The sequence below is a fragment of the Podarcis gaigeae genome, assembly GCF_964106915.1.
Source record: "Podarcis gaigeae genome assembly, chromosome: 13".
NCBI lineage: Eukaryota > Metazoa > Chordata > Lepidosauria > Squamata > Lacertidae > Podarcis > Podarcis gaigeae.
Genome location: NC_139689.1, coordinates 12,787,781 through 12,859,869, shown reverse-complemented (window position 1 = coordinate 12,859,869; position 72,089 = coordinate 12,787,781). Strand labels below are relative to the sequence as shown.

Genomic DNA, 72,089 nt, shown 5'->3' with positions numbered 1-72,089 from the left:
GTGAATGGGAGGTAAAGCCAACCCCTTATAAGAGGTATGGACAAATATCATGCAACACACATACGCAGTGCAACCAACTCACTAACCTGTTATGACACACAGTTTGGAAAGCTCTGCAGAAAGGCGTAACTTGCATGCTGCAATTAATCATGAAATAGTGGGAAAGGTTTATTGATTCATATGAATTTATATTTAAAAAATCCTATATACATCTGCTACTGTTTAACAATGGTCAAACAGTTCTGTCTACAACCTTGGGTCATCTTACTGTCATATGAACTTTCCCATTCACTGACTTATTTGGAGGAACCCCTCCTGGTGGTTACATGTTCTGCAATGGTCCATCTTTGTGTTCTCCACAGTAGAACATTTGTTGTGGAATCTATCTTATTAAAGTAAAATCGTATGCGTGACTTTTTACTCAGTGCAAGAACTGGTATCATTGTAATGGTTATTCTGGTACAAATGCAGCCATTTTTGTCTGCTTTCACCTCTTATCAAGAAAACATATCTGTATAATTTAATGTGGAAATAAATGCACATACTCTCCGTCCTCCCAACACGTTTTTCTTTTATTTAGCTTACATATGGTTCAAGTCCAGAAATAAATGATGTAACTGAAGCTCTTTTCTTCCACCGGATGTTTCCAAATGAACACCATCAATATAGGGGAATCCTCCAACTGCTGCTGTTTTTTAGGTGGACCTGGATTGGAGTGATTTGCTCTCAGAATGATGAGACTGGAGAAAGATTTGTAAACAGCATACTTCCCCTCTTTTCCCTGAATGGGATCTGCTTTGACTTCATAGTAAGATTCCCCAACCTATCCTTTTCCAGTGGCATTCCAAAAATGAAGGATAAGGTGAATGAGGCTAAGAAAGTCATAATAGAAAGCACTGCCAATGTGTTTGTCTTGCATGGTGATGTTAAGAATATTATCATGTTGACAACACTACTGTACATGTTTGAATTGAATATACCAGTGAAGTTAAGTGGTCAAGTCTTTATTATGGTAGCCCAGATGGACTTCTCATCAGTTGGACATCAAAGCAGATGGAACGTAAACTTCATTGATGGCTCTTTATCCTTTGCAGTTCATTCCCAAGAGTTGTTAGGATTCCAGAAATTCCTTCAGATGAGAAATCCAGTTGTAGACTCAGAAGATGGCTTTATCAGGGATATCTGGCAATATGCATTCAAATGCATTCTCCCCGACTCTGATATAGGTGATCAAGATATGGAATTATGCACTGGAAACGAGAAGCAGGAGACTCTTTCTGAGCCTCTTTTTGACCCAAACGTGAGTGGCAACAGCTATAGCATCTACAATGCTGTCTATGCTTTGGCCCATGCTTTGCATGCCATGCATTCATCCAAAGTTAAACACAGACCAATGGTGGGTGAAGGTAACTGGAAACTTCTGAATCACCATCCATGGCAGGTAACCTTCTGAACAGGTGGAAACAAGAGAACTCACTTTATCTATTGGTTTAACTCTGTCTGTCTTATATTACTGTTTCGCTCTGTCAAATTTGCATGTTATTTTGGAAAACTGTTGCCTTTGGTTTATCATCCATTTTACGAGTTTAGCTTTTCTCCAGCTAGTATCATTGTGGATTTGATTAGCTCATCATTCCAGAAGGGTATATCTGGCTGGGCGGGATTGAGGGGGCAACTCCCATCTCTTGCGGGGGTGCAATTAGTGCCAGCACCGTCCGTTAAGAGTTTGGGTGTAATCTTCGATACCTCCCTCTCTATGGAGGCGCAGATTACAGCTATAACAAAGGCGGCATTTTTTCATCTCCGCCAAGCTAAGCAGTTGGCCCCTTATCTCTCTCGCCCTGACCTAGCCACTGTGATCCATGCGACGGTCACCTCCAGACTGGACTATTGTAACTCGCTCTACGTGGGGCTGCCCTTGAGACTGACACAGAAACTCCAGCGGGTGCAGAATGCCGCGGCGAGACTCCTTATGGGGTCTTCGCTGCGAGATCACATTCATCCAGTACTATACCAGCTGCACTGGCTCCCGGTGGAGTACAGGATCAGGTTTAAGGTGCTGGTTTTAACCTTTAAAGCCCTATACGGCCTAGGACCCTCGTACCTACGGGGCCGCCTCTCCTGGTATGCCCCACAGAGAAACCTACGGTCTGCAAATAATAATACCCTCAAGGTCCCAGGCCTCAGAGAGGTTAGGCTGGCCTCAACTAGAGCCAGGGCCTTCTCGGCTGCGGCTCCAATCTGGTGGAACGCTGTGTCACAAGAGACTAGGGCCCTGCGGGACCTGACATCTTTCTGCAGGGCCTGCAAGACAGAGTTGTTCCACCAGGCCTTTGGTCAGGGCGCAGCCTGACTCCCTCCTCTGGCAACCTGTACAGAATCTTGTTTAATCGGTTGCCCTTAATTTGATTTTAATTAATTTTTATAATGAAATAGTTTGAATGTGTAACTATTTGATTGTTTGATTATTCGATTATTGTTAGCCGCCCTGAGCCCGGCTTCGGCTGGGGAGGGCGGGATATAAATAAAAATTATTATTATTATTATTATTATTATTATTATTATTATTATTATTATTATTATTTTATTTCAAACATTTTCAATTAGCTATCTTGTTTTTGCAAATCATCAAAAGATTGGGATCAGGTTGGGATTTGCAGCATGTGAAGTGGGTTTAATCCTAAATTTGTTCCTAAGTATTCCCTGCCTTCTTGTGCATAAAAAGATCCCTGCTGCATCAGAACAGAGGCACATGGAAATCAGCATCCCAGATCCCACAGTAGCCAATCAGATACCTACTAAAAATCCACAAGTAGATCAGTAGTTCACTCCTATTGCTGCCTATGATATTCCGAGGCACTGTGACTCTGGACTCCAAAGTAGTTTTGTCCCCTTTTCAAGCTTTTTCAGTTGTGTCAGTTCCCAAAACATATTATGAATTCTTTTGTATTTGCGGAGAAAATACTTCTGCTTATCTGTCCTGAGTAGAACAACATTCAACTTCATTAGCTGACCGAGGTTTTTAATGATATTAGAGAGGAAAGGAAAAAAGTATCTTTAATTGTTTCCACATCTGTGTAATTTTAAAATTTTATTATTACTTTTTCTGTTGCCCAAGATTCTCAAGGAAGTTGATTACAAAAAAAATGACAGCACTGTTACTAGTCAAAGTGTACTCACACCACTTGGTACATAATTATGCATGGGGTTTTTTTTCTTTTAATTTTTTTAAAGGTCCACCAGTATCTCAGGAGAGTCTCATTTAATAACAGTGTGAATGAAGAAGTTTATTTTGACCAAAATGGGGAAATAGGAGCTGGATTTGACATTATAAACTGGATTGTATTCCCCAACCAGTCCTTTCTTAAAGTCAAAATTGGAAGGATAGATCCACAGGCTGCTCCTAATAAAGTGTTCAACATTTGTGAGGATTCTATTGTGTGGCCTAAGAGTTTCAACCAGGTAGGGTCTATGTGGCGGTTGCACAAATCCATCTATGGGTTACGTCAATCTGCCAGAAGCTGGAATATATGTCTGAATGTAGCCTTTGAAGAGCTAGAAGTTCAAGAGTCTATGTGTGTTTTGGGGTGCATTGGACCATTGAATATTCAAAAAAATAGGTCTCTGCTACCAAATATCGCCCACAAAAGTAATCATTGCAAAACTGGGTAAATAGATTATGTAAGATTCTCTTTCCCTGTATAATACACCCAGAGAAAAGGAGAAACACATTGTTGTTTCCAGCTACAGACATCTATTCTGCCTTCAGTCCTAGCTTGCTTATTACCTTGTGGTTATGCAACAGAAAGCTATGTCATTCTGCCAACCTCATCAAGCTTACTTTTTTCTGGAAATGATTTGCCAAATTGCTTAAACCAAAATGAGGCTGTGTGTCTTCCCTCTTTTAAGACTGAAGTACAGCAGGGAGAGGGAAGATGTGTCATTGCACTGGCTGAGAAAATGCTACTACACATGTCCTTCTACCAATTGATACAATCAGAGACACTCTGCCCAACACATGGAGCATCACTAGAAGGGTAGTGGTGGTAACAAATGAGGCTGTTAAATTTCTGAGTTGATTGCAACTCAGATACATCAAGACATTCTTGAGGCCCAAGAATGTTAAGACTTGTCAAGGCTTAGTCAGGCACTGACCTTCCTCTCTATGCATAGAGCAAACTTGAAGATGGTGATCAGTGGCAGGCTTCCCTGTCCTATTGTCAACTCATTGAAATGCATGTCTGCAGCATCCCATTCATCTGTATAAATACCCACATATTGTGAGGGTACCACATAATCATGAACCCTGAGAAAGAAGTTTCGTGTCTTCCATATACATGTTTCTATTCACAGATGCATGTTGCAATTAGGTGTTTCTCTTCAAACACAACTGGAGGCAGAACCTACCATGACCTAATATCCGTTTATTCATTCTCAGCTGGAAGAGGAGCTTTGATACCTGAATAGGGAACCTGTATTCTGTCGGTTAGGTCCAGCTCATTCAAAACAATGTTTTCAACTCAAATCTACATCTCCCAAAACATTGAATCAGTTTACTTGGCATAATAAGCTAAGGCTGCACTTCTGTGTATAATCACCTAAAACTGAGTCACATAGCTATCAGGAGAAAATACTTTCTAGTTTTCATGTGTAGGAGTCGCAAAACACAATAACACTATCAAAAAATAAACAAAAATTAGTGAAAGAGCAACTATCAATAAAGATTATGCCAAACTCAATTTTGCTGAGATCCAGTGGACTAGTGGGCTAATCCATCAGAAAGTACGCAAGACATTTGTCACATTCTCAACAAAGTTCACCAACAGGGGAGGGCCAATAGCTCATTGCATACCTACAGGTACCCTTGACACTAGCAGCCCTGTTACTTCATGTGAGGATCAAACATTTTTGAAATGTCTGTTAGATGCCAATTCCTAATACATATTTTCTGAATCCTTAAATATTTATCTCTTTCCTCGATGGCCAGGCAGTACCTCTTTCTACATGTAATGACAATTGCCCTTTGGGCTATCGTAAGACCAAGAAAGAAGGTGAACAATTTTGCTGCTATGATTGCCTCCCGTGTCCAGAAGGAAAGATCTCCAATGAAAAGGGTAAGGGATGCCTTTACTAAGATTGTCAGCTTATATTCATTTAACTTTTGTAGTAAAAGTGGTTTAGAATCCTAAAGGGGTATTGTTTACTGATATAAGGTTATAGTTTGATACACCTAGGCTGGATCTACACTGATTTGTAAAAAAGCTTTAAAAAGCAAACCACCGTAATATAGCTCTGAATGCAATTTTCCATTGAGGATGGATCGTTGCTCTACAGCACCCTCTGGTGTCCCATTTTTATAACACATTTTTAACATTTTAACTGACCAGTGTAGATGAGTCCCTAGTGATATGTTCATGTTTAACTATTAGTGGTCAATTCAACGGCTTGGTGGAAATAATGAAAAATATTATACTCAGTATTATTTTTCCAGAAAAAAGGTGCCATAACTCACCATGAATACCACCCTTGTTCTCTTAGAATGGCAATGATGCCCACCAGAGAGGTACCGGAATACAGTTACAGAGTTCGGCCTGAAAATATATGCCTGATTATGCTCTAACCAAACTTAATGGAAATTTATCTCTTCAAATGCCTAAATGAAATGATCTGACCCCAAGTTTCAAACTTATGTACAACAATGCATAGATTGGGGGTTAATTTTATTTCATTTCTTTTGCTTATGTATAACTGCACTTTCAAAGAAAATATAAGAAGTCAGAATGCAACATAATACATAAATACATTCTTAATAAAACACACTATATTGATAGCAGTATAAACACCAGAAACATATAAATGAGAATTGGTTGGATTTAAGAAAATCATATTCCAATGGTCTGTCTGAACAATACAGTTTTAAAAGACATCTGAAAGAAAGTAAGGATGATTCCTACGAAACTTCAGTTGGCAAGGAGATCTATGGGGCAGAGACTGCCCCACTCACGGGGCAGTGCCGGGGAAAGGAAGATCAAATCTCAGAGGCACTGGATCCACCCAAGAACCTGGACCAGATGTTGTAGTCTCACACTCCTAGTCCAACACCATTACAGTGTTTGAGGTAACTTAGTCTGAAACATAGTTGTTGGTGTAAGATAACTCAGTGAGCTTCAAGACTGATAGGACATTTCTTTTAGGATAGACACAGTTCTAGCCTCAACACCTCTAGTCTAGCACGACTACAGGGCATTTGCTCTCCGCTAAGAGAGGCAGCTTCAGTGCTTGGTTGAATTTCCTTTGATTAAAGGAGATCTAGACCATTGGTTGCTTTTGGAACACACTTGCTTGTAGAGCCTTATTGAGATGGCACATGTCTCTTGCAGATTTTGAACCAACCAGCTCGATTAGTATAGTAAGCTACAATTTGGGGTTCTATGTACAATAAAGATTTCTATCTTTTTCAGACATGGCGGACTGCTTTCTATGTCCAGAAGGACAATATCCAAATATCAACAAAGATTCCTGCATTCCCAAAAGAATTAACTTCTTGTCTTATGAAGAACCTTTGGGGACCAGTTTGGCCATTCTGGCACTTTCCTTTTCTTCCATCACAGTTTTGGTGCTTTGGGTCTTCATTCAGCATAAGGACACTCCCATAGTCAAAGCCAACAACCGGGACCTCACCTACACTCTCCTCATCTCCCTCCTGCTCTGTTTCCTTTGCCCTCTGTTTTTCATTGGGCAACCTCAGATGGTGATGTGTCTCCTTCGACAAACCTTGTTTGGTGTCATCTTCTCAGTTGCTGTCTCTTCTGTTTTGGCCAAAACCATCATAGTGTTTCTGGCTTTTATGGCCACCAAGCCTGGGTCCAGGATGAGGAAGTGGGTGGGCAATAGACTGGCTTTTTCCATTGTTCTTTCCTGCACTCTTAATCAAGCCACAATTTGCAGTGTATGGCTTGCAACCTCTCCTCCATTCCCAGAATCTGACATGAACTCCATGCCTGAAGAAATTATAGTGGAATGCAATGAAGGGTCTGTCACCATGTTTTACTCCGTCCTGGGTTTCATGGGTGTACTTGCCTTTGTCAGCTTCACTGTGGCTTTCCTAGCCAGGAAATTGCCAGACAGTTTCAATGAAGCCAAATTCATCACCTTCAGCATGTTGGTCTTCTGCAGCGTTTGGTTATCCTTCATTCCAACCTACTTGAGCACAAAGGGAAAATACATGGTGGCAGTTGAGATCTTCTCCATTTTGACCTCCAGTGCTGGCTTACTGGGCTGCATCTTCTCCCCCAAATGCTATATCATTATCCTGAGGCCTGAGCTGAACAACAAGGATATGTTAATAAGAAGAAAGTAGCACACAATAAACACATTCTAGTAGTTGACTTTGACTATGATATAAAAACCTGCCCAATTTCTTTTGTAAGTTTCCCAGAAGCCGAGGGGTGGAAGAGGATTCCACAGAAGGTGGATTCTACAGTTGATTCATCTGACTCAATTGGATCCTGAGTCCACTTCAGAAATCAGAGCCCTGTGGATCCATTTATGAGATATCTGTAGACTGCCAAACTGCCTCTGCCTCATAGTGTTTCTTTTCATGCCTTTTAGAAAAATGCTAGAACAGGTCAATCCAACACTCATAGCTTGAAACAGTTAGTGCACAGTTGTCCAGACTTCTATGCATGTGCGGGAGCAATCTGTTTACTTTTTCACCTTGGTCAGGTGGGCAGAGTGACAACTCTTGTATTTCTGCTCTCTGAGGTAAGGCAAGTGCTTCAGTCTGCCTCATGGGCTCTGGTCATCAGCATCCTGATGAAACAAACTCCTGAATTCCAGATTACCCCACTTGGTGGTTTCATTTCGATGCTAACAGCAGGGGAGATGAACTCAAACTTTGAGTAACTCCACACTGGAGTCTCAATTGGGCCAAGTAAAAACCCACAGGCACCACTTTCTGGAGTTGAAAATTCAAGTAGGAGTAGAACCATTGCGAAACAATGCACACTACCACTAGGACAGATAGTCTCCCCAGAAGGATGCCATCGTTGATGGTATTAAAAGTCACTGAAAGGTCAAGCAGAATAAACAGGAACTTGTTCCCACTGTCTCCTTCCCCACATAGATCACCATACTGGGTGGCCAAGATAGTCTTAGGACAAAACCAGGCCTGCACCCTGAATTTTATTGCCTCTAGCTTATTAGCAATCGTCTGCTGGAGAACATCGCTCAAGAAATGGATATTTGCAACTGGCCTATAGGTTTTGAAGACTTCTGGGTCTATGGAGGATTTTTAAAGCAGCAGCCTCACCGCCAATTTCTGATGTCCTGAACCATCAGACCTCAGCTGGCAGTCCCCTCCCTGCCAAATGTTATCTGCCACAATGGGTTAGGTACTATGAAATTCTATCAATTTCATTTATAACTTAACACAGGTATACTCACTATGCTGCTTTAGATTCCTGCTGAGATCTCTCTTTTCTTTTTCCCCCATCAAGCCAAGTGGCTTTTAAGTGTTGCTGGTTCTACTTGTGTTATTGATAATTATTATATATTGTTTTATGCTTAGAACATGAATGGAGGACCTGTAAAACACCCACAGGCAACATAGTCAGTATAATGTAAAAACCACTTCGCAAAATCTAGCAGAATAAAGCACAAGTTTGGTGCCCATTTCTGTGCCATTTGCTCCCAGAAAACAAACAAACTTTTTTAAAAACTGGGGAAATTGTGTGAGTTTTACATTGCAAGTTTCTGTGATTTCTGTTCTGAAGCAACTTTTGAATGGAGGATCCTTCAACACTTTCTTTCTCCCATGCTTTGTTCCTGCAGCCTTTTTTTCTTTCCTAGTTGGAGCAAGCTGACAGTCTATTGGCTGAGTGTTCAGTGGCTACTATCCCTACCCTTGAGGACTCCAGCCTAGGACACTGAGGTGTAGGTGCACCACACATACAACCTTTTTTAAAACCGGGAAAATCGTGTTTTACGTTGCAAGTTTCTAGATTCACGTAGATAGTCGTGTTGGTCCAATGCAGTTGAAATAAATAAATAAATAATGTCCAGTAGCACCTTCGAGACCAACTAAGTTTGTTCTGGGTATAAGCTTTCATATGCATGCACACTTCTTCAGTTACACTGAAACAGAAGTCACCAGACCCTTATACAGTATATAGTAGGAGGGTGGGGTGGGTTTTTTCTCAGAAGGGTAGTAGGAGATGGGTGATTGACTCAATGGGTATGATAAACCTGTTGGCGACTGTTAACGACTGCAATTAGTCCTACAGGAAAAAGCATGGGATAGTATGCAGATAACCAAAATAAGTTTTAGCATATGTAATGAGACAAGAATCCAATATCTCTATTCAGACCAGGTCTCTCCATAGTTTTCAGTTTAGTAATAAGTTGTAATTCAGCAACTTCTCTTTCAAGTCTATTTCTGAAATTCTTTTGTAACAAGACAGCTGCTTTGAGATCCTGTATTGACTGTCCTGGGAGACTGAGGTTTTCTCCTACTGGCTTCTCTGTCTTCTGATTCCTGATGTCAGATTTATGTCCATTTATCCTTTGGTGTAGGGTTTGGCCTGTTTGTCCAATATAGAGGGCACTGCTGGCATTTGATGGCATACACAATGTTAGAAGATGAGCAATTAAATAAGCCTGAGATGGTATGTTTTTGGGCCCAGTGATGTTGTTGGGCCAGTGATGGGTGTATGTGGCAGCAAAGTTGGCATCTGGGTTTATTGCAGGCCAGTGTCCATGTTAAGTCTGGTTGCTGTATTATTGTGGGTGAGGAGCTGTTTAAGATTGGGTGGCTGTCTGTAGGCAATGAAAGGTCTTCCTCCCAGAGCTTTTTCTCTTTTGGGTCTGTCTTGCAGCAAGTTAAGACAGACTCAAAAGAGAAAATAACAGAACACCACTAGAAATCACATACAGCTCCCAAGTTAAAACAGTTCAACACAACATCAGAGATTTACAACCTCTCCTAGACAATGACAGTTCTCTTTCTCAAGCTCTGGGAGGAAGACCTTTTATTGCCTACAGACAGCCACATTCAGATGATCACATTCAACATTTGATAGTTATCTTCTACATATGGAATTACTGGGCCTGGCACAATCACATGGAATGCTGTGTCTATGCTGCTTGTGATACTTACAGTGGCAGGAAGGAGACCATTGTCCGAGTGTCCTGCTCTAGTCCTATTTGCTGAATGGGTTTTTTTGCCTCCAAAATCTCCACTTTCCAAAAATGCATTGCAAACTATTTTCTGGTTCAGATGCAGTCTGGGTAAAAAGAAGTTAGCAATGCAAATTCCTGTATCACTTGCTGCCCCAGTGAGGAGAACGGGAAGCAACGTCCGCTGGGATGTGATAAGCATGTTTTCCTCTGCCATGTCTCAGGGAACCTGCAATTCTGAGTAAGATTTTATCTCCTCTGTAATGATCAAGTTCATCACAATTTATTCCACTACATTTTCAAATCTCAGCGGACCTCTGATAACCACAGGAAAACAACTAGCATGACATAACACAATCATTTACATAGACTTTTCCATGAAGAACCAGGGCTAGTGAGAATCAGCATTTTGTAAGACAGACTATCCCTGATACTTTTCACTCAACAAGCCTTCACTGCAATAAGTCCAATGGATCTCCATTCAAATCAGACTGTGCTGCTCAAGGACATGTGAATGTTGATATGGAAATAAAGAAAATGACATTCATTAAGATATTTTCATGGGTGAAGATACTGTTCTTTGTGTGGCTATCAGTTTTGCTGCCTCTGATGTCATGCAATACTCCTGTTAATAAATGCAACATCAACTACCCTCTCTCTGTTCGTCACAAGTATTATCAGTCAGGAGACTTCATCATTGCAGGGATCGTTTCTCAGTTCTACATTTTTTCTGATGAAATAACCTTTGAACGACATCCTTCTGATGAACTCTTTAATGATTATTTGTAAGAATTTCATTTCTTCTTCTTCTTCTTTTATTTTAAAAAAACCATATGTAATATGTAAAAATAATTCTTTTTTTACAATTCCACCTTTCCATGGATGCAATCTATGTTCCCAGTATATCAGCTCTGTCATCTCCCTTATGAATGGTCACTTCACCCCCTCCTATTAAAATCAAACAGGAGCATCCAATTTTGATTTTTTGTAAAGCATTTTTAATTGTATTTATATATTTGTAAGAATACTTATAAATTGCCAACTCATAAAAATATAAAAACAGTGTGCAGTGAAATATTTAAAACATCATAAAACTATAAAAATATTTATGCTTGTATATGCATTTTATGCACATTACTTGGATGCAGAAGTACACTGTAAAATTTGGATATATTCAAAATTCAAATTATGTTGAGTTTTAAGTCCATATACTGTTCTGGAAACTGCAGATTAGGCATATAAATAAGAACAGTATTGAACTCATTCCCCTTCCTCATAAGTGTTTCTTCACCTCTGAACTGTGGCCATATAATATTTTTGTGCAGTACACTAATTAAACGTATTGTTTTTGATTTAGGGGGACCCCCCCACTGAACCCTAAAATTATTAAATGGTAGGATTTTTATTATTTGGGATGTGAAGCAAGAAATACAAGCTGCAGAGGAATTCCCAAACCAGCCTATGCAAAACGACCTGGCCAAGTTAGGGTCACTAAGGAACAATACAGGGTCATTGAGGGTCATTGGCAATACAAGAGAACTGTGTCCCCGTCCCCGTTCCCCCCCCCCCCCGCCACCCTGAGGTGTGAACAAAGACAGGGTGTGTGTGTTGGAAGGTTGTCCGGGTAACTGGGTGTGAGGTGACAGGAAAAGAGAACTTTTAGCAAGGTGTGTTGTGAAGAAGAAGGCAGAGAACAGGACTGGGGAGGCTGGCTGAAGGCTGACTGGGAAAGATGCCTTGGACTCCAGGGCTGCAGTGTTGTGGGGGACAATCCCCTCTGGAAATGGCCCCATGCTGTAAGATCTGGACTCCCTCCATGCACACTGAAGGTTTAAATAGGGGAATAAACCATATTTATGAAAGCTATGACATTCTCCTCCATATTTCAGTTCTCCAAAGGAACACAGACCCTGGGTGAGGGCATGGAACCCCCTTAAATCTTCCAATCACTTGGCAGAGAAAGAGGGAGGCACCCAACGTTTGTAACAATAAATAGATATGATACATACTTTTGAATGCCTTATTCTGGAGGAGATGATCTATGACGTAGACTTTGCCTTTCTTTGCAGAATGTTGCTTCAGAGCTACCAGCACGTTGTAGCCTTGATATTTGCTGTAAAAGAGATTAATGACAATCCACAGCTCTTATCAAATATAACCCTGGGATTCCACATCTACAATAGCTATTTCAGTGCAAGCTGGACTTATCATGCCTCAATGCAACTTCTTTCTGCACATGGAAAATGCATCCCTAACTTCAAGTGTGACACCCAGTACAATCCCGTAGCAGTCATTGGGGGACCCAGTTTTGATGTTGGTGTTCACATGGCAGCTAATCTGTGCATTTACAAGATTCCCCAGGTAAGATATGCCCAATAATCATATATCTCCTTTTTGTGGTTTGTGGATATAAAATTGCATTACCAAAACAGAAAGGCAGAGCTTTGCAAACTTTCCACATTGGAAATGTCATCATTCTGTGACACAGTAATTCAGTTTTACTAGCAAACTGGAGGTAAAGCCAACCCCTTAAAAGAGGTTTGGACACATATCATGCAACACACCTACGCAGTGCAGCCAATTCACTAACCTGTTGTGACACACAGTTTGGAAAGCTCTGCAGAAAGGCATAACTTGCATGCTGCAGTTAATCATGAAATAGGGGGAAAGCTTTATTGATTCATATGATTTTTTTACTTAAAAAATATCCTGTATACATATGCTACTGTTTAACAATGGTCAAACCGTTCTGTCTACAACCTTGGGTCATCTTACTGTCATATGAACTTTCCCATTCACAGACTTATTTGGAGGAACCCCTCCTGTCTAACTTCATGTTCTCCATAGTAGAACCTTTGTTGTGGAATCTATTTCATTAAGGTAAAAGCATACGGGAGACTTTTTACACAGTGTATGATCTGGAATCATTGTTAATATGGGACATGTGCAGCCAACCATAATTTTTTTCTGCTTTCACTGTTATCAAGAAATCATATCTGTATAATTTAATGTAGAAATAAATGCACATGCTCTCCTTCTCAGCCACACTTTTTCTTTTACTTAGCTTACCTATGGTGCTACTCCAGAAATAAATGATGTAACTGAAACGGTTTTCTTCCACCGGATGTTTCCAAATGAAAACCATCAATATAGGGGAATCCTCCAGCTGCTGCTGTTTTTTAACTGGACCTGGATTGGAGTGATTTGCTCTCAGAATGATGAGACTGGAGAAAGATTTGTAAATGTCATACTTCCCTTCTTTTCCTTGAATGGGATCTGCTTTGACTTCATAGTAAGATTCCCCAACCTATCCTTTTCCAGTGGCATTATAAATATGTCGAAAGAGGTGAATAAGGGTAATCAAGTTATAATGGAAAGCACTGCCAACGTGTTTATCTTGCATGGTGATGTTAAGAATATAATCATGTTGACAACACTACTGTACATGTTTGAATTGAATATACCAGTGAAGTTAAGTGGTCAAGTCTTGATTATGTTAGCCCAGATGGACTTCTCATCAGTTGGGCATCAAAGTAGATGGAAAGCAAACTTCATTGATGGCTCTTTATCCTTTGCAATTCATTCTCAAGCGTTGTTAGGATTCCAGAAATTCCTTCAGATGAGAAATCCAGTTGTAGATTCAGAAGATGGCTTTATCAGGGATATCTGGCAATATGCATTCAAATGCCTTTTCCCCAACTCTGAGACAGATAGTCAAGATATGGAAGCATGCACTGGATACGAGAAGCCGGAGACTCTTTCTGAGCCTCTTTTTGACCCAAACATAAGTGGCAACAGCTATAGCATCTACAATGCTGTCTATGCTTTGGCCCATGCTTTGCATGCCATGCATTCATCCCAAGTTAAACACAGACCAATGGTGGGTGGAAGTAACTGGAAGGTTCTGAATCACCATCCATGGCAGGTAACCTTTTGAACAGGTGAAAACAAGGGCACTCACTATTATATTGATAGAACTCAGTATGTCTGTCTTACATATATCACTCTTCCTCTCTGTTAAATCTGCATGTGATGGCTGAAAACTGTTACCTTTGATTTATCACCCATTTTACAACAGCTAGTATCATTGTGGATTTGATTATTGGTCATTCTGGAAGGGTATAACTTAATGGCAAAGTTGCATGTTATTACAAACATATGATAACATTTACAATTAGTGTTTGTTTTTTGTTTGTTTGTTTGTTTGTTTGTTTGTTTGTTTTAAGCAAGTTATCAAAACATTGGGATCAGGTTGGGAGTTGCAGCATGTGGAGTGGGCTTAATGCTAAATTTCTTCCTAAGTATTTCTAGTCTTCTAAATGCATAAAATGAACTTTGCTGGTGTATGTAGTTCAGCATCCAATATCCTACAATAGAAAATCAGATACCTACTGAATGTCTACCAGTAGATCAGCAGTCCACTCCTACTGCTGCCCATGATATTCTGAGGCACTGTGACTCTGAACCCCAAAGTAGTATATATCCATTATGAGAAGACTTATTTGAAACCTTATGCACTGCAAATTTGTCTTCTCCCCTTTTAAAGCTTTTCCAGTGGTGTCAATAACCAAAATTTATGATTATGAATTATTTTGTATTTGAGGAGGAAATACTTGTGCTTATCTGTCCTGAATATCACAATATTCATTAGTTGACTCAGGCTTTTAACAATATGAATGAGGAAGGGGGGGAAGTATCTCTATCTTTTTTAAAAAAAAATATTACTACTGTTTCTGTTGTCCGAGATCCTCAATAAAGGCTGATTACAAATACTAATTGTCAGAGCCACCCGAGGTCCCAGCTCACAAGAGACCAAAATCCAGTCCAAGTTATATACAAAAGGTTTTATTGAAGAACATTGTTGTCGTTACATCCAAGCTCCGTGGCTCAGCATCTGTTACCCTTAGATGTTAGAAGTCCCCTCTGAGTCAGTCCCGCCCCTGCACCAGCTTAAGAGGCTTGTACTGCTCCACCTTTTCCTCTCCTTCCTTTTCCGCAGGGTCTTCCTGCCCCCCTGTGCTCCCTCCCTCCGGGACTCCCCCGAGGCTGAGTCTTCTGACGCCTGCTCCCCCCTCCTTCGTGCTTTGGGACCAGGCTCCTCCTCAGGGCTCTCCTCATTTCCGCGCGCCTCCACATTTGAACTTGGCGCGCGTACGTTGCTTCTGACCTTCCTTTCGACCGTTACGCTACTCTCGGTACTACACTCCTCCCCTTCCGGCAGGACGTTCTGCTCCGAACTCCTTCCCCTCTCTGCTTCCTGTTCTGCTCTTTCTGACACACTGGCAACTCCACCCCCTTCACTCCGTTCTGACGGAGAGGCCGGTCCCGATCTCCAACCCCCACTGGGGATTCCCTCTTCGTTCCCCTGCTTCTGACTGCTTCCCTCTCTACTGCCCCTTGGCCTGACCAGGGGGGCTCCCTTTTGGGAATCCTCGGATTCACTTGACGGACTCACTGACAACCTCGGGTCGTCGTCGTCCTCTTCCTGGTCGCCCTGGGACCCCTCCCCCTCGCTCTCTGTCCCTGAAACCCTGACATCCATCCCCCCCTCGAAGCCCCCCCTTCCCCCCTCCCGTCCATCGGGTGCAGGTTGTAGGAGCTGTAGCTCTTCGGAGGTGGATGCAGGATACAGGTTGTGTACCTCCATATCCTCTGCTTGCAGTTCGGTGTATGAGTGTTCGAATGCGGGTTCTTGACCCAAAGTGTTCTCTTCTCCCTCTTCCATTGGTACCTCGTCTGGTGCTGCCGGCCAAGGTCCCGTCAGCCATTTCCTGCGCCAGTCCTCCTCTGGTTGCTCGTCCCACCAATAAGAGGGTTCTGTGTCCACCCCTGAGCACGATCCCCTGGGCGGGCTAGATTCTGGCGTTCTCTCCTCGGCTGAAGAAAAACCCCGGAAAGTACTGCCTGAGAGTGTGGGCGTAAAAAGCCAGTCATCAAAGTACTCGGCTGGCATGGGTCTATGCGGGAAAAGGGCATGGAACTCGTCTTTTAGAAGAGGTTCGTCTAAAGCGTAGCCCGGCACCCAACCGTTGGCACTGGCTGGAGTGCCCTCTGTGGCTAGAAAGTATTCTACCCCCTCTTCCCCCCATCTCGAGTCCAGGATTTCTGTGACCTCGTTGAGTGGTTCGGCCCTAGGCGCCCTCTCCCTCTCCTGTGACTTAGTGTGTAGTTGCGGGACTGTTTCAGACTCCTGAAACCTGTGCGGTGCCTTGTAGGGGGTGAGCACCGACCTATGAAATACCGGATGCACTCTGGAACCTTCGGGGAGGGCTAGTCGAAAGGCTACAGGGTTGATCTTAGCCTCCACTTGGTACGGCCCTAACTGCCTGTGCCCTAGCTTCTTCTTGGCCAACGACTTGGCTGGCATCGCTTGGGCGGCTAACCACACCCAGTCCCCCACCTGGATCTCCTCCCCCGCTCTCCTGTTTTTGTCTGCCTGCACCTTATATGCTTGCTTGGCCAGCTCCAAATGTCTCCGCAACTCTTCGTGCACCTCCTGCAGCTCCGCTGCGAACTGGTCGGCTTCTTGCGGCACCCCCTCTCTCGGTGCCCCGAACCCCGGGAAGGTTCTGGGATGACGACCATTGTTCGCGAAGAACGGCGTCACCCCCGTGGACGCGTGCTTCGTGTTGTTATAGGCAAACTCTGCCATCGGCAGGTAGTCCACCCAAGCTGCGGGTCGCTGATTGGCGTAACATCTCAGGTACTGCTGCATGATCGCGTTGACCCTCTCAGCTTGGCCGTTGGTCTGTGGGTGTCTCGCCGACGTAAGGTTGATCTTGACGTTCAGGATACCTAAAAGCTTCTGCCAAAAATTGGAAACAAACTGGCGCCCCCTGTCGGACAGGATGGACTGCGGCAGCCCATGCACCTTGAACACGTGATCAATGAAGAGTTTGGCAGTCTGTTCCGCCGTCGCCACCTTTGCGCACGGAATGAAGTGCGCCATCTTGGTGAACAGGTCCACAACCACCAGTACCGCCGTCTTCCCTCTGGAGCTGGGCAGGTCAGTAACGAAGTCCAGGGCTACCCTCTCCCACGGTTGCTGTGGCGTTTCCAGCGGTTCCAACAGCCCCGCTGGCTTCTGGTGTACTGGCTTGGACCTTTGACAAGTGTCACACCTGGCGACGTAATCCGCTACCTCTCCACGCATCCGAGGCCACCAAAAGTCCCTTGCCACCAGTTCTATTGTCTTCTCCTTGCCGAAGTGGCCCGCACTGGGGGCGTCGTGCAACTGCTGCAGAACCTTTGCGCGAAGCTCGTCGCTTGGCACGTAGAGGGCACCTTTGCGAGTTAGCAGCCCGTCGCGTAGTTGGAAATCTTCGCCACTCTGCACACCTCTGCGCAACTCCTCCATTTTGGACTGTGCGAACTGATCCACTTGCAACGCACATCGCACCGTGTCCAGATCTACTGTGATGGCAGCGCACGACCACGCCTGCGGTGCGAAAATGTGCCTGGCTGCTACTGGTGTCGCTTCATCGAGATATTGCGGTTTCCTGGAGAGCGCATCGGCTATAACGTTGGAATCTCCGGGGATGTACTCTATCCGAAAGTCGAAATCCGCGAAGAATTCCGCCCAGCGCATGTGTCTCTGGCTTTGGAGCTTCGCCGTGCGCCAATACTCTAGGTTCTTGTGATCCGTGCGGACCTGTACTGTGCTTGGCTCCTATGAGGAAGTGTCGCCACGCTTTGAACGCTGCGTGAATGGCCAACAGCTCTCTGTCCCATATGGTGTAGTTTTGCTCCGCCTTGCTGAGCTTTCGGGAGTAAAAGGCACCGGGTCTCCAGTTCCCATGTGGATCTTCTTGCAGGAGCACGGCTCCAACCGCCCTGTCTGACGCGTCGGTCTCTACTCGCATGGGCCTGCCTGGATCCACGTGCAGCAGCTGCTCCTCGGAGGCGAAAAGGCTTTTAAGCTTCCGAAAAGAGCGCTCCGCCTGTTCCGTCCACACGAACCTCTTCTTCTTGGAACTCAGAGTGTCCGTGATCGCTGCTGTCTCCTTTGCAAAACCTCTGATGAATTTGCGGTAGAAGTTGGCGAAGCCGACGAATCTCTGGACTTCCTTCCGATTGCGTGGGCTCTTCCAGTCCAACACCGCGCGGACCTTGACGCTGTCCATGGCCAGTCCCTTGTCGGACAGCTTGTAGCCCAGGAAATCCACCTCCGTCACATCAAACTGGCACTTCTCTAACTTGGCGTAGAGCCTGTTCTCCCGTAGTCTTTGCAGGACTTCCTTTACGTCCCTCTCGTGGGCCTCTTCCGTCTCCGAAAAGATCAGGATGTCGTCGAGGAAACACACACATTTCTTGTAGAGGAGTCCCGCTAGCACGTGATGCATAAAGGCTTGGAAGACGTGAGATCCATTTTGGAGACCAAACGGCATAACTCTGTATTCATACATGCCCAGAGGCGTGAACATGGCCGTTTTCCACTCATCGCCCTCCCGGATGCGTATGAGGTTATACGCTCCACGCAGATCCAATTTGGTGAAGATCTTCCCCTTCCTCACGGTTGCTAGGAGATCATCTATCTTGGGCATGGGGAAGGCCTTGGGCTTGGTCATACTGTTTATGAACCTATAATCCACAATGAGTCTTTTTTGGGGTGTGTCCTTCTTCTTTACAAAGAACACAGGACTGCCCCCCACTGCTTTTGATTCCCGGATGAATCCACGCTTCAAATTGTGCTCTATGAACTCCCTGAGCTCTTGCATCTCGTCCTCAGACATGGAATACAGTTTTGCAGTCGGCAACTGCGCCCCCGGCACCAGGTCGATGGCACAATCATAAGGTCTGTGGGGCGGCAACTGGTCAGCTTCCTTCTCGCAGAAAACCTCCAGGAACCCTTCGTACTTGCTAGGTACTGCCTGCACCATGCCAAGTCGCAGCTGGTGCTCAGCCCCCTCCTCCTGGCAGGACTGGATGCAATTTTGAGCACAGTACGATGAGCAAAAGGTGATCTGGCGTTGGTACCACGCTACAACAGGACTGTGTCTTTCCAGCCAACTCATGCCTAATACTATAGGCGTGTCAGACAGTTGGGTGACATTGAAGCTAATGACTTCTCGGTGATCTCCTATCCGCATCACCATGGGAGGTGTCTGTTGCACAACTTGCCCTCCTAGCAATTTCCTGCCATCCACCGTGACTACGTTCAGAGGCGTTGTGGCGGGCAGAAGCGCTATGCGATGCTGCTTGACGAATTGCATCCCCACGAAATCGGCGTTGCTCCCCGAATCGATCGTGAGGGGCACTTCTAGGGTGGTCCCATTTGGCAACTGAAGTGTTGCAGTGAGCTGCACCGCTGGCTTGGGTGGTAAAGGGTCTGTGGGTTGCAAAGACGCTGGGGACTGTTCTACAGATTCGCCTGGCTGAGCCCCAGCAATTCTGCTTGCAGCCAGGCATTGTCGTTTCCCTGAGGTTCCTCTTCCTGGATCACTTCTGCAGCTACCGTCGCTAAAGCTGCAGTGTGTTTCTGGAGCCTCTGGGGGCACTCTTTCGCCATGTGCAGTGCACTGTCGCAGATGTAACATTTCCTGGTCCCTCTAGGAGGCTTCGCCTTTACTGCACCGGAAACTGGGGCTCTGGCTGTTGCTTGAGCCTTAGCACCACCAAGTTCCATCGGCTCCTCCCCCTGCCTCCCCAGCGGCGAGGGATGTGACTGACTGAACTCCCTGGGGATGAAAGAAGACGTCCTCGCTGGTGGACGCACCTGACATTCTTCCTCATTGTGCCAAGGGCGTCCCTCGTGACGTATCCCAATCGCCAGAGCCCTCTGCACCACCTCCTCCAGGGTCTGAGGTCTGTCTCCCCTGGCAAGTTCGTCCTTTATGGGACCGCTGAGACCCTCCCAGAACAAATCCCTCACAGGTGTGCAGTCTTTCTCCCAGCGTAACGCAGTCAGTAAAGCAAAAAATCTGGAATGGTACTGACGCACAGTGGCTTTGCCTTGCCGCAGTCCAAATATCTCCCTGCGTGCAAGATCCAAATCTACGGTTGACTGGAAGCAGGCATCCATCGCTTTAATGAATTCATCAGAATCGCGGCGGGCAGGGCCATCTTCACGCCACAAATTGCGCAACCAGTCTCTGGCCGGCCCATGCAAGTGAGAAACAATAAACCCCACTTTCTCCTCCTCATCTTTAAAGTCATGACGAAGCAAGTGCAATGCATACAAAACGTCTGCTCTGAAACTGGGGTAGTGCTTCAGGTTCCCATCGAAGTGGGTGACTAGGCTGCCCCCCCCGCCTTCCAAGTCCAATGCCCTCTGATCTGGACCCTGGGAACCCTTCCCTGTTTGCACGCTCCCACCTTGTTTGCAGGTCCTGGCAGCGCTTCTCCATTTCGTCATGCTTCTTCTGAGACGCAAGGACTGCAGCGGTGAGTTCGGAAACTGTAGTTCGCAGTGCTGTCAGCTGATCCTCCGCACTCATGGCTGTCACCGTTTGTGAGCTTTGCAAAAAAAAAATTTGCGTTCTTTGGGAGGGGACTTACTGTCAAAGCCACCCGAGGTCCCAGCTCACAAGAGACCAAAATCCAGTCCAAGTTATATACAAAAGGTTTTATTGAAGAACATTGTTGTCGTTACATCCAAGCTCCGTGGCTCAGCATCTGTTACCCTTAGATGTTAGAAGTCCCCTCTGAGTCAGTCCCGCCCCTGCACCAGCTTAAGAGGCTTGTACTGCTCCACCTTTTCCTCTCCTTCCTTTTCCGCAGGGTCTTCCTGCCCCCCTGTGCTCCCTCCCTCCGGGACTCCCCCGAGGCTGAGTCTTCTGACGCCTGCTCCCCCCTCCTTCGTGCTTTGGGACCAGGCTCCTCCTCAGGGCTCTCCTCATTTCCGCGCGCCTCCACATTTGAACTTGGCGCGCGTACGTTGCTTCTGACCTTCCTTTCGACCGTTACGCTACTCTCGGTACTACACTCCTCCCCTTCCGGCAGGACGTTCTGCTCCGAACTCCTTCCCCTCTCTGCTTCCTGTTCTGCTCTTTCTGACACACTGGCAACTCCACCCCCTTCACTCCGTTCTGACGGAGAGGCCGGTCCCGATCTCCAACCCCCACTGGGGATTCCCTCTTCGTTCCCCTGCTTCTGACTGCTTCCCTCTCTACTGCCCCTTGGCCTGACCAGGGGGGCTCCCTTTTGGGAATCCTCGGATTCACTTGACGGACTCACTGACAACCTCGGGTCGTCGTCGTCCTCTTCCTGGTCGCCCTGGGACCCCTCCCCCTCGCTCTCTGTCCCTGAAACCCTGACACTAATAATAATATAAAAAGACAACACTGTTAGTGGTCAAGGTATATCACTTGGATCATAATTATGCTTGTGTTTTTTTAAGGTCCACCAGTATCTCAGGAGAGTCTCATTTAATAACAGTGTGAATGAAAAAGTTTATTTTGACCAAAATGGGGAAATAGGAGCTGGATTTGATATTAGAAACTGGATTGTATTCCCCAACCAGTCCTTTCTTAGCTTCAAAATTGGAAGGATAGACCCACAGGCTGCTCCTGATAAAGTGTTCAACATTTGTGAGGATTCTATTGTGTGGTCTAAAAGTTTCAACCAGGTAGGGTCTATGTTTCTTTTGGGGTGCATTGCACCATTATTTAAATATTCAATAGGATCTGGTTGCTGTTGTTGCATTTTCAAAACAGAAAGGCAGATACATACTTTCTGAATACTTAAACATTTATCTCTTTCATCTATGAACAGGCAGTGCCCCTTTCCACATGTAATGACAATTGCCATTTGGGCTATCGTAAGACCAAGAAAGAAGGTGAACAAGTTTGCTGCTATGATTGCCTCTCGTGTCCAGAAGGAAAGATCTCCAATGAAAAGGGTAAGAGAAACCTTTTCCAAAACTTATCAGCTTATAGTCACCTACCTTCTATCAAAAAGGTTGTTCAGAATCCTAAAGGGGGAGTGTGTGCTGACATAAGGATACAGAAGGATACACCTAGTGATATGTTCATGCTTAACAAATAGTGGTCAGTTCAACAGCTTGGAGGAAATAATGAAAAATATCATACTCTAACTAAACTAAGTGGAAATCTATCTCTTCAAATTCTTATATGAAATTATCTGACACCTGGTTTGAAACTAATGAACAACTATGCATAGATTCTGGGTGTTAATTTTATTTATTTTATTTGCATATTTATAACTACAGTTTCAAAGTGTACAACATACAACACATTAGTAACAGTATAAATACCAGAAACATATTAATGAGAGATGGTTGGGTTGAATAATAATAATAATATTTTAATAATAATTTATTATTTATACCCCACCCATCTGGCTAGGTTTCCCCAGAAACTCTGGGCGGCTTCCAACAAGAGATTAAAAATACATTACAACATCAGTCATTAAAAATTTCCCTAAACAGGGCTGCCTTCAGGTGTCTTCTAAAAGTCAGATAGTTGTTTATTTCCTTGACATCTGGTGGGAGGGTGTTCCACAGGGCGGGCGCCACTACCGAGAAGGCCTTCTGCCTGGTTCCCTGTAACTTTGCTTCTTGCAGTGAGGGAACTGCTAGAAGGTTAGTCTGAAACATAGTTGTTGGTGTAAGATAACTCAGTGAGCTTCAAGACTGATAGGACATTTCTTTTAGGATAGACACAGTTTTACTCAACATCTCCAGTCTAGCACGACTACAGGGCATTTGCTCTCCGCTAAGAGAGGCAGCTTCAGTGCTCGGTTGAATTTCCTTTGATTGAAGGAGATCTACACCATTGGTTGCTTTTGGAACACACTTGCTTGTAGAGCCCTATTGAGATGGCACATGTCTCTTGCAGATTTTGACCAACCAGGTTGATTAGTATAGTAAGCTACAATTTGGGGTTCCATGTACAATAAAGATTTCTAATTTTTCCAGACATGGCAGACTGCTTTCTATGTCCAGAAGGACAATATCCAAATATCAACAAAGATTCCTGCATTCCCAAAAGAATTAACTTCTTGTCTTATGAAGAACCTTTGGGGACCAGTTTGGCCATTCTGGCACTTTCCTTTTCTTCCATCACAGCTTTGGTGCTTTGGGTCTTCATTCAGCATAAGGACACTCCCATAGTCAAAGCCAACAACCGGGACCTCACCTACACTCTCCTCATCTCCCTCCTGCTCTGTTTCCTTTGCCCTCTGTTTTTCATTGGGCAACCTCAGATGGTGATGTGTCTCCTTCGACAAACCTTGTTTGGTGTCATCTTCTCAGTTGCTGTCTCTTCTGTTTTGGCCAAAACCATCATAGTGTTTCTGGCTTTCATGGCCACCAAGCCTGGGTCCAGGATGAGGAAGTGGGTGGGCAATAGACTGGCTTTTTCCATTGTTCTTTCCTGCACACTTAATCAAGCCACAATGTGCAGTGTATGGCTTGCAACCTCTCCTCCATTCCCAGAATCTGACATGAACTCCATGCCTGAAGAAATTATAGTGGAATGCAATGAAGGGTCTGTCACCATGTTTTACTCCGTCCTGGGTTTCATGGGTGTACTTGCCTTTGTCAGCTTCACTGTGGCTTTCCTAGCCAGGAAATTGCCAGACAGTTTCAATGAAGCCAAATTCATCACCTTCAGCATGTTGGTCTTCTGCAGTGTTTGGCTGTCCTTCATTCCAACCTACTTGAGCACAAAGGGAAAATACATGGTGGCAGTTGAGATCTTCTCCATTTTGACCTCCAGTGCTGGCTTACTGGGCTGCATCTTTTCCCCCAAATGCTATATCATTATCCTGAGGCCTGAGCTGAACAACAAAGATATGTTAATAAGAAGAAAGTAGCACACGCTAAACACATTCTAGTAGTTGACTTTGCCTATGATATAAAAACCTGCCCAATTTCTTTGTAAGTTTCCCAGAAGCCGAGGGGTGGAAGAGGATTCCACAGAAGGTGGATTCTACAGTGGATTCATCTGATTCAATTGGATCCTGAGTCCACTTCAGAAATCAGAGCCCTGTGGATCCATTTATGAGATATCTGTGGACTGCCACATTGCCTCTGCCTGGTAGTGTTTTGTCAGTTTTAGTACGTCCTTCCTGCACAAGACACAGCACACTGGCAGCTTTATTACTTTCAGATTTATTCAGCAATTACAGGATGCAGCAGTCAGAGCTTCCTTAACTCATCCATCACTGTCAGAGTCAGTTGACTCAACTACCTTCTGTTTCCTGCCAAGGCAGGGTACTTTTCACTTTCTTCTCCACCTTCTTCCAGTCTTATGCTGTCCTCCTCCTGGTCTTGGGATGGCCAGTCCTGGAGTGGAGTCTACCCCCGCCTGTTCTCCTCCAGCCAGTTCTGTTATCTTTGTCAGCTCTCTGTTGCTTTGAAAACTGACAGGCAACAGTTCAGAGCGAGAGAGGCTTATTTGGCTCTTGTGTGAAAGGCTCAAGTTTCTACTCCCCTCAGCTTGCCCTTCCTCCTCTTCAGAGCCCTCGCTGTTTGTCATAATGGAAACGTCCCTGACATGTTTTTTCTTGTGTGTGTTCTTTTATTTAAAAAATGCTGGAACAGGTCATCTAGACATTCATAGCCTGAATCAGTTAGTGCACAGAGGTCCATGCCTTTATGTACAGCCTGGAGCAATTTTTCACTGGGGTGGAGAGGTCAGAGTGACACCTCTTGTGCTTCCCCACCCGAGTCAAGTGCTTCACCCGACCTCATGGGCTCTGGTCATCAGCATACTCATGTAACAAAACCCTGTGCGGTGGGATAGTTTGATAGGAAGTGGCTCCCCAAAGTCACCCAGTGAGCTTCATGGCTGAATGGGGATTTGAACCCTGAACTCTCCCAGGTTCTGTTCCAACTCTACACCACACTGGCTTTATTAAAATAAAATAAGATAGTTTGATGTGTTTGAAAGCTTGCTTCTCTGTCTGTTATATTAGCTTGTGCAGGGATGGTTAACCAGAAAGGCAAACTAAGCATGCATTTGGGCCCCAGTGTGGGGTATCTGTGTTGGACTTGGGCAGTGCCCCCCAAAAAAGCACAGGGGATGGGGATTCTGCCTGCAGTTTTGGATAAAGTGCCTAGGAAATCTGGGGATTAGGTCAGGCCTGCGCTGTGGGTTAAAGCCTCAGCGCCTAGGACTTGCTGATCGAAAGGTTGGCGGTTCGAATCCCTGCGGCGGGGTGCGCTCCCGCTGCTCGGTCCCAGCGCCTGCCAACCTAGCAGTTCGAAAGCACCTCCGGGTGCAAGTAGATAAATAGGGACCGCTTACCAGCGGGAAGGTAAACGGCGTTTCCGTGTGCGGCTCTGGCTCGCCAGAGCAGCAATGTCACGCTGGCCACGTGACCCGGAAGTGTCTCCGGACAGCGCTGGCCCCTGGCCTCTTGAGTGAGATGGGCGCACAACCCCAGAGTCTGTCAAGACTGGCCCGTACGGGCAGGGGTACCTTTACCTTTACCTTTAATATAGCACTGGTCCTGAGACCTACATTGGCTCCCAGTATGTTTCCGAGCACAATTCAAAGTGTTGATGCTGGCCTTTAAAGCCCTACATGGACTCAGCCTGAAGGAGCATCTCCACCCTGACACTGAGGTCTTCTGGCGGTTCCCTCCCTGCGAGACATGAGGTTACAGGGAACCAGAAAGAGGGCCTTCTCGGTAGTGGCGCCCACCCTGTGGAATGCCCTCCCCTCAGATGTCAAGGAAATAAACAACTATCTGACTTTTAGAAGACATCTGAAGGCAGCCCTGTTTGGGGAAGTTTTTAATGTTTGATACTTTATTGTGTTTTTAATACTCTTTTGGAAGCCGCCCAGAGTGGCTGGGGAAACCTAGCCAGATGAGGGAGGAATTATTATTATTATTATTATTATTATTATTATTATTATTATTATTATTACTTGCAGTTGCGTGACAGCTGCCATCATAAATTAAGAAGTAGGGAAAAATATATCCTAGTAAATTCTGTATTTCTTTATTTGTTATTATTAAACTTTGCAGCATATAAGAGCTAAGATAATTTTTACCTAGGTCATCAAAATAGAGTATGCTACAGATATGCAGATTTAAGCATATACTATTTATTGTGCTCCAGAGTCTGGCCAGATATGTATTTCGGTTTTGGTTAACAAAACTTGTATCTCTACTATTCTATTGACTCGTTCCCACCATATACTGATTTTCAGAGCTTACCTATTTTGGGGCCAATAGTGACTCTTCCGGATAATGGTGATAATTCTTGCTGTTGTTGTTGTTGCTGTTCTACTACTACTACTACTACTACTACTACTACTACTACTACTACTGTAACAGAGTTTAATACTGTGCAGTTCTTGAAATGGCTGTACAGCATGAAAAACTTTCAGTATGACATAGAATCATTGAATTTTAGAGTTGGAAGGGATAAGGAGGATCATCTGTTCCAACCCCCCTGCAATGGAATCTTTTTCCAACCTGGAGCTTGAACCCACAACCCTGAGATGCTGTACCATCTGAGCTACCCCAGATATCCCATGACAATTAAAATTGATGACTGAATGCAGAAGCATTCTAGATTTGAAAAGCTGAATGACAATCTGGAATGTGGGACCACTGCTGGGTTGTTGTTTTTTTAAATGTACATTCATTTGCTAGTTTTATTAGATTTTTATGTTACATGATTATATAGTTGTGACCTGCCCTGTGAACTTAAGGTCAAGGGCAGCCAAGAAATTTCATAAATTAATAAATAAATGTTTTACGCCACCCCCAGAAATATAGCTCTTGCACACTGTTTTCTATTTTGGTCTCTCTGCATACTGTTTCTGTTCCTCTAGGTGGAGATCAGAGGAGAATTTTAATGAACTATGAAAAACATGTTTTCCTTGGCAACGTCTGGACAACTGGGTGGGTCTAGCTGTCATTTTCATTTCCTGCAATCCTCTTACACAGTGTTTCTCTGAGGCCTTGTAGGTTAAAATGGTGTCCCATGAGATGGGTTGTAACAATGTAGGAGGGTGTCCAATAGTAGGCCCTGCCAGAGGGCTGTTTGCCAAGGAACCTTCCAACCCAACCACACCCTGCCACCACAGGGATGAGATCAGCATCCTGTTGAGATATGAGAGGTCTGTGCTGTCTGTGTTGTCTCACAGAGCATGCTATAGCCAAGAGATGATTATCCTCCCTGTAATTATTCAATCAACTAGGATTCTGCCTAATCTTCTCCTCAGATAATTCCACTAGCAACTAGCAAACTATAAGTAATGAACTGATGCCTAGAGGCAAGATTTTCATGCAAGATGGTGGGGCTTGTGATGGTTGCGTTAGTGCTGATGCCTCAGGTATCATGCAATATTCACCTTGCTAACTGTACCATCAGCAGCCTTCCTATACTTCACAAGTATTATCTGCCAGGAGAGTTCCTCATTGCCGGCATCCTTTCTCAGATCTACATTTTCTCCAATCCGATAAGCTTCACTAAGCATCCCTCTGAGGAACTGCTTGATCAGACTGTGTAAGCACTTATTTTGATTCTTTCACCATGTCATCCTTCCAGATACTATTATCTAGCAAGTGAATACTGGCTTTACTTTCAATGTGATGCAAAATCACTTTAAATGCAATGCTACAGCTCATTGTCCCCTCTTGCCAGAAAAAAACAGTGCATTATAGCCAACTAAGTCATAGAGCAGAGCATCTGAAACCAATAGAGTGAAGTCTACTCTGATGATGACTAATGTTGGCTATTAACCTATTCCATCCACACTGAAGCTATATCACTGTTATTATTACAATTGCTGCTAGTAGCAGGAGTACTAGTGCTACCAGTAGACGTGATGGTAGTAGTAGTAGATTTAGCTAGCATCCTGCAATCATAGATCAATTTACCCCATTGATTCCCTTGGAGCCCTGCAGTCCATAGTTACATTCCATGGTAGTTTTCTTGCTCAGTGCAGGTATGAGGTTTCCTATAATAAATGATATATACTGAGTTCTAACTATCACACCAAAACATGCCGAAAACACACACACACACACACACACACACACACACACTTAGTCTTGGATAGTAATATTTATTTATTTATTACTTATTTATATATTGAATTGAAACGCAGCAAGTAGCATATTCTAAAAGTGATGCAGCCTGCAACTCTTCATTCTAGGATCTTGACACAGAACTACCAGCACATCTTGGCCTTGTTATTTGCTATAAACGAGATCAATGAAAATCCCTTGATTTTACCAAATGTCACATTAGGCTTGAACATCTTCAATAGCCATTTCAGTCCAAGCTGGACCTATCTTGCCTCACTGGAGCTGCTCTCCACACAAGACAGGTCAGTCCCAAACTATAAATGTGATGGTCAGGACAATACAATAGCAGTCATTGGTGGACCTGAGGCTGAGATAGGTTTCCACATGGCGACCATCCTGAGCAACTACAAGATCCCCCAGGTAAGATGTGTGCATGAAATGTGGGAGCTGAACAAGCCATTGACTCTCCTCTTTCCTTTTAGTTATGACTCTGTAACACTGAGCTGGTTAGCTTTGCTGGTTAGAGTGTGATGTTACATGTTCAATCTCATTAGGAGCCAACTGAATCTTAGGGGAAGGATGCCAGCTTAGTATCTGTTTCCAGGCAGAAGGTTTCAGCCATATCCAGGTAGGGATGGAAAAGGACTTATGCCTGAAACCCTGGAGAGTTGCTGTCAGTCAGTGTAGACAATACTGTGTTACATTATTGGGCACTGAGTTGTAAATTAATTCCCAGCAAGCAGCTCTGGTTTTATCTGTGCTGTCATTTGACGTGGATAGTAAGCTTTCTGTACCTTCATTAATTCCCTGTTGTCCATATCACATTCTCCTCCAAATCACTGCCTTCCCACAGTTTCCCTTCCCTACATTCATATTTTCTCATGCCATCTCCTTTTGGAGTACACCTTGTGTGAGAAAATATGGACTAAAGGAGGGGAATGTGTTGCAACGAGAAAGTCATATGGACAGCAGAGGTTTATTGGAGGTACAGGAAGTTTGCTATCCACAATAAATGACAGTATGGATGAGCCCTCAGTGGTGTTAGGAAATTATTTTGACTTTGTGTCTGTGGAAAGCTGGCGGAAGAAGTTCCATGATATATAGGATTCAATCCCCTTGGGTCTGTACCATCTCATCAAGCAGACCCTGAATGCAAGTATTCTCAGAATCTCCTACTGTAAACTTGTAAGAGCCACACAGAGATTTTATGAAAGGCAGTACAGAAATGTTTTAAGATAAATAAAATAGTCAATCAACACCTGGTGAGCACTGATTTGGGGATGACTGTTCTATGGAGTAAAGGACATATTTGCCAAAACTGTAGTTTGGGGATCTCATCACAATAAGAGAGATGAAGAAATGTTTGAATTCTCCTTATTATGTAAGTTGTTATTAGCCCAAAGAAAATATAGCCACGTTCCTTGCTGTGGCCATCAAAACAAGGGAACAATTACTGAAGGCAATATGAGTGCTGAATCAAAATAGCATGCACTTCTTAACTATGGTTGTTCATGGATTTTCTTATAATCCCATTTTAAAAGGCACAATTTGTGTGCTTGTACCTTATATTCCACCCCCCCCCCTGCTGTGTTCATTGAAATGTGGACTGAAGCTTTGTTGGCGTGTGGGGACAAACATTGCATTACTGTTTGGCCATTTTATTTTTTAGTATGCATTCACAGAGAAACTTCAGTATGGAAATAAGCTTGTCATCTTTCCCACCCTCTGTTATTTTCTATAGTTCACATACGGTTCGGCTCCTGCGATAAATGACCAGAATCAAGGAGCATTCTTTCACTGGATGTTTCCAGATGGGTCCTATCAATATCGGGGCATTATCCAGTTACTGCAGCATTTCCAATGGACATGGGTTGGAGTGCTTTTTCAGGATGATGACAATGGAAATAAGTTTGTACAGAATGTGCTTCCCGTGTTTTCTCAGAGTGGTATATGCTTTGACTTTATAGAAAGATTCCCAGCAATACCTTTTTACTGTGATTTTAATCAATTGGTAGATGAAACAGTTGGAACACTTAAGGTCATCATGGGAGCAACAGCCAATGTATTAGTCTTACACAGTGAAATCCAGGGCATGATGACTTTGAGGATGTTGCTCCAGTTTTCAGAATATGAAGGGCTGCCAACAAAGACCAAAGTTTGGATCATGACAGCACCAATGGATTTCACATCAGTCAACATACAAAGACTGTGGAATATAGACTTCCTCCATGGTGCTATGTCCTTTGCAGTTCACTCAAATGAGGTGTTGGGCTTCCAGAAATTTATTCAAAACCAGAGCCCTACCTCAAGAAAGCAAGATGGATTTATCCAAATCTTCTGGGAGCAGACATTTAGCTGTTTGTTCCCCGACTCAAAGACAGATAAGCAGTTTGAGAAAAATTGCACTGGGGAGGAGCAGCTGGAAACTCTTCCTGCATCTGTTTTTGAAATAGGCATGACTGTCCACAGCTATGGTATCTACAATGCTGCCTATGCTCTGGCTCATGCTTTTCATGCCATGCAGTTATCCGAATTTAAACACAGAAGACAAAGAAAGCAAAAGCTTCTGAATCAACAGCTGTGGCAGGTAACATCATGGACAGATGAATGCAAAAGAGCTCATAATGTTTGTGGGTTCATGGACAGTCAAAGCCAAAGTAGTGCCCTGAAGGTGTGGTTGAACTCTAGCTTCCATCAGCAGTGGCGTAGCGTGGGGGGTGCAGGGGGGGCCAGCCGCACCGGGAACAACATCTGGGGGGGCGCGCTCGCAGCCTCTGGAGTCGCCGAAGAGCCTCGGGGTCAGGCTGTAGCAGAGCCCCATGTCTCACGGAACCGACGAGCTGTGCGCACATACGGGCTGAAGGCGTCTAGCAGGCAGCGGCTCTCAGCGCTCGCTGCGGTCCCCGCGCATCAGGGCCGCAGAGGGCGCGCCAGGCAGCCCCTCCTCACAGCCCCGCCACTGCCGCTGCTGCAGCTGCTGGGCGATGTTGCATTTTCCTCGCCTCTCTGCCTTCCTCCGGGCAAGCGGCGTTGTTTGGGCGGCAGCGCCAGCGGCAACTCGCCTCAGATCACCTGACACGGACCCGCTGCCGCCGCCGTGGCTACCTTACCGTAAATACCGCAGCGCAGGCAGCAGCAAGAAGAAGCTGGCAGCGGCGGCAGGTTAGGGGTTAGGGGCACAAATTACTTGCCTTGCCCCGGGTTAGGGGGCGCAAATTACTTGCCTTGCCCCGGGTTAGGGGGTGCAAATTACTTGCCTTGCCCCAGGTGCTGACAACCCATGCTACGCCGCTGTCCATCAGCCCCAGCCGGCATGTCCAATAGCCAAGGATGGTTTGTTAGAGTCCAACACCATTTGGAGGGGCACAACATTGGCTACCTTTGTCTTGTAATGTTGTCTACCAAAATGTACTTTTGTCATGAGATCCCTTTCTCATCAGTTTATTGGCTTTTCTCTTCACAGTAAGATGACAGTGATGATCATGGTTGTTTTGGTTATCATCCCTAATCAGTATATGCCAATATTATAAAACTCACTATTTTGGGAAGATTTGTGCTATGTTGATTGTTCTGTCCGGGCAATCATTTTGGCTTGCCAAATGAGACTATCATCCATCTCCTCTTCCCTTGCACTGCTCTGAGGGTTCTCCTGCCCTTCAGAGCTAATTTGGGGACATGGAGGAGGAAAGCCCTGTTACGCAAGCAAAAGTCCTTGTGTCAGCTTCTGATGATGGAACTCATTAGTTGAATCCCATTATGTGATTAGTTAATGAATATGTATTGCATGAAGGGAATCACACTGTTCTTACATCTCACTAAGAGTGGTCTCAATGGTAGAGCAACTGCTGGTGAAGAGTTAAAGTTAAATGCCCAGCATCTCCAGGTAGGGTTGTGAGACAACCAGATCTGAAACTTTGGAAAGCCATTGCCAGTCAGTGTAAAAAATGCTGAACTATGCTCCGACACAGGCAGCTTCCTGTGTTCTTATATGCTTAGCTCCTGAGCCTCCATTCATTTCTATATTGCCTCTTTTTGATGAGAGAAAGAATTCTGTGCATCTTTACTATGACTCTGGACTTACTGATTTTTTTTTAAAAAAGAACTCTCTCTGTGTGTTTAAGCATAGAAGCCAGCTTTTTTAGGATAGCTGTGCCATGTTTTATCCTTTGAAGCCATTTTTTTATGGTATGGTAGCCCTTTAATTCAAATATGGAACCCCACTACTTCAAAGATCAAATTGTTCTTCTAGCGTGCTAAAGAGTGTGCAGGTGTGTATGCTATGCCGTTGTTGTATATTGGAACTGAGTATGTAACTATTACTACTAGTAGTAGCCTACATATAACTTTTTAAAAGATCAGAAATAAATGTATTCTCTGTAATTTTGTGTCCTGCTCCCATGGCAGCCATTTTGTGACTGGCACTCATAGTAGATCCTCAAAATTAGAAATGTGTGCTTGTCCAAAAAAGGTTGGTTGAGAAAAGTTGCTGAATTGAGTTAAGCACCATTTTTAAAAACCTAATATATTGCATAAGCAAACCTAAAAGTGTAAGCCTGAGCATTTTCTTGTTATGGCAATGGTTTATACACACACAGAGGTTTCTCCTTTCAAGACACCCGTTTGGTAATCTGCCTTTTCTACTTCTGTTCTTTAAGAAGTGAGCTTAGTTGGAAAAGCTATTTCCCCTCATTCATTCTGCTATGCTAAGGGTAGCCAGTGTCAAGCCCTGCAGATACTGTTGAACTTCAACTTCTGTCGGCCCCTGTCAGTATGATGGTGTTCATGAATAATGGGAGTAGTAGTCATCAATATCTGGAAAGCACCTTGGCTGCCTCTATTATACCATTGGAATATATTCAGTCATTTATTTTCAGTAACAATAGTAGCTGAAAAGGAGCTGTTGCTAACTTCAACTCTTCCATATATTATTCAAAAAGATATGTGTTGGAAGGTTTCTGGCAATATACACACATACTGTAGATTCATTTTAAAAAGTGTTAGCTACTATCTAAATTAGAACTTATGGAAACTTTCCTTAAGTATTTCCAGAATTACATTTTCAAAATATTGTTATATCACCAGTGCCAGGGACAGAAGTGGCTTGTCAGGTGGGGTGGAGCTGCTACTCTAGATTCCCAGCAAATAGGTCACTGCTGCTTACCATGTGAGAGGGTGAGGAGGTTGGTGTGGTTCAAACACATCAGCAGGAACAGTTTGTACCATAATGACCTCTCTGCTGCCTTCTCTCCCCACCTCCTGCTGAGCAAGTGTCTTCACCTGCCAGGAAGCAGGTAGAAGCTCTATCCCAGCTGATGAGTCAATTCCAGGTTAAGTAGATTTGAACAGAACTGAAGTTTATCCACTACCAATTGGTAGGCTATCAGGTGATCATAGGTACTTATTTGACATGTTATCTAAGGAGCAGATAGGACTAAAATATGTGGTGCAACAGCACAATCGTATAGTGAAATGTATTTTATGTATTTATTTATTTTTTATCATAAAACGTCATGAAATTGAGAATTGTATAATACTCTTTTTCTTTTTTAGCTCCACCGCTTTCTGAAAGGTGTCTCATTTAACAACAGTGCAGGGGAAATGGTGTCCTTCAACCAAAAAGGGGAATTAGTAGCGGGATTCGATGTTATAAACTGGATCACTTTCATAAATGAGTCTTTCCTTAGAGTGAAAGTGGGTAGAATAGACCCGAAGGCTCCCCCTGCCAAAGTCTTCTTTCTTCAAGATGATGACATTGTATGGCCCAGTAGCTTTAATCAGGTAATGACTGTGTATATTCCAACTTGAAAATATGTTTTCAGTAATAGAGCTCAACTGCCTATTGCCTGCTAAATGCTTTCAAGCATTATACCATTACAGGAATTAGGAACCTATAAACCTCCAACTTCCTGGGGCTGTTGGTAGCTGAAATTCAGAAATATCTGGACACTGATAGGTTCCCAATCCACAGCGCCCACCTATTTTTAATCAATCAATCAATCAATTAATTTTGTGAACTTCATCCAAAGATCATTGGGAGGTTCACAACATGAAAAATACAAAACGAAAAGTCAAAATACATATTAAAACAAAGGACAAGCAAAATAAGCCATTAACCCCACTAACCACTAACATTTAAAAGTCCATTGAATGATAATCAGCCAAAGGCCTGGTTAAAGAGGAATGTTCTCAACTGGTGTCTAAAGATATGTAATGAAGGCACCAGGCGAGCATCCCTGGTGAGAGCATTCCACAAATAGGGAGCCACTGTAGAAAAGCCCTGTTCCTCTGTTGCTATTCTCTGGACCTCTTGTGGAAGAGACACACTAATAAGGGCCTTAGGTGATGACTGCAGGGTCCAGGTTGGTTTATATGGGGAGACGTATTGTAGTCCTAAGATGTTTAAGACTTTATAGGTCAAAACCAGCATGAATGGGGCCTGGAAACTAATTGGCAGTCAATACAGTCAGGTCAGGACCAGTGTAATATGGTCAAAGCGCTTTGCTTGTCAAGGTCCCCAGCCACCACAGGAGAATAAAGACACAAGGACACATAATTTTAGGTTAAATGCTAATGGGCAAAATTTAGGCCACAACTTTATTGGTTACAGAATGTAAGTGGTATTGGCTTAGGCATTGGCATCAACAGACTATATCTGACTCCTGTCCGCCTTGCAGGAAGTCTGGTAAGGGCAAAACACCAATAGGGGGAGCTCCGCCGATGCAGATCGACTCAAGCTCCCCTGGGTTCCTGCTGGGGTTGTGGCATGGCCCTAGCCCCTCCCCGGACTTGACGAGATCCACACTCCCAGATTCCTTTAACGGAATACCCTTAAACAACCCCGATTGAAATGGATGTAGAAAATTAGTTTCCTCCTACTGCCTGATTTTGGTCTGCAGACACCTGCTCAAGAACCCTGCCCAAAAGGGGAGATTGGCAACTGACCTGTAGTTACCATATTGGCCCGAATATAAGCCGCCCTCTTTTTTCTTCCAAATTCCAATTGTGAAATGTTAAAGTGTAGCTTATATTCGCAACCTTACGCCACTGGCAAAGTGGTGCTGCTCCCCCCAGAAAACAGCCCTGGAGCATGGGACAACAGCACCCATCCCGTCCAGGGCTCCCAAGCCTCCCCCAAGCCACCAAATTTTAAAGGTACGGCTTATTGGTGGGTGCTGCTTATATTTGGGCCAATACGGTACTTATATTTTCTGAATCCAAAGATGATTTCGATGATTTCTTGAGGAGTGGTTTAGATATTGCAATGCAAACCCCATAGAAGTATTGGAACATAAATTACTCTCTCCTCTTTTATGGACAGACACGGCCGCTTTCTTTGTGTAATGACAATTGTCATTCAGGTTACAGAAGAAAAAAGAAGGAAGGGAAACAATTTTGCTGCTATGATTGTATTCCATGCGCTGAAGGAAAGATCTCAAACAAGAAGGGTAAGATTAGTCATGTATAAAGCTTTTGAACTTCGTTGGCAGTGATCCTACATGTGCATATTGCACATCATGCTGAACTGCAACTTTCCCCAAGCTGGTGTCCTCAATATATTTTGTACTACAATTTCCTTCAGTCACCTCTCAGTCTCCCAGCTCTCACCCAGGACTCCTCCCATTGAACCTGGCTTTCACTCAGGGCCCAAACAAATTCAGATATAATCCCGAGTTCACAGTGACAGGCAACAGGGTTGATGGAGCTCCCTCAGAATGCCCACATCTGAATACACATCTGAATCCCATTCAGCTTCTCTGCACACACCCTCTTTCAAAGTACAGCAAGTTTAGACTGGTAGGGTTCCCAGGGGGTCGAACAGATGGCAAACAGGACATGCCTCAACTCATATTGCCCTCTTAATTTCCTGTTCTTTGTCAGGCTAGATGCACAGCTACCTACAAACCCATACCTAATCAATAAGATGGGGAACAGGAACTACACATTCCAACCAGATGGCCCATGTTAGAATTCCGTTAGTGATAGTGAGCGGAAAACATATTTCTTCAGTTATGGGATTCTGTTTCCTATAGTCACTGTGTTCTAAAATGTCAGTTTTCTCCTGGGCCATCAATATGGCTTCTTTGAAATACAACTCAATGTGAATGACTCAATAACATATTTCAGATTTTAACCAGGGGAACAATAATGCAGGGCTTTCAAATAAGAATCCTTGATTATGCTTGTTTAAGAATTGTACAATATACAAGGCTGTAGAGAAATGTTTTTTCAGATATGGATGACTGCATACTGTGCCATGGTGGACAATACCCAAATAATGACCGGGATTTATGCCTTCCAAAAGATATAAGCTTCTTGTCTTACGAAGAACCATTAGGGATGAGCACCTCCATTTTTGCTCTTATCTTTTCTTCCATCACAGTCTCGGTGCTTGGAATTTTCATAAAGCACAAAGACACTCCTATAGTCAAAGCCAACAACATAGACCTCACCTACACCCTCCTCATCTCTCTCCTGTTCTCCTTCCTTTGTGTATTCCTATTCATTGGCCAGCCAGAGAAGCTGACATGTCTTCTTCGACAACCTGCTTTTGGCATAATCTTCTCCATAGCTGTTTCTTGTATTTTGGCCAAAACTATGACTGTGGTGCTGGCTTTCATGGCCACAAAGCCGGGATCCAGTATGAGGAAATGGGTGGGGAAAGGATTGGCCATCTCCATTGTTCTGTGCTGCTTCACGATTCAAGCCACTATCTGCACTGTGTGGCTGTCAACTTCTCCTCCATTTCCAGATTCAGACATGCACTCAATGGCTAAAGAAATTATACTGGAATGTAATGAAGGCTCAGCCACCATGTTTTACTATGTTCTTGGTTTTATGGGTTTACTTGCCTTCGTCAGCTTCACAGTGGCTTTCCTAGCCAAGAAGTTACCCGACAGTTTTAATGAAGCCAAATTTATCACCTTCAGCATGTTGGTCTTCTGCAGTGTTTGGTTGTCCTTTGTTCCAACTTACTTGAGCACAAAAGGAAAATACATGGTGGCGGTGGAGATCTTCTCCATATTGGCCTCTAGTGCTGGATTACTAGGTTGCATCTTTTCCCCCAAATGCTACATCATAGTTTTGAGGCCTGATCTGAACAGCAAGGCACAGCTCATTAGAATAAAGCATTAAGGAACATAAAGGTCCGTGATCCTCATCGAGATAAAGTTATCTGTGACTATGTTGTTCCCTTAACCCCTATGAATAATGGGGCTTTTGGTAATGGTTATATTAGTTACATTTCTTGGTAGAGAATTGGCATGGTGCAGCCACACCTCCTCTTAATCTGGCATTTCAAGATTGCAAAACTCTGCCCATCCTTTTTTCCCCTAGCTGTGGAAATAGAGCTGTTGTTGTCATTCCTAAATTTGCCACTGGAAGGGAGATTGTTCACACATTCTGAAGCATCATAGTGGTTAATGCAGAATTAGCTAAGCCAAAGTCTCAGTGATTTTTTCATCCAAGGTGAAGCAGAACAGAGAGTCTCCCACTCCTTTAGCCTTAACAGTCTCAATGGCTGTTAAGTTTAACAGCTGAAGAGTTTATGGAACTGACAGGGCCCCTCTGTACACTGTTCATGAGAGCAAACATGGTGCACATAGTTAATTTTAGGCACTTTATGTATTGAACTTAAACACACCCACCCCTTTAGATGTTAATCTATTGTATACTACTTTACCCATTTCAAATACCAACTGTATCTGAAGGCTGTTTGCTTATTTGGCTGAGTGGGGGTCTACCAGCACCACTGATGTCACCGATCTGATGCATGAAGTCACAGGTGAGGTCACCAACACATTAGTAGCAGGAGATATTATCATGAGTTTGGGTGATTGACTTCAGCTAGTTAAGCATGTTATAGGTGTAAATAAATAAATATTATGGCTCATAGTTCAACCCATTCATTGTCTCATGTCTTCATTTTGCTGGTGTGTGTGTGCGAAAGAGAGCGAGAGAGAGAGCACACAATAAACACTAGGAGAAAACTAGACTCTACAGAGATAGAGTGGGAGATCCCATTGTAAATGTTGGGAGTTCATTATTAAGTATAACTTGTTCCATGGTTTTAAGTGAATTGAGGCATGCCTGACTATTGCTTAACAGAAGCTTGTTTACGGTGTGGGTTTATATTCTCAAATGCCATGAAACAGTGTACTGATGCTAGGAGAGAATCTAACTTAACACAGCAGAGTTACATTCATGTCTTCTCACCAAAATAAAACCTATGGAACAAGGTTTCTGTGGCCATTTCCCAAAGCAAATCTATCCATTCCATTACCCAGCTGATTTGCACATCTCAAATCTTTATTACTTAGGCTTGAAATCATACAGTAATACAAGTAAATTGGTGCACTGCTCAAATATAACTTACAACAACAATAACTATAAATCAACACTAACAACAGAGTCAATTGTCTTCTGTATTGCAAATATTATTTGGGTATTAATCTCTGCCAGTAACCGGAAAAAAACATAAATTCAAGGTATGCTTTGTATGTTTTTGAGGAGGGGGTTTGGCCTCCTTAGGCCAAATGTTTAAAATATTGATTGCATACTTTTACAAACCCTGGGGTGGCCTTGAGCATGATACTTCTCTCTTGTTTATCAGGGGCCCTGTTTTCATTACAGTCCTATTGGCTGTCACAACTGAGTTTTGATAGCAGAAGTTCATAACTTATGCAAGACTTCATGCCACTTTTGAAAAGGGAGACCTTGCAAACTACTCCCTCTTTACTGTTAGTATTCATTTTTGAATACATTACTTCAAGTTTGTTATTCCTTACTACGGGTCATTACAAACCAGCTGGGTCCCACTGAGCATGTCCAAAGGAGACTCCACTCCAGTTGTGTTAAATAATTTTTCTTCTGCAATATTTCACAGAACCAATCTGAGCTGGTTCCACTGAACAGGACTGGGGGAGACTTCTCTCAAGTTGTGATAAACATGTTTTCTGCTGCTATGTCACACAGATCCAGCAATGCTACATAGGCAACTGTCTCCCTTGTAATTTTCAATGAGCCATGATTACATCTAGTTATTCCGCTAGTTCCCAGAGAATTCAATGACCATTCCCACAAATGTGAACCGAGACTAAGGATGCTGTTAAAGTCCCATCTGTCACACAGAGCTGTGAATAGAGATGGTTTCATGTCTGTTTTCTGATACCTTTGTTGTGTGTGTTGTTGTTATTTTTGGCTTCAACTGCATGCAAACTCAAGTCAAGTTGTCCAAGTCAAAGACACTCAGATGGCAATATACGTAGAAGCCAATGAGCTGATATTTAAAAGGCAGAGTTTTCATGCAAGATGGTGATATTTGTGATAATGGTGTTAGTGTTGCTAACCCAAATGATGTCTATTTCTCCAGTGGTTAAACACACCATCACCCGCCCTATTCTTACTCACCACAAGTGCTGTCATGTAGGAGATTTCATCATTGCTGGCATTATTTCTCAGATATACATATTGCCTAATCCAATCAAATTTGAAGAACACCCTTCTCAGGAAGCATTTGACAATATTATGTAAGGAATCATATTACTGTTGTGTTGTTTTCGTTCTGTTCTGTTGTTTTGCAAAATGTACATTCTCAGGCAAGCCAATGCAATCAACTTTATTTTCAGTGCATTACAAATGGTTTATTGTCTCTACATCATTGTATAGATTTGTATCATACTACCCTACCCTGTTTCTATGTAGACGGTGATTTTCAGCAGTGCAAATTCAGGGAGAGAGTCCATCTCCTAATCCTCTTCCTGTATAATATATTTAAGGATTTTTTCAAGAGCAGCCTTCCCTATGCTTCTACTCCACCTAACTAGCCTTTTGGCCTATAACTTCCATCATTATACACCATCACAGCCAATGGCGGGAGCTATGGGTGTTCTAGTTTACGCAGGGTTGGGAATTCTGCTATAGAGTGGCAACTTTCTTCATTGTACTGAATAGGAATAATAATAGACCAGGTAAACTACCAAAAGGTCAAACAAGGTGAGAAACCATTACTAACTACATGAATAGCTCTCAGGCTGTTTAGCTCTCAGGCTGTAATCCAAATCACACTACAATGGGAGGAAGGCCTGCTGATTTCATTGAGATTTACTTTCAAGAAGACATTTTTTGCATTGGAATATTTATAAGAAATCTTACAACCAATACTGAGTGGGGTACAACATGTTCATGGTGAGTTCTGGCACCTTGTTACCTAGAATAATAGTTTTCACTTAATGTAAGATGATACCAGATTGTGAGTGGAGTCTAAAACTCCTGGCAGAAAGCAGAATGTTATTAGTAAATCCATTTCTTCCTGCAGCATCTTTCTAATGCCACTTTTCATCCTGCTTTGGATCTTAACCTAATCCTTTAGAGTGACATATTTGGGGGATGGGAATGGTTAGGATCCAAGCTTTTATTTGCCATCAGGCTATGTGCTGAAAAGTTTTTCCCCACTTCCTAGAATATGTCCAAATTATCTATCTTAGAGCAAAGTTTTTAGTGTATAGATAGGACTGAAATGTAGCAAATACCAAATTTTGAAGAAGATAAACTATGGTGCATCATTTATTTCTCATTGTAGGGTACTAACTCAGAGCTACCAGCAAATCCTGGCCTTGCAATTTGCTGTGAAAGAGATAAATGAAAACCCCCAGATATTACCCAATGTCACCATGGGTTTCCACATCTACAAGAGCAATTTCCATGCAAGATGGACCTACCTTGCCTCAATGGAATTTCTGTTTACACCAGGCGGATTTATCCCAAACTACAAGTGTGACATTCAGAATAGTCCAGTTGCGGTCATTGGGGGACCCAATTCTGATATATGTCTCTACATTGCAACCAACCTGTGCATTTATAAGATTCTCCAGGTATAATGTACCTTAGAGTTATATATATACCCTGGCTATTACTGCTCTTTTCTTTTCTTCCATCACAGTTTTGGTGCTTTGCATCTTCATTAAGCACCAGAAAACTCCCATAGTGAAAGCCAATAACAAATTGCTCACCTTCACTCTTCTTATAGCCATCGTGCTTTCCTTCCTTTGTACATTGCTATTTACTGGGCAACCTTCAAGGCTGACATGTTTCCTTCAACAAACTGCGTTTGGCATCATCTTCTCAGTGGCTGTTTCTTGTATTTTGGCCAAGACAATAATTGTGGTTCTAGCTTTCGTAGCTACAAAACCAGGGTCCAGAATAAGAAGCTGGATGGGGAAACAACTGGCCAACTCAATTGTTCTGTGCTGTTCCATGATTCAAACCACCATTTGCACTGTGTGGCTCTCAACCTTTCCCCCATTCCCAGATGTGGACATGCACTCCATGACTAAAGAAATTGTACTGGAATGTAATCAAGGGTCAGTCAGTATGTTTTATTGCGTCCTGGGCTATATGGGTTTCCTGGCCATAGCCAGCTTCACTGTAGCCTTCTTAGCCAGGAAGTTGCCTGACAGTTTTAATGAAGCCAAGTTTATCACCTTCAGCATGCTGGTCTTTTGCAGTGTGTGGTTGTCATTTGTTCCAACTTACTTGAGTACCAAGGGCAAATACATGGTGGCTGTGGAGATCTTCTCCATTTTAGGCTCCACTGCTGGTTTATTAGGCTGCATCTTTTTCCCCAAATGCTATGTTATTTTACTGAGGCCTGAACTGAACAGCAGAGAACAGCTAATGGGGAAAAAGAGATAAAGAAGTTGAAAATGGATAGTAAAGTAAATCTAAGTTCAGCACTGTGCATATCTGAGTGAAGACAATTGGAAGTGATAATCTACCCGTTAACATGCTCCATAAGTTTTAATGAGATGTTGTGGTTTCAAGCATTGCATGCTTATGAAACTCTGTGCCTTTGCTATTGTAAATATGGTCTCATTAACTGAAAGTTTAGTGGAAACTCAATGAACTGTAGGTGTGAGTTTGAATTACTCCTTAAAATATGTATGTTAATTTTATGTTGTGTAATTAGAGATGTTGCATGTTTTTTATTGCTATTTGAACAAATTCTTTTCTATATTGGTTTCTGGGGCTGCATTGCTACTCTGTGTATTTCCCCCAAAATATCATAGTATTGAGGTCCAAGCTGAATAGTAGGGAAGAACTAATAAAGAAGACAGCATTAAGGAAATCATTGTCTGTTGACTAGTGAATCATTTCCTGGCATTAATCTGACCTGTGAAAACATCCACCACATAAGATTAAATGTTTCAAGCCTATGGCACTGGTGCCTTCATTACATATCTTAAGGCGCCAGGCAAAATTTCCTGGGTCATGTGGCCAGCATGACTAAGCCGCTTCTGGTGAACCAGAGCAGCACACGGAAACGCCGTTTACCTTCCCGCCGGAGTGGTACCTATTTATCTACTTGCACTTTGAAGTGCTTTCGAACTGCCAAATTGGCAGGAGCAGGAACCAAGCAACGGGAACTCACCCCATCGTGGGGATTCGAACCGCCGACCTTCTGATCGGCAAGTCCTTGGCTCTGTGGTTTAACCCACAGCACCACCCGTGTAGATATGCTTAATTTCAGATTTATGGATGTGACTTTCTACTTGGGAACTCTGGTGATACAATGGTAACTCTGGTGATACAATACAGTGAGAGTCCTGCTGGAACACACTCTCTCACTGAGGATGGAATTATATTAAATATTTGCATCATTTCACTGAGGGATGCTCTGTGTGGTTGTCCAATCCCTGTGGGTACTGAGAGCAGCAGTTCTAAGACCAACACCTTCTTTACCTTTCCATCAGAGCCTTGGTGGGGACTACATATTCTGGGTTCAAATGCAGCCCTCATAGGCTCTCCACCTGTTCATTGGGAAACTCCCTACACTGCAACCCCTCTCTGCCACATCCCTTCTCCCCAGAGTGCAGCTCTCACAAACCCTACTTCCCATCCTTTCCCTCTAGCTGGAATATGTTCCTGAACATGTGAAACTAGCTTATAGTATAAAGCTTAAAAGTACATTTCTTGCCCACCCCACTTTTGCCTAAGGCACCACCCACTACCGCCATGTGACCCCCCCCGGGCTAAGAAAGTGTCCCTATCACTTACCTAGAACAAAACTACATGCGTAAGGAATTTCTAAATAGTCTAGGAACTAGACTGAAAGGTATGATGTATCTTTCCAGAACTAAAAACAACCTAATTTTGCTTTGAAACAAAAAACAAAACAAAACTTGGTGAACATGGCACACACAAAAATATAGTAATAACAAGCAAGCTTGTCAAAATATTTATTAAAGTATTTATTCAAATAGCAAATAAAAACATGCAACACCTCTAATTACATAAAATAAAATGAACATATATATTTTAAGCAGTAATTCAAACTCACACCTATAGTTCATTGAGTTTCCTCTAAACTTTCTGTTAATGAGACCATATTTCCAATAGCAAAGGCACAGAGTTTCATAAGCATGCAATGCTTGAAACCACAACAACTCATTAAAACTTATGGAGTATGTTAACAGGTAGATTATCACTTCCAATTGTCTTCACTCAGATACGCACAGTGCTGAACTTAGATTTACTTTACTATCCATTTTTAACTTCTTTACCTCTTTTTCCCCATTAGTTGTTCTCTGCTGTTCAGTTCAGGCCTCAGTAAAATAACATAGCACTTGGGGGAAAAGATGCAGCCTAATAAACCAGCAGTGGAGCCTAAAATGGAGAAGATCTCCACAGCCACCATGTATTTGCCCTTGGTACTCAAGTAAGTTGGAACAAATGACAACCACACACTGCAAAAGACCAGCATGCTGAAGGTGATAAACTTGGCTTCATTAAAACTGTCAGGCAACTTCCTGGCTAAGAAGGCCACAGTGAAGCTGACAGTGGCCAGGAAACCCATATAGCCCAGGACACAATAAAACATACTGACTGACCCTTGATTACATTCCAGTACAATTTCTTTAGTCATGGAGTGCATGTCCAAATCTGGGAATGGGGGAAAGGTTGAGACCCACACAGTGCATAGAGTGGTTTGAATCATGGAGCAGGAAAGAACGATGGAGGTGGCCAGTTGTTTCCCCATCCATTTCCTCATGCTGGATCCTGGTTTGGTAGCCATGAAAGCTAGGACCACTATTGTTGTTTTGGACAACACACAAGAAACTGCAATGGAGAAAATGACACCAAAAACAGATTGTCGAAGGAGACATACTACTTTTTCAGGTCGACCTATGAATAATAAAGTACAAAGGAAAGAGAGCAAGAGGGAGAAAAGGAGAGTGTAAGTGAGGCTCCGGTTGTTGGCTTTGACTATGGGAGTGTCCTGGTGCTTAATGAAAATCTGAAGTACCCAAACTGTGATGGCAGAAAAAGAGAGAGCAGCAATTGTCAAACAGATACCCAATGGTTCTTCATAGGACAAATAACTTATGTATTTCAGAATGCATGAATCCTGGAGATTATTTGGATACTGATCTTCTGGGCATGGTAAACAATCATTCATATCTGTAAAAGAAACATCTTTTAAATGTCTTTCATATTTAATAACAAGGGTGCACATTGGCTGTATGTGAGGGCCAAATAATGAAGAAAGTTGTGTCCCCCCTTTTAAATCAAATGTAATGTCAATACCCCACCCCAAATGCACCCTGGCCCTTATCATCTTTTGGTTTTCCTAATTGCCTATATTTCACTAGATCCATGGGTTTTGCTAGAAAACAAAAACAACAAAATCCTCCTCATCCTATTTGTCTGCAAACTGACAGGCTAAATGCACTCTGAAAGGGCTGCTGTGCCTGTATCCACTTTGGCAAAATAGGGGGAAGGTATAGCTATTTTTATCTCCTCCATTATCATGAATGGGAAACCACAGAAATGCTTTTTAAACAAAACAGCTCTGAACTCAAATCACAGATCAAATTGAAGAGAGCAGAGAATGGCTCAGGAACAGAATGGAGAAAATGCACACACTTGCAGAAAACCATATGGAGGAAGCAATTCATCTCCTAGAAAACCATTTCAATCACAGCCACATCCTTGGAGTTGTTGTCTCTCCAAGAATTTACAAACATACACAAACAAAGTACTGATGAGACCCTCCTAAGCTTTTTCTTGAGAGCTGTCCAAAATATTTGATTGCCCTGGCAGGTGCATTATGTGACCCATAAGAGCAGCAAAATAACCAAACTGTACAATGGTGATAGCATAAAACCAGGCCAAATATTTATTGACAGCAGCAGGCAGGGCATGGGCTGGCATGGCATTGGGTCCCAGGATCAGTTCATCATTCCACAAGCCCCATGTTGATGGAATAGATCCGCCAGGTTTCAGTTGCTCCAAACCTGTACGACAGGAGTCAGCAATTGTTGAACCTTGCTGTGGTGTAAAGCCAAGCAAGCAAAGTCTCACGGGGGGACCAGGGTGCAGATTCCAACCAGGCAGATGCCGAACCCACGCTTGGGTTTGCCGTGGTCAATCCTCCCCTCCTGCCCTTTATGCCACCCCATACTATGTTGATCCTGACCAATGCCATTTCTGTCCTCATACAATGTTCTTCTGCCTAACAAAGGAAAGCCATAATTTCACTGAGGGGAAGTCAAAACAACAACAACAACAAAAAAACAACAACGAAGTGCCAGTCAGGTTGAGGGAGAGGAGAAATCCTTTCCAGCCCTGTCAACCAATGACCCAAAATTGCTTAGTGAATGCTCTGTGGAGGTGGGCGAATTGGAAACTCTCAAAACAAAATGGCTGTGAGCTCCAAGGGAAGCAGTCTTATATAGGCTTTCCCCTCCCCTCTTCAGCAAGGGCTCATGGGACAGCTTTTTCCCCATGAGCCCATCACACAGAGAAAATACTGGGCAAAACCTTGCCCTCTATTTTGCTGCAATCTATGGGTCACAGTGCCACTGGGCAAAGGCGTCCCATGCTTATTCGGCATGGAACAGGGCTAAATGCTATGTCCTGCATCTCTTACCTGACTGGTTTGAAATTTTCCCAGCTGGACAGGGAAAGCAATCATAGCAGCAAAATGGCTCCCCTTCCTTCATTGCTTTACTATAACCCAAATGACATTTGTCATTACACAGAGAAATGGGAAGTGCCTGTGCATAAATAGAAGAGGCAGAACATTAAGTCTTTGGACTTTGTATATTACTAGTGAGCTAAAAAATAATAATGGGTTGTTGGTATCACAGCATAAAAGATAATTGGTTCTAGAGCAGTACAGTGGTAACTCGGGTTAAGAACTTAATTCGTTCTAGAGGTCCATTCTTAACCTGAAACTGTTCTTAACCTGAGGTACAACTTTAGCTAAAGGGACCTCCTACTGTCGCTGCACCGCCACCACACAATTTCTGTTCTCATCCTGAAGCAAAATACTTAACCCGAGGTACTGTTTCTGAGTTTAGGTAAAGAGTAATGGGACCCCTGACCATTAGGTCCAGTCGCAGACGACTCTGGGGTTGCTGCGCTCATCTTGCTTTACTGGCCAAGGGAGCCGGCATGCAACTTCTGGGTCATGTGACCAGTATGACTAAGCCGCTTCTGGTGAACCAGGGCAGCTCATGGAAATGCCGTTTACCTTCCTGCCGGAGCAGTACCTATTTATCTACTTGCACTTCATGCTTTCGAACTGCTAGGTTGGCAGGTTAGCAGAGTCTGTAACCTGAAGCATCTGTAACCCGAGGTACCACTGTATTCTTCAACCCTGGGTCTCCAGATGTTGTTGAGTTGCACTTCCCCTCATCATTGACCATTGGCTCAGTTGGCTGTGGATGACATCTGGGGGCTCAAGGTTAAATGATACTATTCTAGAGAACACCTTCTTTCAGTGGACTTTTGGAACAGCTCCCACCCACAAGAAGAGTCATGCATTGCAGGAGGTCGGACTGGATGTCCCTCAGGGACCCTTCTATTATTCTATGTATCAGCAGGTTTAGGAAAAAGCCAACAATTGCAGAAGTACCAAAAAGTACCCTTTTCTGAAGGGAGGAGGGAGAGTTGAACCTAGGGAATAAAATTATGAGTTCCAAGACAACAGTATTTTAAAGATAGGTTTTATAGCATTTCTAACATGTAGTTAAACTTCAAGTAATTACATACTGACTTTTTAAACTGCAGTAGCAGATGTCTTCTGTGGAATCATTGGCATTTTGTTCCTTTTTAAATCTATGGGACCTGAGGACCATTAACTTTATGCACTTTGTTAGATTTTGGAAGAATTGTTGAAGAATTATCTGCCAGTATCAAGGCATATCAAAAAGGCTGGAATAACTTTTCATTAAGCTGAAACTGAAATATTAATCAAAAATGGTTCAGAAGATGAACCAATTCTGTGATTAACATATTTGCTTCCTTGGATCCATGGGACATTTATTTATTTTTTTGGTCTATTGAAATGTTATTTGTTTATTTGTTTATTGTTTCTTATATGAAATCTTAACTGCAACTGATTACTTACATTGAATTCCCATGCAAATCCAAGGTTAGTTCAACTGAAAGAAAGGGATGCAAAGTTTATAGGATTCTAGTATTCTGAGATCTTGATACTGAAAATTGTAGTCTGAATTGCTTTTACCAGAGATAAAAACAATTTGGGCCTCTGAGCACTGAAACCTTTCGCAACTAGTGTTTATACCACCATATGTGTGCCCAAGAACTTACCTGATTGAATGTGCTGGGCCACACAATCACATCTTCATGGATGGTGAATACTTTATCTGGGAGAGTCATTCCAACCTTGGCTCTGTGGAAGGACTGGTTTGGGAATGTGACCCAGTTGATAATATCAAATCCAGCTTCTAAATTCCCATCTTGGTCAAAAGAAACCTTTTCTCCAGCGCCGTTGTTAAAAGAAACAGATCTCAGAAAGGAATGAAGCTGAAGAGGCAGAGAATGATAAGGGTGCAACTATACGACAAGATGGTGATATTTTTCACTACAGGAATGTAGTTAACAGCTTTGCTAGAAGCTATTGGAAGGCTTATCTGTCTAGACAAATGGTGGCCAAACTTGGCCCTCCAGTTGTTTTTTGGACTACAACTCCCATCATCCCTAGATAACAGGACCAGTTGTCAGGAATGATGGGAATTGTAGTCCCAAAACAGCTGGAGGGGCAAGTTTGGCCACCACTGGTCTAGACAGAAGATGTAGTTGAAAGAGCATTAGCTGTGACAATGAAGCACCTAAAGATTATACAAAGTCTATGACGGAAATGAAACTACTGAGTCTGGGGTTCCTCTGCTGTTCTTAATATGTAGTAATATATAGGGAAGGTGACAATCTTTCAAATATTGGAGGATTACATCATTTAGAGGTTTAAACACTAACACGGACACTTTAAACCAGGTCCAGAGATGAACTAGAGATCCATTCATTTATTGAAACAGGGGTTATATGAGTTCTAAATGCACCTAGACAATGCATTAGGTAATGGTTCAAAAGATGGAAATTATAAAAGAACAACTAGAACTGAGATGGAATGGATGGCCTTAATAGAGGATTAGACAAATCAATGGAAAATAAGCTGTCAGTGGCTGCTAAACAAGATGACTGTTCTACCACTGTCAGAGGCAGCCTTTTAAATGTTATTATAATGATATTAGATATATTGTTCTATGTTTAACATGCAGTTTCCCTATTGTCCTATTGCTGCTCTGCAGAACCCTTTGTTGTCACATTTTAATAATGCATTATTAACGTTATAAACTACAAGTGTAGATCTGCCCTCTGTCTCTTAATACCAGTGAGATTGCCATATAACCTGATGCAGCAGAGCCCTTCTTACGTGAAACCCAGATCTTGGGCATGGTATAAACCAAAGTTTTGAGGTGGTATTTGGACTGTTGGTGAGCCTTAATCTGTGTTAGTCTGTTCCAGACATTACCTTCCATGGCGTTTGAGTCAGGAGCATCGACTTCGTTTTCTCTGCCCTTGCTCCATGTTTGTATGTGGATGTGTACATGTTATGTAAAGCATGTGCCACAACATATACTGAAGTGTACATGTTGTAGCTGTGACCAGTCATGCTCATTTCAAAGACAGAAGAAGGAAGAGTCTCCAGTTTCTCCTCCCCAGTGCAGATTTGCCCATCCATTATTTCTATCTCAGATGTGGGGAAGAAGCAGTCAAATGCATGTCCCCAGAAATGCCTGACAAAGCCATCTCCTTCTTCTGAGAGGTGGTTTCTAATCTGAAGAAATGTCAGGAATGCCAATATGTCCCTTGAATGAACAGCAAAGGATAAAGAGCCATGAATGAAATCTATGCCCCAGCCTGCTTGAAAGGGAAGAGATGAGAAATCCATCTGGGCTGTCAAAATCCAGACTTTTCTTTTGACTGGTATATCTTCAAATTGCGGTAGCTGGATCAAGCTTCTCAAACTGATCATCGTGTGGACTTCACCATATACGACCACAGCAGTTACGCTGCTTCCCATAATGCGATGAGACACTGGAAACCAGTCTGAGGCTACTTCACCAACGTCAGCAGAAAAAGCTTTTTTGGAGCATCTTTCTATGAACTCAAAGCAGATACCATTCTGGGAATAACTGGGAAGCACATTCTGTACAAACAACTCTCCATTTTCATCTTCTAGGGAAATGATCCCAATCCAGATCCAACTGAAATGCAACAGCAGCTTGAGGATGCCCATATACTGATGATTGCTATGAGGGAACAATTGGTGGAAGAAAACATCTTCATTGTTGTGTTTCATCATTGAATGTGAACCATATCTGAGCTATAGAAAATAAAGAAAAGGGAGACATGACATTTCCATGATAAATCTCTGGACAGTATTTTCCTTGTAACACTGTTCTAATAATTTGTTCATAACATTCTCTGAATTTCATCAGGTTATTGGCAAATAAGGTCTAGTTGTCTTCTGTCCTGCCCAATAGCACAGTTATTATATGGGGCTCAGATTTCGGCAGGCACTCACCTTGGATCTATGGAAGCTGTCCAATCAAAGTTCTTAAGGCAAATGTTCTCGGTCCTCCCTGTGTCCCAAACGCATCATTGCACCTAGAGGCTAATCTTTTCTCAGTAGAATTACAGATCTGGCATAGGACACTTAACTATTGGCTTCACCTTCATGCCAAAACAGCAAAGCACATCTTATAGGAAAGAAACTTTTGAAGAGCTTCTGAATGTTACAGATGCAACTCTTACCTGTGGGATCTTGTATGTGGACAGTGTAGCTGCCATATGCAAGCAAGTTTCAGAGTCTGGACCCCCAATGACTGCTACTGGGTTGTTCTTGTTGCCACATTTATAGTTAGGGGTGAATCTACCTTGTGTGGAGAGAAGCTCCATTGAAGCAAGGTAAGTCCATCGTGCCCTGAACTCACTATTATAGATGTCGAAGCCCAGGCTGACATTGGGCAATATCCAGGGATTTGCATTGATCTCCTTTACAGCAAATACCAAAGCCAGGATGTGCTGGTAGCCCTGTGTCAGTACCCTGTAGTGAAATCATCATGCAATGTCACATTTCATTAGTTTAGAATATTTTATTCGCAAAAGCCCTCCTCAAACATTCAGCGTGAACACACAAGGGCACAAAGTGTGCAACTGGGGAGAGTGGCATCTCCAACACCCACAAGAACCACCCATGACTACTCCGCTCCTAGTTTTCATGGCTGTATAATGGTCTGAGTGAGGTTTCTAAATGCATGTGGCCGAACATGCTTAGCTTTGGAGTCAGGAACTCTGCCTCATCACCAAAGACACTTAGAAGTTAACCCTCCTCACTCTGTACACACAGAGTTGCTGGGGTGGGAGCCTACAGTCCCTGGTTCGCTACAGAGTTTTCACCTTCACCTCTTCTGACTGAATATGATATTCACAAACAAATTTAATCTTCACCAGACACCTCTTCAGATGTTCAGCCTGATCATTATGAATTAGGTTTAGATAGCCCACTTCAAGACATGTTTGGGAAACAATGCACCAAATAGACCGTACAACTCCTGTCTCAGAAACTCTTAAGCACCTATCAATGGTCAAATAGGTAATCTTAACACTCTCTCTCTCTCTCTCTCTCTCTCTCTCTCTCTCTCTCTCACACACACACACACACACCCATACATGGCATTCAGAATGAAGCATACATTGATGTATTTATATTGGCTTGATGGTTAGGGACATGTAACTTGTATTGCATTTATGTATTGGAAAATGAGGAATAAGAAGCAGAAAATGTGTTATCTGCAGTGCTTTCTTCCTAAAAAAAAGTTTAGTGGTGTTCTCATTTTCCTACTCATATTGAAGCGAAACTTAGATTCACAAAATGTTTAGGGGTATGCATCTCCCTGTGTCCTCCAAGGGAAAAAAAAGCACTGATTATCTTCATATTAAAGGTAAAGGTAAAGGTACCCCTGCCCATACGGGCCAGTCGTGTCCGACTCTAGGGTTGTGCGCCCATCTCACTTAAGAGGCCGGGGGCCAGCGCTGTCCGAAGACACTTCCGGGTCACGTAGCCAGCGTGACAAGCTGCATCTGGCGAGCCAGCGCAGCACACGGAAACAGCGTTTACCTTCCCGCTAGTAAGCGGTCCCTATTTATCTACTTGCACCCAGGGGTGCTTTTGAACTGCTAGATTGGCAGGCGCTGGGACTGAACGACTGGAGCGCACCCCGCCACGGGGATTCGAACCGCCGACCATGCGATCGGCAAGTCCTAGGCGCTGAGATTTTACCCACAGTGCCACCCGTGTCCCTTATCTTCATATTAGAAAACAGCAAAGAAAGAGAATTATTTACTACCGGTGATCTGCTTGCTAACATTATCTGTAGTGAGATACAGGTTTTTTTTTATTAAAAAAAAATCTATTTACAGGAGATCATCAACGTCTTCATCAGATGGTGGTTTCTGAAAGGATAAAGAACTTGAAAGGATGTAGATCTGAGGAAGAATGCCGGCAGTGATGAGGTCTCCTGGCTGATGGTACCTGTGAAGATGATGAACACGTTCCCTGGCAGTGCACTGAGGAAAAGGAGCATTGCACTCCATCTGAAGGGCCACTAAGAGCACCATAATAAGAACCATATTCCATGGAGATCTTTCTATCAGCAACCAGCTCATTTCTTCCAAAATAAAGATTTGAATTAAATGGAGACTTATCAGACATATTCAAAGACAGGAGTGTACAATGTAAAGAAACAGCACTCTCAATGCTGCGGCTCTCTACTTCTAAATGGCACATGGAATATAAACAGAATGCTTCAGGCTTGGTTCATTGTTTTAGTGGTCACTGGAATTCCCTGAAGACTATATGAAGAGACAGAAATAATCCTATTTCATTTGGTAATTAGAGAGGAGATAATCACCTACTCAGAGATAAAAGTTCCCTGAGACATTTCACGAAGGAGGAAAAATAGCATGTTTTTCCCTATCTCAGCAGAAATCTTATTTGGCCATCCTCAACAGGAATGTACACAATGCGAAACGGCTTTCAAAAAAAATGAGGCCTTAAGAATAAGACAAAAGAAGAATCACATTTTAAGTTATTGATTTCCAGAGGGGGGGTATTTCTAAGAGGTCAAGTGGTATTAACAGGGACACCTTTTCCCTGTCTCTCTCTGGACAGAGGTCATCATGCAGGGCAACCAAAGCTGTTTCTGTGACAAATTCAGAGATTGATCTGGAAAACCAGTTTCCTCCAAGTCACCTGGATCTGTTCCATGACCACCGACTCAAAAACCTTGCCCAAGAAATGGAGATTGGCAATTGTCTGGTAGTTACTTAGATTTTCTGACTCCATGGCCACAGATTGTACACCCCTGGCCTGGAAGTATGCCCTGCAATCCTGTACCTCACTATGCCCTGAAATAAGTACCATCAGGCTGTGACCTAAACCAGTCAATGGATATACTTTCCTTTCCTTTTATTAAATCCCAAAACTTATTTAGATTCACCAGGAGGAGGAGGAGGAGGAAGAAGAAGAAGGGGAGGAAGAGGAGTAGTTTGGATTTGATACCCCGGTTTACCACTACCCTGAGGAGTCTCAAAACGGCTAACAATCTCCTTTTCCCTTCCTCCGCCACAACAAACACTCTGTGAGGTGAGTGAGGCTGAGAGACTTCAAAGAAGTGTGACTAGCCCAAGGTCACCCAGCAGCTGCATGTGGATGAGCAGGGAATCAAACCCGGTTCAGCAGATTACAAGTCCACTGTTCTTAATCACTACACCACAGTGGAGAGTTCCTTGACCAAACAAAAACTATTTGACAGAAGTCCCTCTTCTCTTATTCATGCAGATCATTTGCAGAAGATTATTAATCCCTCTCCATTCATCAAATGACTGACCAGATGACTGGGGAGGGAGAAGCTGAACCACCAACAGATTGAAAACCTGTGTGCATCCCAGGGTTGTCTTATTTAAGCTGGTGTCAAAATGGTGGGTTCTTGGAAGAGGGGGGGATTAAAACACTGTGGGCTGGGTAGGCAGGTACTGAGCTAACAATGTAAGAAAGATCAGGAAGAAAGGGCCATGCTTGTAAGCCACTCTGTTCATCACCCTCTTCTCCTGTATTATGAGCTCCCAGGACCAGGTCCTCTATGAGACACTGTGAAGTGGTTGCCTCAGGGCAACAGGCTCCCAAATATGCCAGGTGCTTTGCTCCTCTGCTGGTGCAGTAGTGCCCCCCTACCATGGCCTTGCCATTTCTTCCATTGCAGCTTGCCTGTTGCCTGTAGCAAATTGGTGACAGCAAGCAGGCCATGGTGCAGCCTGCAGGAGTTATAGGGCCTAGAAGCAGTGGGTGTGGGGGTCCACAATGGCCGAAGAGCAGAAAGAGGTGGCAAGTACTAGGCAGAGGCAAACACCCAGTAGTGGTGAGTGTTGGATGCTCAGAAGCAGGTGTCTGGTGGAGGCAAGGAAGAAGACATGGCAGCAGGATCAGGGGTTGGGGGCACTGCCACAAGTTTTGTCTCAAGTGGCAAAATGCCCCTGCCTGACTCTGCATACTCCTATACAAGGGGACAGCTGCCCCTACTCCATGGCAATTGAAGTTCCCATTTGGATTTAGATTCTTTCTCACTTTTTAAATTCAGCCCAAGTTTGAAAAAACTAACAATCTTTCTTTCTTCTCCTCCCTCCCTTCCTTCTTGCCTTATTTTTCTGTTGGCCTCATCTTGCTTTTTCTTAGCTCACCTGCCTCTTGCAGTCCCATAAATGACCACAGGTGGCTTCTACTGAGCTGTAATAACTACATTTTCCTCTGTACTAGCACAGAGAAACCACAACAGTATTGATTTATAGCCTTCCACCCACCTGATTTTTTTCACTGACAGGTGCTTCCAAGTCAACCTATGGTGTGATTGTTCCTGCCACTTCAGTAATCATGTTAGAAGAATCAGATTGGTGGCTGGAAGGTAGATTTTCCTTCAATGTGGTACTATTTGTGCTCTCAGTATTTATATTCCTCCCCGATTTGGTATGTGACACTCCTATTGCCACATGCACCATTGGTACTCCTCTTTCTATTACGCACAAGTATTATCATTCAGGAGATCTCATCATTGCTGGAATTATTTCTCAATTCTACGTGACATTTGAAGAAATGGATATCGGAAGACATCCATCTGAGACACTGATTGATGAGATCATGTATGAAGTAGCTGCTTTTAATCCTATCATAATATCCACAGGCATGGTGATCTGATGTCTTTGGGTTTATATGGGTGGGAAGTGATTGTTGAAAAGACAGCCGATCTGCTCTTAGAGTCTTCTTGGATGAGGCTGTATCTCAGTTTTTTATGTTAGCTCTTTCCATGCAATTTCATTGTAGGGCTCAGGATTTCCATGGCACATGTTATAGTTGATGGAGGTTGACTGGAATGAAACATTAGTGAGGTGTAGATAGGCAAAACTTTGATCAGATTTTATTGCTGTTTGAAGTATTTAATTTAACAATGGAATTCTGTTGTTGTTGTTGTTAAATTAATTTATACACCGCCCTATGCCCAGCGGTATTATTAGTAGTAGTAATAGGAGTAGCAGTAGTTCAGCAGCAGCAACAGCTGATATAATATTCAATTTGATAGCAAAAGCAAAAGCAAAAGCAAAAATTCTTACTAGCCATCTACCCTTACCCCAAGGCTCTTCCCAGCACAGGAACTCTGACGGCTCATCATTCCATTACCAGTGACAGTTTTCTTGCTTTCTGCTGGAGTGCTGTCCTTTGCTGCACAATATGCTATAAATAAAATCTGGATGCAATAAGCTACCCTTGTACCAAATTAAATATTTAAAGTAAAAAAAAGTACAGGTGCTAGCGAATTAAAATTATTAAAACATTACCTGTTCCAGTAAACTGGAATTTTCAGGCTTGTTTGCATTTTACCCAATATTTTTCACAGAGGCCTAAAGAGTGTACTGCATTCCTTATATTTAATGAATTGTGTGATATACAGCATATGTAAACCCTATATGTACAGTAGGTGGGCAACTATATAAATATATATGTATATATGAATAGCACTTTCTAAAATTACAGCAAGATGAATCTCCAATACAGGATTGATCACGAATGGTATCTTCACAATTCTCTGCACTGGAAACATATTATCTTTGTTTGTGTTTCTTTGTGTCTGAACATGCAAGCAATGTTATTAGCAAGCATATATTGAAACTGAATGTTACACGTTTCATATTCAGAAGCAGACGCACTTTGACACAGCATACCAATCTCATTGCAGACCCTTCTTCCAAAACTATCAGCATATCATGGCTTTGGTATATGCTGTAAAGGAGATCAATGAAAATCCACAAATGTTGCCTAATATTACCATGGGCATGGACATCTATAATAGCTATTTCAGAGCAAGCTGGACCTACCTTGCTTCAATGGACCTTCTCTCCACACAAGGAAGATTTATCCCTAACTTCAAGTGTGATGCCCAAGACAATGCAATAGCTGTTATCACAGGACCAAATTCTCACATCTGTCATTTCATGGCACACATTCTTAACATCTACAAGATGCCACAGGTAGGATATGCATATAAAACTAGGATTTACGAATAATTTACTCCTCAGTGCTCTTGTACATGAATTTTTGTGTTTGCAGATAGAAAGCACCAGGATTGAAGGGAACAAAGACATAACCTTGAAATATGCTCATAGGTCAAAAACGAATGTACTCAAGGAAAATAATTCTTCTCTTTTTTCATTTGGGTGGAGATATTATAATAGATGAATATGTATTCCTCTTGAGTGAGTAGTTCCCAACAGGCTTCAGATGCTCTTGGATATGATTCATTTTCTAGATCTTCATTTAGGGTTCAGGTGCAGTTGTGATACTGAAATGGTATTTCAGACACAAACCCTCCTATCTCCTCTTTATGTGTCTTAGTTTGGATTGGGGTGGTTTATATAAGTAATGACAGTGGAGAGAAATTTATACAGAGTGTGCTCCCCATGTTTTCACAAAGAGGTATATGCTTTGATTTCATAGAAGAACTGCCAAAAGAATCCTTTTCCAGTGAGTTCGATGGAATAATGGATGGCTTTATTCGAGTACACAGAATTATGCTGATGAGCAGTGCCAGCATTGTGATCATACATGGTGATATTCAGCTCACGGTAATGCTTAGAGTGAGTCCAGAGTTTGCTAAATATCAGGGCATAAAAATGAACAGTAAAGGTAAAGTGTGGATTATGACAGCCCAGATGGAGTTCACATCAATTCCCTTTCAAAAAATGATGGGTTTAGAGGCCTTCCATGGAGCTTTATCCTTTTCAGTTCCTTCCAAGCAGGTAATAGGATTCCTGGAATATCTTCAGATGAAAAACCCTACCTTGGAAAAGGAAGATGGTTTTATCAGGGTCTTTTGGGAAAATGCATTTGAATGTTCTTTCCCCATGAATGACACCACAGATAAAGAAATGTGTACTGGAGAAGAGAAGTTGGAGACTCTTCCTACCTCTGTTTTTGAAATGAGCATGACTGGGCATAGCTACAGTGTCTATAATGCTGTCTATGCTTAATGCAGAATGCTGTCTATGCTTAATGCAGAACAGGACATCATACCTATCTAACAACAAGCCAGGATAGTGCCATAGGTCAATGATAGAGCACCTGCTTTGCACATAGGAGATTTCAAGGTCAATTTTTGACAAGCTCAATTAGAATGGTAGGATCTCCTTTATGAAATTCGGGGAAGAAGCTGCAAGTTCATGTTGATAGTACACAGAGAAGATGGTACAGTGGTCTGACTCAGTCTAAGTCAGTATCATTATAGAAACCCTACCTCATAAAAGCTTTATCTGTTTGGAACAGCATTTCATTGTTCCTTAACGCAACAATCTATGTAAAAAAAATAGGTAAGTCAGCACTGGGAAGGTTAAGCTTGAGAATCGGCCTACTGTTTGAAATGAGGATGACTGGGCAAAGCCACAATGTCAGTAATGCTGTCTACACCCTGGCGTATGATTTGACAGCCATACCTTTATTTATCAAAATTCTAAAGAACAGTAATGGATGGGAAGAGGTGGATACTTCTGACTCTACAGCCATGGCAGCTAATGTCCTGAGTACATTACTACAGAGGAATCCATCATAAATCCATCTTCAACAGAAGGCCATTAAATGTCTGTCTACGTCTTAAAGCTAGAGTGTTCACATCTGAATGCTATTTTTTATGCCATAGTTTTCCTTCTGAGCCAATTTGATACTGCTCCTCTGCATTCAGTTCCCAGTGAAGACTATGAAACCAATCACCATTGTCAGACTTCTAAACTTATTTGCCAGTGATGTGTAAAAGAGAGTTCTATTTTCCATTCTCCCAATTCACTTTGCTTGTTCCTTAGATTTGTTTTCTATTGGCAAGACCACTAACCATAGTTTCCAAAAGGTCATCTGTCATCAGTATATTTGCCTATCATTGTGCATTCTTGATGGTGTTCCTTTGCTTCCATTTAGATCCACCACTATCTGAGAAGTGCCTCGTTTAACAACAGTGCTGGGGAACAAGTCACTTTTGATCAAAGTGGGCAAGCTGTCACTGGGTTTGATATTGTAAACTGGATCACATTCCCAAACCAGTCCTTTCTCCGAGTCAAAGTTGGAAAAGTAGACTCATTGTCTACCAAGGACAAAGGGTTCACAATTTCTGCAGATGACATTGTTTGGCCAAGCATGTTTAACCAGGTACGTCAGAAACATTTCCTCAACCTGGGGGAAAAGAACCAGGATCACTTATTGGCGTGGGGGGGGGGAATACATGGGTCTAACTGTGGCTTTAACAGTGGAGTCAAAGCACAGGAATCATGGCTAGTAGTCACTGCTAGATTTATCCTCCATTAATTTGTCTTATCCTCTTTTAAAGGCATCATTGTGTCCTGTACAAATGAGTGTCACATGTTTAGCTAGCAATGCAGATAGACAGACTTCCTTCTGTGTGTCCGGAATGTTTCAACATTCAGCTCCATTGAATATTCCTGAGCTCTAGTGTTATGAGAGCAATGGATTTGAAAATGATTTGAAATGGTAATTTGTTATTTTATTTATACAACTCTCTTACTTTTATTATAGATCCAGTTGTTCTTGATCTGTTTTTATAGTATAGCAAATTTCTCCATGAAGCCTCATGAGCAGCAATTAATAAATAAAAAAGATAAATAAATAATAACAATTCATTTTGTCTTTATCTGCACTGGTGCGTATTAAGAGGTGTTAGCTGTCCTGGGATGAGAAATAGTGAGAAACAGGATGCAGAACTTCTTGAGTAAAGCAAATCAGTAATAAAATATTTGGTCAAAGCATTTGTAACTGTGAAGAAACCACCGAAATATAAAACTCCCAAAAGAGAATTTCTGGACGTGAGAACATTTCTGCTTTTATTTATTGACAGGCACAACCCCTTTCTGTGTGTAATGACAATTGCCACCCAGGGTATAGTAAGATAAAGTTGGAAGGGAAGCCATTTTGCTGCTATGGTTGCCTCCCATGTCCTGAAGGGAAGATTTCAAATCAGCGTGGTAAGAAATGCAATGTAGAGCATTTGTTCAAAAATAATAAGCAGTATCCAAGTACTTAGATGTGCTTGGACAATGACTTTTAACCTTCCCCTCCCTTGTCTCTCTATTATTATTATTATTATTATTATTATTATTATTATTATTATTACTACTACTACTACTACTACTACTATACCACCCTATACCCGTCGGTCTGTTCAAGAACAGCCCTGGAACCTCCTAAATCTATTCTGGGTTTTCCCCTCTGCTCTCCAGAGCAGGTAAGAGGTAGATGTGGAGAGAACACACAGAGAGAAGAGATCCTTGCATTTCATTGCACAACCAGAAATTCTTGTGCCACTGCATCTAATTTGATGCTGACTGCCCATTGGAATTAATCCAAAATATTGATGTATATATCAGGCTCCATTGGCATTGATTGATTATTTATTTATTTATTTATTTTTGCTAATTCAAAGGTGATATAACCATTGCTGATGTAACAAGTCACGGCACCGTATCTTTTTCTAACAATTTTCGTAAGGGCTTTATGTGGGTGGGATTTTTTATAAAAAAGTTGTTAACTTTTAAAAACGTTTTAAAACGTAGTACTATATTTAGTTGTATGGCATCTGAAACATAGGGGGAAGAGTTGGTAATAAAGTGAAATAAAACTATTCAAATCTAATATAGCACATGATTTTAGATAAATATGGTGGATTTAATCATATCCAATCTGGTGATTGAGGGCATTCCTGGATCACTGCTAATTTGAGGTTTTTGGCAGACATAATTCTGGGTAATGTGATCATCCATAACTCAGTGTTATGGCAACTGATCTGCATACAGAAGGTCCCAGATTCAATCCCAGCATCATCTGTCTGAAATGCTGGAGAGCCATGGACAGTCTGAAGAGAGAATTATGAGCCAGAGAGATCAATACTCCAATCTGGTATAAGGCAGCTTCCTCTGTTCCTATGAGAAGATTTCCCCAATATAAAGACACTTTCTTAGTATAAGGAAGATGCTTCTTCCACCAAATGAAACAGCTTCCTCCAAGGTAGATAATGGGGCTGTTTGGAGGAAACTCCACTCAATGTAACACTTAATTTTTTTTGAAGAAAAAAGCACGGCTTTTAGATTTATGTGAGCTTCCTTGATTCAGGATTTATACTATTACTGCTTAAATACTTTAGTGCACTATGTATTGCCGTTTTTATTTTAAAGAAAACCATGTTTTCTTTTCCAGACATGGATGAGTGTTTTCAATGTCCAGAAGACCAGTATCCAAATGACCAAAGTGATTCCTGCATTCCAAAATATATAAGTTACTTATCTTATGAAGAACCTTTGGGAATATGTTTTGCTGTTTCTGCTCATTCTTTATCTGTTATCACGTTCTTTGTACTCAGAGTCTTCATTAAGTACTGGCACACTCCCATAGTCAAAGCCAACAACAGGGACCTCACCTTTGCACTCCTAATATCCCTCCTGCTCTCCTTCCTTTGCGCTCTGCTCTTCATTGGCAAGCCTAATAAGGTGACCTGCCTCCTTCGACAAATTACTTTTGGTCTCATCTTCTCAGTGGCGGTTTCTTGCATATTGGCCAAAACCACCATAGTGATCTTAGCTTTCATGGCTACCAGGCCAGAGTCCAATATCAGGAGATGGGTGGGGAATAAATTGGCCATTACCGTTGTTCTTTCCTGCTCCCTAATTCAGGCCAGTCTTTGTTGTGTGTGGCTGGCAACATCTCCCCCTTTCCCAGATCTAGACATGCACACGATGACTGAAGAGATTGTGCTGGTATGCAACGAAGGTTCCGTCACCATGTTCTACTGTGTCCTGGGCTTCATGGGCTTCCAGGCCATAATCTGCTTCATTGTGGCTTTCCTGGCTCGGAGGTTGCCTGACACATTCAATGAAGCCAAGTTCATCACCTTCAGCATGTTGGTCTTCTGCAGTGTGTGGTTGACCTTTATCCCAACCTACCTGAGCACAAAAGGGAAATACATGGTGGCTGTGGAGATCTTCTCTATTTTGACTTCTGGTGCTGGGTTACTGATCTGCATCTTTTCCCCCAAATGCTACATTATTCTGATGAGGCCTGACTTGAACAAAAGAGAACAGCTGACAAAGAGGCCAAACTGAATTCTTTACTTTGCTCATTCCAAACCTGTGTCTCCATAAACATATTCTAAACACTAAATCATGTTTAAATGAAAAGCCCATCTGGGGCATGTTGATTATTCAGGTACCTTCACTTTCTTGAGTTTAGTGACTGGTAAACAATGTTTTGTTTCCTGGAGCTTACCCAGACAGGGAATTTTAAGGATGTATGTGTATTATAAAAATACTGTTTTCGTTCATAAAGTGATAAATTTCATGTCAATTGGATCTTAATGTGGTTTTTGTGTGGAGTGTTTATGCAAACTGCATAGAGGTTTTAGTTGATTAAGTAGTATATACATTTTGTTAAATTAATGAATGATTGACGGGTAACATCTGAACTCAAGGGACCTATTCCAATCATGGTCCTGGTTCTATTCTTCCAGAGGATGGGCTATTTTCATTCTGTAATAATGTTTTATCAAAATACGCAGCAGCACATTTCTCTTCAGAGAATATCATCCCCAAACTTTAATTGAATGCATGCTTGCCACACCCCAAGAAGATGAAATAACTGCTTCACATCAAGTGACTTGCAAGAACCAATGGGATCTAAAAAGTGGGTTGCCAGGAGAAGACTTTCCCACCCTTTGTCTGGTGCCAAACAGGGAGAAGATCTGGTCAAAAAGAAAGATTTGCAATGTAAAAGTAACTCAAAGGCAATATATTCCATTTGGAGCAAAGCAGCAAAATAAAGTAGACAAATGTCCTATTATTAGTCTGGTCTTTATGTAAAAATTCAGTTTTCTGAACATAAATAATTATGCCTAAACCTTGGTATACGCACTAAAGTTTCAGATATCCACACAGGTGGATTTTATTCATTTCAATTCTTGTTTGTGTTTTGTTAGTTGGTGGCAGAAACCATGACGAGAGGGAGGGGAATGGAGATTTGGATATCAGGCAAATCAGGGAGCAGAAGACAACAGACAAATCTGTTGTTTCTTTGTCTCTCTTTTGCTGGTTGGTTGCTGCCATTTTAAGAAGAAACTATGGTAGGGTTGGAGGGAGATCACATATTAGAAATGCTCTCATAGGAAAGAATAAGCTTGTTATGTGAATGGTCATCTAACAAATGATTACCTGGGTACTCATGTGTTCAGAAAGTAGGTCCTGTATGTAGAATAAAACGCCACTCACTTTCCCCGGACTTAACCAGTCCCTCATCTTACCACACTTTCAGGACAGTTTTACTCTCAAGGAACAACCCTTTTGTCTTTCTTTGCTCTCAAACATTACTGTCCATCCTTGGACTTTAATGTGGCTGCAGAGCAGAATGTCTGATGATTCGCTAGCTGAATTAATTGAGACGCTTGTTCCATTTGAAGGAGCAGCTGGTATTCTTTGAAATCCCACTTGATTAGAAAATGCATTCATCCATTTATGTGTGCAATTCAAAAGTTGGTTTGTATTATTATTAGTACACCCAGTTGGGGGTGTTACTCTTGGTTTGCTCCTATATTCTTCACTGTAAACACCATATAGTTTTTAGGTAGATATTAGAGAAAGATCAAGGTTAAAACACATTCTTGTACTGTGATATGTCAGGATACATTCTGTGTTTGAATTTTGCTTTGAAAATTTGTAGCTATACATTGGTTGTTTTGAGAAGAATGTCATCTTTCAAATTTATTAATCGTATTTTGAAACCATCAATTTCTATTCCTCTTTTCATGCTTCATTTTGTTGCAATTTATTTCCTTTGTTGCTGGTGCATTCCCACTAATTTGAACTCCCCACCTCCTCAAAAAATAAACACCCTAAGGTGCCAGATAGTCACAGTCTTTCTCCACATTTTCTTTATCCTGGCTGCTAGAAATGGAAAAGAAACATAGAGCTGAAATACAAGAGATATTCAGGAGAGGATTAAGTTTCCTACAATGGAGAACTTCAGTGTTGAAGAGTGAGCAGCCATCAAAAAGGTTTATTTCATTCTTCTCTGGGCCAAACTTGGTGTACAAACAACATTGTAAAAAAGTTTATCAAAGTATTATTAATACTTAAGAAGCAGGATGAAAACTTGGATGGATGTTGTTGGTATCACCTGTGTCACCCTACCATGACTATTGAATTGTATTGGCTCATGCGGCCCATAATTATCAAAATTGCCATGTTTAATTCTACTTCTTTTCAAGTCCCTATAGATTTCCTGTGAACACAGAAAAACAATGAAGTTTGAATGATGTTGTTAATATTCCTTGCTCCATTTGGAGCTGGGTCTAGAGACAGATTTATAGCCTTCCACTCACATGATTATTTTCATTGTCAGGTCTTCCAAATCAACCTATGGTGTGATTGTTCCTGCCACTTCAGTAATCATGTTAGAAGAATCAAATTGGTGGCTGGAAGGTAGATTTTCGTTCATTGTGGTACTATTTGTGCTCTCCGTAATTGTATTCCTCCCTGATTTGGTATGTGACACTCCTATTGCTACATGCACCATTGGTACTCCTCTTTCTATGACGCACAAGTATTATCATTCAGGAGATCTCATCATTGCTGGAATTATTTCTCAATTCTACGTGACATTTGAAGAAATGGATATCGGAAGACATCCATCTGAGACACTGATTGATGAGATCATGTATGAAGTAGCTGCTTTTAATCCTATCATAATATCCACAGGCATGGTGATCTGATGTCTTTGGGTTTATATGGGTGGGAAGTGATTGTTGAAAAGACAGCCGATCTGCTCTTAGAGTCTTCTTGGATGAGGCTGTATCTCAGTTTTTTATGTTAGCTTTTTCCATGCAATTTCATTGTAGGACTCAGGATTTCCATGCCACATGTTATAGTTGATGGAGGTTGACTGGAATGATACATTAGTGAGGTGTAGATAGGCAAAACTTTGATCAGGTTTTATTGCTTATTTTATTACTTAATTTAACATTGGAATTATTATTATTATTATTAGTAGTAGTAGTAGTAGTAGTAGTAGTAGTAGTAGGAATAGAGGTGGTAGTGCAGCAGTAGAAATTGTAAACTAAGGTAATTTGATAGCAAATTTTTATTAGCCATCTTCCCTCACCCCAAGGCTCTTCCCAGTATGTGGAAGGCACAGGGACTCTGGCAGCTCATCATTTTATTAGCAATGAGAGTTTTCCTGCTGCTTGTCGGAGTGCTGTCCTTCATTACACAACACCCTATAAATACCTATCATAGACTTAGGAAAACCAGGATGCCATAAGCTACCCTTGTGCCAAATTGAAGTATCTAAGGTAAAATATATATAATGCTAGTTCTAGAAAATTAAAACTGTTAGTTGCTGAAAATTTATGGTTGGAACATGCTGTGGCATCCGAGCTGTGAGCAAGTTCATCCAAATATGTATATGTATCATCCTGCTGGAAAGTCATCTGAACCAGAGTTATACACAATCAACAAAGAGAAAGTTAAATCCCATAAAGGTAATGAATTTCTTGCACACCGAGGCACACTGGAAGAACCTTAAAATTTTACAATGTATTAAGCAAAGTCAGAGACCAGTCCCATTACCTTGATGTGGTTTTAGGAGTAGTAGGGAGTTTGCCCGGATGTTACAGAAGTGACTGAGTGCCCCATCTCTATGCGTATACTTTAATACTCTCATTATTGCACTAGATATTATTAGTCATTGATTCTAATCCTGCTCATTTCATTTGCCAAGCTACTTCCCCTCGCTCCATAAATTCAATGCATTATTGAGAATGATTTAGTTTTTTATCATGCACCCTTCCCCCAGATCTGGTGGTTCTTTAGGTTGCCTTTACCATGTGTCCAGCTTGAACCAGATGACCTTTTAGACCACAAACTGTGCTTGCAGTCACTCCCACAATATCCATCCCAGTAAACTGGAATTTTCAGGCTTGTTTGCATCTGACCCAATCTATTAACAGAGACCTATTGAGTGTACTGCTTTCCTTATATTGAATAATAATAATAATAATAATAATAATAATAATAATAATAATAATAATTTTTATTTATATCCTGCCCTCCCCAGCCAAGACCGGGATCAGGGCGGCTATCACCAGATATAAACCAATTGATTAAAATACAACTTAAAAACTAGATTAAAATATAACATTAAAATGCAGCCTCATTTCAGTAGAATCAATTGTGTGATATACAGCATATGTAAACTATATATGTAGATATGGAACTATATAAATATTTAAGTATATATGCATAAAAAAGGTAAAGGACCCCTGACAGTTGAGGCGAATCACGAACGCCTCTGGGTTTGTGGTGCTCATCTCACTTTACTGGCAGAGGGAGCCAACATTTGTTCACAGACAGTTTTTCCAGGTCATGTGGCCAGCATGACTAAGCCGCATCTGGCGGAACCAGAGCAGTGCACGGAAACACCGCTGCAGCATTACCTATTTATCTACTTGTACTGGTATGCTTTTGAACTGCTAGGTTGACAGGAACTGGGAACGAACAACGGGAGCTCACCCTGTTGCAGGGATTCTAACCACTGACCTTCCGATCGGCAAGCCTTTGGCTCAGGGGTTTAGACCACAAAGCCACCCGTGTCCCATATATGCATAGCACTTTCTATAATAATAATTTATTATTTATACCCCGCCCATCTGGCTGAGTTTCCCCAGATGGAATTTTAGTTTTCTAAAATTCCAACAAGTTGAAATACAGGAATGAGTACTAATGCTTCTTCACAATTCTCTGCAATGCAAACATATTATCTTTCTGTGTGTTTCTTTGTGTGTGTGCAAGCAATGATATTAGCAAGCATATATTGAAATTGAATGTTACACGTTTCATATTCAGAAACAGACTCCCTTTGACACAGCATGCCAATCTCATTGCAGACTCTTTTTCCAAAACTATCAGCATATCTTGGCCTTGGTATATGCTGTAAAGGAGATCAATGAAAATCCACAAATGTTGCCTAATGTTACCCTGGGCACAAACATCTATAATAGCTATTTCAGAGCAAGCTCGACTTACCTTGCTTCAATGGACCTTCTCTCCACACAAGGAAGATTTATCCCTAACTTCAAGTGTGATGCCCAGGACAATGCAATAGCTGTTATCACAGGACCAAATTCTCACATCTGTCATTTCATGGCACACATTCTTAACATCTACAAGACGCCACAGGTAGGATATGCATATCTAACTTGGATTTACAAATAATTTACTCCTCAATGCTCTTGTATGTGGATTTTTGTGTTTGCAGATAGAAAGCACCAGGATTGAAAGGAACAAAGACATAACCTTGAAATATGCTCCTAGGTCAAAAATGAATGTAATCAAGGAAAATAATTCTTCTCTTTTTTTCATTTGGGTGGGGATATTATAACAGATGAATATGTATTCCTCTTGAGTGGGTAGTTCCCAACAGGCTTCAGATGCTCTAGGATATGATTCATTTTCTAGATCTTCATTTAGGGTTCAGGTGCAGTTGTGATACTGAAATGGTATTTCAGACACAAACCCTCCTATCTCCCCTTTATGTGTCTTAGTTTGTATATGGCTCTGCTCCAATGACCACTGGCAACCCTGAAGCTGCTTTCTTCAACCGGATGTTCCCAAATGAGGACCATCAAACCAGGGGAATTCTTCAGTTGCTGCTGCATTTTAACTGGACATGGATTGGGGTGGTTTATTTAAGTACTGACAGTGGAGAGAAATTTATACAGAGTGTGCTCCCCATGTTTTCACAAAGAGGTATATGCTTTGATTTCATAGAAGAACTGCCAAAAGAATCCTTTTCCAGTGAGTTTGGTGGAATGATGGATGGCTTTTCTCGAGTACACAGAATTATGCTGACGAGCAGTGCCAGCATTGTGATCATACATGGTGATATTCAGCTCACGGTAATGCTTAGAGTGAGTCCAGTGTTTGCTAAATATCAGGGCATAAAAATGAACAGTAAAGGTAAAGTGTGGATTATGACAGCCCAGATGGAGTTCACATCAATTCCCTTTCAAAAAATGATGGGTTTAGAGGCCTTCCATGGAGCTTTATCCTTTTCAGTTCCTTCCAAGCAGGTAATAGGATTCCTGGAATATCTTCAGATGAAAAACCCTACCTTGGAAAAGGAAGATGATTTTATCAGGGTCTTTTGGGAAAATGCATTTGAATGTTCTTTCCCCATGAATGACACCACAGATAAAGAAATGTGTACTGGAGAAGAGAAGTTGGAGACTCTTCCTACCTCTGTTTTTGAAATGAGCATGACTGGGCATAGCTACAGTGTCTACAATGCTGTCTATGCTGTGGCACATGCTTTGCAAGCCATGCATTCATCCAAATTCAGACACAAAGAAATGGCAAATGATGGGAGAGGGATTCTTCTGAATCAGCAGCAGTGGCAGGTAATATTTTGAGGGCCTTAATGCAGAATAGGACATCATACCTATCTAACAACAAGCCAGGATAGTGCCATAGGTCAATGATAGAGCACCTGCTTTGCACATAGGAGATTTCAAGGTCAATTTTTGACAACCTCAATTAGAATGTTAGGATCTCCTTTATGAAATTCGGGGAAGAAGCTGCAAGTTCGTGTCGATAGTACACAGAGGAAGATGGTACAGTGGTCCGACTCAGTCTAAGTCAGTATCATTATAGAAACCCTACCTCATAAAAGCTTTATCTGTTTGGAACAGCATTTCATTGTTCCTTAACGCAACAATCTATGTAAAAAAAATAGGTAAGTCAGCACTGGGAAGGTTAAGCTTGAGAATCGGCCTACTGTTTGAAATGAGGATGACTGGGCAAAGCCACAATGTCAGTAATGCTGTCTACACCCTGGCGTATGATTTGACAGCCATACCTTTATTTATCAAAATTCTAAAGAACAGTAATGGATGGGAAGAGGTGGATACTTCTGACTCTACAGCCATGGCAGCTAATGTCCTGAGTACATTACTACAGAGGAATCCATCATAAATCCATCTTCAACAGAAGGCCATTAAATATCTGTCTACGTCTTAAAGCTAGAGTGTTCACATCTGAATGCTATTTTTTATTCCATAGTTTTCCTTCTGAGCCAATTTGATACTGCTCCTCTGCATTCAGTTCCCAGTGAAGACTATGAAACCAATCACCATTGTCAGACTTCTAAACTTATTTGCCAGTGATGTGTAAAAGAGAGTTCTATTTTCCATTCTCCCAATTCACTTTGCTTGTTCCTTAGATTTGTTTTCTATTGGCAAGACCACTAACCATAGTTTCCAAAAGGTCATCTGTCATCAGTATATTTGCCTATCATTGTGCATTCTTGATGGTGTTCCTTTGCTTCCATTTAGATCCACCACTATCTGAGAAGTGCCTCGTTTAACAACAGTGCTGGGGAACAAGTCACTTTTGATCAAAGTGGGCAAGCTGTCGCTGGGTTTGATATTGTAAACTGGATCACATTCCCAAACCAGTCCTTTCTCCGAGTCAAAGTTGGAAAAGTAGACTCATTGTCTACCAAGGACAAAGGGTTCACAATTTCTGCAGATGACATTGTTTGGCCAAGCATGTTTAACCAGGTACGTCAGAAACATTTCCTCAACCTGGGGGAAAAGAACCAGGATCACTTATTGGGGGGGGGGGAATACATGGGTCTAACTGTGGCTTTAACAGTGGAGTCAAAACACAGGAATCATGGCTAGTAGTCACTGCTAGCTTTATCCTCCATTAATTTGTCTTATCCTCTTTTAAAGGCATCATTGTGTCCTGTACAAATGAGTGTCACATGTTTAGCTAGCAATGCAGATAGACAGACTTCCTTCTGTGTGTCCGGAATGTTTCAACATTCAGCTCCATTGAATATTCCTGAGCTCTAGTGTTATGAGAGCAATGGATTTGAAAATGATTTGAAATGGTAATTTGTTATTTTATTTATACAACTCTCTTACTTTTATTATAGATCCAGTTGTTCTTGATCTGTTTTTATAGTATAGCAAATTTCTCCATGAAGCCTCATGAGCAGCAATTAATAAATAAAAAAGATAAATAAATAATAACAATTCATTTTGTCTTTATCTGCACTGGTGCGTATTAAGAGGTGTTAGCTGTCCTGGGATGAGAAATAGTGAGAAACAGGATGCAGAACTTCTTGAGTAAAGCAAATCAGTAATAAAATATTTGGTCAAACCATTTGTAACTGTGAAGAAACCACCGAAATATAAAACTCCCAAAAGAGAATTTCTGGACGTGAGAACATTTCTGCTTTTATTTATTGACAGGCACAACCACTTTCTGTGTGTAATGACAATTGTCATCCAGGGTATAGTAAGATAAAGTTGGAAGGGAAGCCATTTTGCTGCTATGGTTGCCTCCCATGTCCTGAAGGGAAGATTTCAAATCAGAGTGGTAAGAAATGCAATGTAGAGCATTTGTTCAAATGTAATGGGCAGTATCCAACTATTTAGATGTGCCAGGACAATGACTTTTAACCTTCCCCTCCCTTGTCTGTCTATTATTATTATTATTATTATTATTATTATTATTACAACTACTACTACTACTACTACTACTACTACTACTATACCACCCTATACCCGTCGGTCTGTTCAAGAACAGCCCTGGAACCTCCTAAATCTATTCTGGGTTTTCCCCTCTGCTCTCCAGAGCAGCTAAGAGGTAGATGTGGAGAGAACACACAGAGAGAAGAGATCCTTGCATTTCATTGCACAACCAGAAATTCTTGTGCCACTGCATCTAATTTGATGCTGACTGCTTATTGGAATTAATCCAAAATATTGATGTATATATCAGGCTCCATTGGCATTGATTGATTATTTATTTATTTATTTTTGCTAATTCGAAGGTGATATAACCATTGCTGATATAACAAGTCACGGCACTGTATCTTTTTCTAACAATTTTTGTAAGGCCTTTATGTGGGTGTTTTTTTTTAAAAAAAGTTGTTAACTTTTAAAAACGTTTTTAAATGTAGTACTTTATTTAGTTGTATGGCATCTGAAACTTAGGGAGAAGAGTTGGTAATAAAGTGAAATAAAACTAATCAAATCTAATATAGCACATGATTTTAGATAAATATGGTGGATTTAATCATATCCAATCTGGTGACCGAGGGCATTCCTGGATCACTGCTAATTTGAGGTTTTTGGCAGACATAATTCTGGGTAATGTGATCATCCATAACTCAGTGTTATGGCAACTGATCTGCATACAGAAGGTCCCAGATTCAATCCCAGCATCATCTGTCTGAAATGCTGGAGAGCCATGGACAGTCTGAAGAGAGAATTATGAGCCAGAGAGATCAATACTCCAATCTGGTATAAGGCAGCTTCCTCTGTTCCTATGAGAAGATTTCCCCAATATAAAGACACTTTCTTAGTATAAGGAAGATGCTTCTTCCACCAAATGAAACAGCTTCCTCCAAGGTAGATAATGGGGCTGTTTGGAGGAAACTCCACTCAATGTAACACTTAATTTTTTTTGAAGAAAAAAGCACGGCTTTTAGATTTATGTGAGCTTCCTTGATTCAGGATTTATACTATTACTGCTTAAATACTTTAGTGCACTATGTATTGCCGTTTTTATTTTAAAGAAAACCATGTTTTCCTTTCCAGACATGGATGAGTGTTTTCAATGTCCAGAAGACCAGTATCCAAATGACCAAAGTGATTCCTGCATTCCAAAATATATAAGTTACTTATCTTATGAAGAACCTTTGGGAATATGTTTTGCTGTTTCTGCTCATTCTTTATCTGTTATCACGTTCTTTGTACTCAGAGTCTTCATTAAGTACTGGCACACTCCCATAGTCAAAGCCAACAACAGGGACCTCACCTTTGCACTCCTAATATCCCTCCTGCTCTCCTTCCTTTGCGCTCTGCTCTTCATTGGCAAGCCTAATAAGGTGACCTGCCTCCTTCGACAAATTACTTTTGGTCTCATCTTCTCAGTGGCGGTTTCTTGCATATTGGCCAAAACCACCATAGTGATCTTAGCTTTCATGGCTACCAGGCCAGAGTCCAATATCAGGAGATGGGTGGGGAATAAATTGGCCATTACCGTTGTTCTTTCCTGCTCCCTAATTCAGGCCAGTCTTTGTTGTGTGTGGCTGGCAACATCTCCCCCTTTCCCAGATCTAGACATGCACACGATGACTGAAGAGATTGTGCTGGTATGCAACGAAGGTTCCGTCACCATGTTCTACTGTGTCCTGGGCTTCATGGGCTTCCAGGCCATAATCTGCTTCATTGTGGCTTTCCTGGCTCGGAGGTTGCCTGACACATTCAATGAAGCCAAGTTCATCACCTTCAGCATGTTGGTCTTCTGCAGTGTGTGGTTGACCTTTATCCCAACCTACCTGAGCACAAAAGGGAAATACATGGTGGCTGTGGAGATCTTCTCTATTTTGACTTCTGGTGCTGGGTTACTGATCTGCATCTTTTCCCCCAAATGCTACATTATTCTGATGAGGCCTGACTTGAACAAAAGAGAACAGCTGACAAAGAGGCCAAACTGAATTCTTTACTTTGCTCATTCCAAACCTGTGTCTCCATAAACATATTCTAAACACTAAATCATGTTTAAATGAAAAGCCCATCTGGGGCATGTTGATTATTCAGGTACCTTCACTTTCTTGAGTTTAGTGACTGGTAAACAATGTTTTGTTTCCTGGAGCTTACCCAGACAGGGAATTTTAAGGATGTATGTGTAGTATAAAAATACTGTTTTCGTTCATAAAGTGATAAATTTCATGTCAATTGGATCTTAATGTGGTTTTTGTGTGGAGTGTTTATGCAAACTGCATAGAGGTTTTAGTTGATTAAGTAGTATATACATTTTGTTAAATTAATGAATGATTGACGGGTAACATCTGAACTCAAGGGACCTATTCCAATCATGGTCCTGGTTCTATTCTTCCAGAGGATGGGCTATTTTCATTCTGTAATAATGTT

At 42.2% G+C, this 72,089-nt stretch overlaps 3 protein-coding genes across 3 annotated transcripts; 2 read left to right on the top strand and 1 right to left on the bottom strand.

Annotated features, from left to right (window-relative positions):
- The first annotated feature begins 12,358 nt into the window (after positions 1-12,358).
- Positions 12,359-34,192, top strand: LOC310828856 (vomeronasal type-2 receptor 26-like). The gene is made up of 6 exons (XM_083706810.1): positions 12,359-12,537; positions 21,889-22,015; positions 26,931-27,000; positions 28,260-28,551; positions 29,873-30,831; positions 31,434-34,192. The coding sequence occupies exons 1-6, from the start codon at positions 12,394-12,396 to the stop codon at positions 31,453-31,455; spliced, it is 1,614 nt and encodes a 537-aa protein (XP_083562936.1). The 5' UTR covers positions 12,359-12,393; the 3' UTR covers positions 31,456-34,192.
- Positions 34,193-43,684: 9,492 nt separating this feature from the next.
- Positions 43,685-52,167, bottom strand: LOC310830779 (vomeronasal type-2 receptor 26-like; the record flags this gene model as incomplete). The annotated part of the gene is made up of 6 exons (XM_083710619.1): positions 43,685-44,586; positions 46,058-46,184; positions 47,746-47,961; positions 48,968-49,822; positions 50,254-50,545; positions 51,920-52,167. 6 exons carry the CDS (start codon positions 52,165-52,167, stop codon positions 43,685-43,687), a joined length of 2,640 nt encoding a protein of 879 aa, XP_083566745.1.
- Positions 52,168-53,860: 1,693 nt separating this feature from the next.
- On the top strand, positions 53,861-71,653 carry LOC310830778 (vomeronasal type-2 receptor 26-like; the record flags this gene model as incomplete). Its single annotated transcript, XM_083710618.1, has 11 exons — positions 53,861-53,918; positions 54,498-54,693; positions 56,520-56,670; positions 58,010-58,237; positions 59,323-59,327; positions 63,485-63,799; positions 66,027-66,318; positions 66,684-67,538; positions 68,472-68,699; positions 69,399-69,525; positions 70,752-71,653. 11 exons carry the CDS (start codon positions 53,861-53,863, stop codon positions 71,651-71,653), a joined length of 3,357 nt encoding a protein of 1,118 aa, XP_083566744.1.
- Positions 71,654-72,089: the final 436 nt, after the last annotated feature.

Coding starts and splice junctions, on each gene's coding strand:
- LOC310828856 (XM_083706810.1), top strand. CDS start 12,394: ATGCAACTTCTTTCTGCACATGGAAAATGCATCCCTAACTTCAAGTGT. Junction 12,538..21,888: donor GCATTTACAAGATTCCCCAG/GTAAGATATGCC, acceptor ATCTATGAACAG/GCAGTGCCCCTTTCCACATG. Junction 28,552..29,872: donor GCAACTACAAGATCCCCCAG/GTAAGATGTGTG, acceptor TATTTTCTATAG/TTCACATACGGTTCGGCTCC.